Raw genomic sequence first — 64,416 nt, forward strand, 5'->3', positions numbered from 1 at the left:
TGAGTCCCGAAAGATCTCGCAGCTGACCACAATCAGGTTAACTAAATCAAACGGAAAAGACAGTACAAAATGGAAAAGAAACTCTGGATTTATGATTCCCTCCATTTGTCCAACACCGTAGAGCGCCAGGGCTCTCGTCTCTGTCTCGTTTGTCTATGGTAGGACAGGAGACAGAGTGGTGGGATAAGGAGAGGGAACGTAACCCTATTTACAAAGAGGAGAGGGGCTTACATTACAAGATTTAGGGCAAAAGAGCCCCAAACCCCGTAACTACCGTGCACCTAGTTTTTTAATATAAATGCAGAAAGTCGAGAAATAAATGTAAATTTACCGGAGGAGCGAGAGAGCTTATCTAAAAATTGGTGGCGTAACGGCACTGATTAGACGAGAGAACTTCAGATTCCCCAAGATTTCGGCAAAACAAAGGCGCTTCTTGGATGAGGGAGCTTCGAGATTGCAGTGATTTTGGAAGAACAACGTCGTTATTTAGATAATAGGGCCTCGCGTTCTCCGAAATTCAGCAGCACAACGGTGCTATTTGGACAAAGGGGCTTCGGGTTTGCCAAGATTTCGGTAGAACAACGGCGCTATTTAGACAATAGGACATCGCGTTCTTCGAAATTCAGCAGCACAACGGTGCTATTTGGGCGAAGGGGCTTCGGGTTTGTAGAGATTTTGGTAGAACAACAATGATATTTAAACAATAGGGCCTCGCGTTCTCCGAAATCCAGTAGCACAATGACGCTATTTGGGCTAAGGGGCTTTGGGTTTGCCGAGATTTCGGTAGAACAACGGTGTTATTTAGACAGTAGGGCCTCGCATTCTTAGAAATTCAGCAGCACAACGGCACTATTTGGACGAAGGGACTTCGGGTTTGCTGAGATTTTGGCAGAACAACGACGCTATTATGAAAAAAATAGCTCGTAGTTCTGTGAAATTCGACAGAATAACAACGCTATTTGAAGGATGTCGCTCCGAGTCTTCAAAAATTTGGCAGAGTGCCGACGCCCAGTGTGAGCAACCTAAGAATTTCCCTCTTCTAATGCAAACAAACTGGGGTTTTCTGATATTTAGAAAGGTTTTTGAACTGAAAAACCAGAGGGGGAGTAACTAGAATTTTTAAAAACTAAAACCAGAGAATAGTTAAAACTAAAATCTGATTTTTCATCTCTTTTGACTGGTTTTCGGGGAGTTTTAGCGGACCGTAACTCCTCCGTTTGGACTCCAAATCGCATGCGGTCAGATCCGTTGCATTCCTCATTCCGAAGGGATTCCAATGAAACTAATGTCGATGGTTTTCGGAACACGAAGTATTTTTGGGTAAAAACGAATGTTTTTGACTCAAAGATAACTTCTCAGTTGAAAGGCCGTGTGAAAACAAACATTTTGGCCGTGCCGTGAAAGACGGGATACCGTGTAAAGATGGACTTTTGTTTCACCTCCGAGGTAAAGTTCTTTTTTAAAAAAATCTTCCTAGTTTCGTAACCTAGAGAGAGATTGAAAGACAACAGGTGTTCTGGGACTCGTCATGAGACTATTCCTCGCAACAACCTATCATTTGTTCCACCTTGACTAAATTGGGTGTCTACACTTGCCTCCAAATATTTTTGAGAAAATTTCAACTTGCAAAAATGCCAAAGTGATTTGTATTTCTCCTAAAAACCTTTATAATAACAATGCATGTCTCTTTGCATTAGCTGCTATGATGCCTCAAATGCACAAAGTTAGATTTCTTATGATGAATTGTATGATGTGTCGAAAAACCTTTTAATGAAAAATAAGAACCTCAAAAATTCAATTTCTAAACCAAATGAAGTAAAAATTTTGAAAAAAGAGAATGAGTTAATCTAGTCCGGAAACAATGATTTGATTCAAGTTAATGAAAACTTGACAAAGGAAAGTATAAACTTGATTAAAAAATGTAAAGTTTTGGAAAAAGAAAATTAAAAAATCGAAAATTGATTCATCTCATAAAATAAAATGTTTGAAAGAAAAAATTGTCGAGATGAAGACAAGATATGAAAAATTAGTCTTGAAAAACCAAAAGTTACAAGAAAATAATAATCTTTGCAAACTTAATTATTCTTGTAGTGATTATCACACTGGTCCTCCTACATGCTTAGTTAAATGTAATTATTGTCGTAGGTTAGGACATTATAAATTTAGTTGTAAATTTATATTTTTACATAATAACAAGTCCAATTTGCATAGAAAAGGAATTATTATGTAAAACAAAATCTCTTGGACCCAAGACCTTGTGGGATCCATATTCCCCAACTTGATCTTGTTTTTTGTTCTTCAAAATAGTTTTAGGGACTTGTGCCTGAGTGGATATATATCTTTTGGAAATAAGATTGGAATGAATTTTTAAAATCATTTCAATAGTTTTGATTTTAGCCTAAGATTCAACCTTAATGTGATATCCTATGACCTTCACAAAGATATTTTAAAAACCCCCCTAAATTGCATTTTTGAATTAAAAGGGGGAGTTTTAGTTTTGAATAATTCCTTGACTAAGGGAGAGTTTCAATTTGCATATCTTAAACCCCATAAATTTTGAAATTTTCTTTATCCTCTTCTTTTTGTTGATTATGAAGGGGGTGAGAATTTGGTAGTCATGTTTTTAAAACAAGGTTTTTAAATAACATGCTTTGATTGCTTTAGAACATATATTTAAGGGGAGCTTATTGGCAAATCTTCTAATCTTGTTTTGATGATTCCAAAAACAAGTTGATTCACTATACTAATGAATTTTGTGTTCAAGTTGAAGATCAAAATTAATCTAAAGTCAAGGAACATGAACCAAGGCTTGAAGCAATCATGAGGATCAGGGAAGCCAAAGGGAAGAATAGATCCATGAAGAAGAGGATGACTTGAAGATTGAAGATCAAATGGAAGATTCAAAGTCAAGTCATTTACGGTTAGATTGTATAAATAAAATCCCTTAAAAAATCCTATTATGAGGCATTCAAGGTCACGCAGTAGGATCCAAACAAGTTGACATAATAAGGTAAATCAAGTGGACAAAAGCCCAAGTGCCGAAGAGGGCTTAAAATGAAAAAGAACCAAATTGGCCTTTATCTTATAGACAATGGTTCTAATAGATTTTCAAATAATTTTAAAATTGTTTTTAATAGATAGTAGACTCCCTTAGCTTTCGAGAGAGCACAAGATCATCAAAATCGGAAATGAAATGAGAGATATATTTTTGGAGTTCACAGTGCAAACCAGTTTAACCGGGCAGAACTGTCCACGTACGTCCGTGGGAGTTGACCAACATCTGTCAGGAAATCTGTTCCAAAATAAAGAAAAAACCCTAACGGCTAGTAAAACTAGCCGTTAGGGAGCCGTTGGGTTGTCCCAAACGACTAGTTTTGCACTGTTTGCCTATACAAAGGGTATTCTAGAGGGTTTTATTAGCACGGGTTTACATATTATTATGTGATTTATGTTGAATAAAACTTAGTACAATTGGTTCTTTTCAGGTATATTTGCAAATTTACATATTTCCATTTAGTTTTCTATGAAAATATTCGTGTATTTACAAATATAAATATGGTATTTCCCCATACCCTTCATGTGGCGGACTAATGGTTAGCTGTTATAAATTTTCATTGTGTTTTTTATTCCGTTTACCCTTTTTGCTAATGTTTGCTTCTTCTTTCCTCTTACATTGTTATGAGATATGGGCTGATTTAAAATATAGACCTGGGGTTCTTCTCAAAAAATTTTGTGACAGATGAAGGGTTTTTTGTTGCTTTGGAAGCTTTGTTTTTTTAATTCGGTCATCCTATCATGGTATGTTGACTGTCTTTGTATTATTGCATTGAGAACTCCAGTATGTGGACTGTCCATTGTGTGGATCAACAGTGGAATTTCCACTGAATGGGTGTAATTTTCTTTGATTTTGTTAACCATTAATCCTCTCCTTTGATGTTTGCTACTCCTTTGGGGTGATTGGCTTATGATTTTGACTGAGTTGTCTACATTTGATGATACTCTTGGGTAAATTATGCCTTATTTTTCATAGTATCTTTTCATAGTATTGCCCGTGCATCGCACAGGTCCCACTAGTTATCAATATATAGAAGCTTGGTATATACTTGAAATCATGTTTGCCCTGTTTGGTTGCACAAACGCTCTGCACTCATTGGAATTTCAAATACCAATTAATGCCGATTCCATGTTTGGTTGCCAATATTGTATTCAAACTCCACTGACTCCTAGACATAATTGGAACATCATTGCTTTTTTTCTTCTTACGTGGTGCCCTTGTGGTGCTAATGTTCTCTCTTCTCATCTTCCAACCAAAAATTTCATCAAACTGCAAAGTCCAAAGCCTTGAGCTGGGGACATTTGTTTGCCCTTTAACTGAGAATAGTAAATAGTAGAAGGTTGAACAAGAAACTTCAAAGAAAACAAAAAAGGTTAGAAAGATATTGCTCAAGATGATAAGTTACATGTAGCTTTGTAGTGAGTTTCCTCGAGAAATGCTAAAAAGACAGTGGCTGTTAAATTCTTTCCAAATCACCACTTTCAGACCCTACACGTGCCATGAGGAAATGATCAAATTCAGTGATTCAACCGGCGGCCACAACTCTAGCTTACTGCTGTTGACTCCACCATGAGCTGATGATAACTATGAACCATCAAACCTGGTATAGAGTTCTTCCAAGAAAATCTAAACTGTTGATTTTTGCTAGCAATCAAAAAAGAAAAGGCGAAGTCCGATAAATTTGCTGATAAAATGACAAAATTAGAGCAAAATAAACAAAATTCCTCTTTGCATGAGGAAAGAAATAAACAAATTATAAGTATCAAAAGATTTTTGTTACATACCTACAATCATATACTGATCCAATGGGTCAAAGATCTCAACGGGAAAGATATCCATGATCTTGTAAGACGGTGTTTTAGGTACATCACCATGAACTGGCTTTCAGTTCATTACCATTCTCAACAACCTTTGAGACTCAGTTCCCAGCTACCAGTTGAAACAATCAAGTCACCTATTGTCCAGGTCCCATGTTCAATGACCAAAAAATATAGAAGAGGCAAGGAGGAATCTAATAATCGAGCATGACTACAAAGATTGAGAGATAAGGGGGCATCTAATAATCGAGCTTGACTGCAGAGATCGAGACATGGAGCTTGGGGAGAAGATGGGTGTTATGGAGTTCCTATGCAGGTTGTTTTATGGAGGCGGAATTTTTTTGGAGGGGAAGATAGTGAAGCTTTTGAGTCCAAGATACTTTTTTGGAGGAAAGATGGAGCTTTTGAGCTTAAATGCCAAATGAAATTGAGGATCAAGATATAAAAAAGGGATATGGGAAATGGAGGTTAAAAATCAAGGAATTTTGAGTTGCAAGAGGTAGGTCTCTCAAAATGAAATAAGGAATTTTTAAAGTGTCTTTTTTAATGACAAAGAACGGTCTTATTGGAGATGAAGGGTGCCATCAATCAAATAGGTGTTAAACACCATGAACGCTAAAAAAAATATGGAGTGATGAGTTTTGCATATGGAAATGTTTTAAATTGAAAAGATTTAATCACCACAAATGATAAAAAAAATATGGAGTGATGAGTTTTGAATATAGGAATGTTCTAAATTGAAAAGATATAAGAATATAACGGCTTCTGAAATGTTACGAAAGCAAGTCTTTATTTTGAATTCTCAAACGTTTTATGTCAGAAAACAGAATCTGAATTCTGCCAATGAGAAATCTTGCAAGCAAATACCAATGGAAACTAGGAAATGTATAATTTATGCTTTTGATACTATGCTGACGAGATTAGATGATCAAGGCAAGATTGTGAGGATATGAATGAAGGCATTTGGAGCCGAAAGGGGGAGGGTTTGGGGAAATTTATGCCGGGAAAGATTGGATTTTGTGAACGACTATATAATTATGTTTCTTCATAAGGATCTTCCTTTGGGTTTAGAAAAAAAGTTTAAAGTTCAGGTACAGATGATTTCCACAGATTCAAACTATGAAAATTTCAATATCAGATGAAGACTGTTGACTAGAAAAGACAAAAAATGTTCACACCAGAGGTGTGTGGTTCATCAAGCTGAGAAATACGCACGCATGCACTCACACGTATACATACAAATATATTGTGAATTAAGAAAGAGTTACCACACGGTTGAGTTACTAGAATTTTCCATTTGGTTATATGTACATATATCGTGAATTAGGAGACAGTAACCACATGGTTTGAGTCACTTTACATTTGGTAACCAGGAGTTCCATCTCATGGCTTCTGAGAATCCAATGATTGTGTTGTTGAAGAACTCGTACCAATCTGCCCTTTCAACTCCAAAACACTCCATTCTTTTTTAGGAATGGCGAAAGCTGGAGACTCCAAAACACTCTCCGAGCTGCTAGCCTAATATTGCAAATAATTACTGGCCTATCTCCTTAGCCCACATCTTAGTGGATAAACCAGTGACCAAACCCTACTTTGAATTGAGCTCAGGCCTTGACCTGAACAAATTGTTGTTAGTAGAAAGGGACTGTGCATTGAACCCAAGTCTTCTGAGCTCTGAAAACTCATTCGTAGAATGGGCCTATTCCTTCATTTTTAGGAACTCCTTAATGTTGCGAATGATACCCTTATGATATGGGTTTCTAAATCTCATTTCTGGTATAGGTTGCCCTGAAAAAGTAAATTGGAAGGACTCATGAATATCGTTAGAAACTCAATCGACATCTTAGGTTCAATAGTTCTTGTGCTGATATATGTATTTTACCTGGTTGAGGCTGAACAATGAGGTGGAACTCTGGATATTTCTTCCAGTTTATCTGAATAATCACATGGGTTATACTCATATAAATGTTGGGAGCAAGATAAAGAGAACCAAGCACAGATACAAAAATCAGTAAAATAATTGCTTTAAGAACTACCCACTCATCGGTTTTTATGTTGAAACAGACAATAAATATGCCATATCAAGAACGTAACCTAGCAAGCCATTATAAATTATTCTGTTAGATAATCTGATGAAGTATCATGGCTATCACTTGTTTGGCAATGTTTCATTCTCAAATAAACAAACGCAGGGGAAATTAAACAAAGTTAACATTATAAGCAGAAAAAATTAAACAAAGTGAACAGGATTCAAGAAGCATCTAAAAGAAATAACCTTGTTGTATAACTAAATCAACTTCCAACCCACATGATACCCAGAAAAGATTTAGGAGACTGATATCTTCACGACCATGTTTCGATAATGGGGCAAGTCACCTTGTAAAACACATTTTAACCAGCCGTCAAAGGCTATTACCATTCCCAAAATGCTCTCAGCAGGCAATCAGAGAACTGTAAACCAAAGTGAATCATCACAATATCAAATCATGGTTGTGCGGATTAAACTTCACTGCAAATATGTGATTGTTTTTTAATCTGGAATGTAACAAGGAACCCATGCTGACACCTTAAATTTTATGTATACTAAGGAAAGATAAGACGAGAACATGACACCTACCCTCAAAACCCAAAAATGCAAGAAAGGAATCAGTTGGACAGAATATTAGAAATTCCCAATACAACAAAACTTAAAAACCCCTTTGTAGGACTAGGAAGACCTTTCCATTCCTAAAAGACTTGATTATATTTCATATCACAGCCGAAATTAGCAAGAGAATCCACTACTTGATTGTCTTCTCTATATTGGTAGGTAAACCTCAGCTTGATCTTAATCTTCGTAACGAGATCCTTTAAATCCTGCTAATAATAACTTATATACCATGGCGACTCCTTCCTAGAGTTATCATCTCAATCATAGCCTTAGGCCATGTTCACCAACCATAAACCATAGAATATTAGCTTACCCAGTGGTGAGAGAGGATGTGAGACAGAGTCTTGAGAGGGACCGAGTAAGGGGAGGGTGAGAAAAGGATGAAAAACAAGAAAATAAAAACTCTGTTGAAAAATGCAATTTATTTTTTCCATGTTTTTTTACATTTCTCACCCTCCCGTCATCTCTCAACACTTGAGAAACTAATATTCCTGGGAGAAAAAAATTCATGTTTTGGCCTGGAAGTTAGTACCAACTTCATACAAATGAGAAAAAGAAAAGATAAGCCTACTCATATGACTCCTCCAATTTAAAAAGTTTGATAGCGGCGGTCATAATTGCCATACAATATATCCACCGATAAAGGATTTACCGACACTACATAAAGAGGCTGATTTTTTTATTGCCTATAATCTGATGTAGATGAAACTCAAATTAAGAATGTAGTTGAAAAACGTTGATCAAAGCACCATTTTGAGATTGAACACATGGTGTATTTCTAATTTCCACCATACTTACAGACCTACGTTGCCATTAAGAGCATTGAAGCTATCTCTACAAATCAATGGTCCCTATAATGTGGTAGAGAAGATCTGTTGACTACCAAAAAATTGAGAAGATCTGATTAATTTTTAATTGGTTGAAGATATATTTACTATTTTCAACCTTGAAATTGGTACAATAGGTCACCGTTCCATTGGATTTTCCAATTATGTTTGAGACTGGAGTGCTTTGGACCGATCTCTTAGGCTTCCTAGATAAACATACTGTGAAGAGGAATACATTTATATGGAGGGGAACTTCATTCCTCATCCTTTGAGTATTACATTTTTTTCTTCTTGGGTGAGAAGAAATTTAAAAGATATTTACGAAATAGATCTTATGTGCAATAATTTTTCTAGTTTAATCTTAGAATACCGTGAGAATTTTTGTTTTTTGTCATATTTGAATTTGTCTTTCAATTCCTAGAGGCTGAATTACAAAAAGAGAGGTTCTTTTGAAATGCAATTACTCCAACAAAAAAATTGAAATTGTAACTTCAATCATATGCTCTGTGTATGTGGGGGGATCCCCGAGCTATAATTACAATCATGTCCTTTCCATGAGTTTAGTGAAAGATAAAAGTCATTGCTCGCAGAGGAGTAATCTTTGCAGTTAGCACACCTGTATGCTTAATTTTACTTACTACCCTGTATTAGCTAAGTCAAGATGGAAAGCACCTTCTACGTCATTTGCTGAGGTGGATGAGTGTTGGCTATCTTGAAGGTCAAGGATGGATGACATGCAGGAGGCCTAACACAGAGGAAACTAAAGATATAACAATGGGTTCATGAACAGAGGAGCCTCGCAGCTAGAGGAATCAACACCAAGAATGAGCCTTTTTTTAGCCTGAAATATATCTAGGAACCTGGGCAACACCTTATATTTTATTAATAAGAATAAAAGATACAAGAGGAGGAAATAAATCCTTGCCTCTAACCAATCATAATACAAGAAAAGTAATAGTAAAATGAAACAATTATTACATATATAAGGACTACATAGATGATCGCATCTATCAGCTCCTCTGGAATTGTTCGGTAGGCTGTCTCAAGCCCAAAAGACCAGATTTATGCTGGTGTCACAAACATAATTTGCCAAGAATGAGATTGGCATGTTATTAGAAAAAACATTTTCATCAAGTTTCTTAGTAGTTGCTGAGGTAAGATCAACCTTCACCTAGTAGTAAGGCCCTATTTTGTCTCTGTCCGTGGATTCCACACCAAGATATCGCTCTCTGATCACATTCATTTCCTTTGCAACATCTCCCACCTCCATTCGTTTTCTTGGTGATCCTGCAGAACATACAATTCCAATCCTCACTAGTGACACCAAGCACTCTTGCAATCGACGTTTCTTATCTCTGTCATTCCCAATATTATTGGTAACTCTGACTTCTTCATCTTCTAAAAGAAGTAATGGATCTATAATATCCATCACTTGTTCAGGAAAAGCCATCTCAACAAATTTTCGAAGGGTTAGGCCATCCTTAAACATGTCACTCGTGGGGCTCTTTCCAGTGAATATCTCTAATAGAAGAATCCCATAACTATACACATCTCCGGCCATGGAGACATGGCTACCGGTTCCATATTCTGCAATTTTACACATATGCTATGCTTTTTTATGACAAAGGAAGCAATATGCTAATTAGGAAAAAAAAAAAAAACAAGAGATCTAATTATGAGAAACAAAATGGAAAAATTTTTCTCAAAGAAGTGAGAGACAATATAATGAAATCTTCACATTAGAACCCTTACTATCAAAGGACTTTAGTGTTAAAAGAAATACATGCCATAAGGCATCACAAATTATAGGCTAAACGGGAATAATGACTTATCTCAATGTAAGAAAAGGTGATATTTATTTCCAATCAATGAGTAGATGGCCGGCATGAAGAGTACAATTTCATACATGTTAAAATCAATTCAGGAAAAACATTTTAATCATAGCATTATAATAGAAAGAGGACTACTAGCAAAACGGAAATCCGTTTTGAAAAAAAAAGAGCAAGAGATCCTATATCATGAAACGTGTACATGCAAGAAAGCTAATAAGTTTCTTGTAGTGGAGCTCTCGAATCCCCACGAATGCTAAAAAATACTGTGAAAATGAACAAATCGTTGGTCATTTTCACTCTAGTTTTATTTTCCGAGTGGAATTTCACTTATAAATGTTTTCCTATTGAAATTTCAAACATTTAACTTATTATTGTCAAGAATTTCTTCTTGCACATTTTTTAACACATCTGATCCTGGTCTGCATTGAAAGAGTGGTTCAATGGTGGAGAGAGAGAGAGAGAGAGAGAGAGAGAGAGAGAGATGTGTAGTCAATCGTCATGAAAGTAAACAATGAGAAAGTGGATAACACCTCTCATATTTCTTATATTGATGGCCCACAATCCAAAAGGCCTATATCTTAGGGAAAATTATCATAAAGCTTAAAAGGCATTAATTTATGAATAGTTATAAAAATCACCAATCGATTATCTAAAAAATAATTTAAAGATTATTTTACCCATTTTACCTTCTACTTAATTAAGCAGCGTCGAAGACAAATATAGGAAGAAATAAAGATTGAACAACAGAAAGCATATGGCAATGTTCCTATTGTTTTTGTTGCAATGTCAACTCCCTTTTATATGTGAACCTTTGTGGAAAATGTGTCCATCATATCAATATATTGATCTGGCAAAGTTCTGTTTTTTTTTTTTTTTTTTTTTTTGAGAAACTTTGGTTAATGAATGTTCTGATTATTTGAACATTTTGTTTTTTATGTTTAGAATTTCCCAATTATTTTGATAAAACTTGTCTCTTTTTTTGAGTAATTATCTAGTAGGATTTTCCTTAATCCCAGCCATCGTTTTGATGCACAGGTACCACAAGAGTAACTCATTTTTCATGTGACTTGCTGGTGTTAGATGCATGTCTACATTTGACAGGTGGATGGAATACTTATATTTTAGATATTTGAAATTATGTTCACTTTGACGAAAAAAGGACAGCTAGTTATAAACTTACTATTTTGGTTGAGAGTTTCTGATTAAGGGCCTCTTTGGATACCACAAAAATTGCGCGTTATATGCAAATAAGATTGCTTAAAGTTATCTTATTTGTAAATGCGACATTAAGTTCACTTTGGAAGCAATAACAAAGGGAGATATAATACTCTTTATAATCATTTGCATACAAGATTATATGCAAATGGTTTTCAGTGGTATCAAAAGAGGCCCTTAGGCTTTCTCGTGCTACATAAGCAATTTTAAATTGCAAATATTCCATAAAGCTCACCAAATAATAAAAAAAATGAATAAAGGTAATGAAACTTTTACCTGGAGCAATGTACCCAATAGTTCCCTTCAACCGAATCTTGCTGCTTCGATCTTCAGAGTTGCCAATAATTCTTGGAAGGAACCTCACTAACCCAAAATCTCCTAAGTGGGCATTCATGTCTTCATCAAGAAGACTGTTACTTGGCTTTATATCACAATGAGTGATTGGTATATCGCAATGGTGGTGAAGATATTCCAGTGCTGAAGCTATGTCAATTGTAATGTTTAGCCTCTTAGAGAAGTTTAGACTTCTCAATTGATGGTTCCCATCTACTTTTTGGTGCAGCCACTTTTCTAGACTACCATTTGGCATGAACTCAAACAAGAGAGCTTTGAAATCATTACCTACAAAATCAATACTCGAGAAAGAAGTTATGATCTTAATAAGATTTCGATGGCGAATGTTTCTCAGTGATTCGCATTCATCCATGAAACTCTTTGAAGCTCCATGTAATTGAAGGTTGAGTACCTTCACAGCAACAACATTTTCATCTCGCCCAAGAATTCCCTTATACACTGATCCGTAACTTCCCACGCCTATCAAATTGGCCGAAGAGAAACCATATGTTGCTTTAAAGAGATCTAAGTAAGAAACCTATAAATATTGACCCTCCTTTGCAGAAGTGGAAGAGGGCTTTCTCCTTGACTTTCTTGTCCAGCAGAGAGCAGCAATGACACATAGTAAGCAAACCAAACATAAAATCGAACTTATGATTGGGATGATTACTCTTGACAAAAAAGATTTGCCTCGTTTCTCATTAGCCAAGATGGGGCATGCGGGCAACTTCAATTCTGCGATGCCACCACAAAGATTGTGGTTTCCGATGACTGAAATAGCACTTGCATTTTTAAAGATCCCTTGGTTTGGAACTTCACCCTCGAGGCTATTAAAAGACAAGTTCATATATTGAAAAAATTTAAACCCCTCAAGATACTTTGGAATATTTCCAGAGAAAATATTGGATGAAAGATCAAGCACTTCAATCGCAGTTAAAGCATTCAAAAAAGGATGAATGGTTCCTTGAAAGGCGTTACCCTCCAAAAAAAGCTGTATTAAGCTCTTACAATTCGCAAGAGTAGTTGGGATCTCGCCTGACAGTTTGTTCCAAGAAATATCCAATTCCCCTAGATTCTTCAAGCTACCCACTTCCAATGGGAGGGAGCCAGTAAAAAAATTTTGAGACAAGCTAAGGCCTATTGACAGAGAGGAAATGCTGATAACTTGTCTTGGTATGGTACCATGAAGATTATTTTGAGCAATTGACAGTGCTAGTATACTTTGACAGTTTCCGAGAGTTGAAGGTATGATTCCTTGTAGGTGATTTTCTTGTAGAAAAAGTTTGTTTAATCCAGTGAGGTTGCCTATAGAGGATGGGATTTGCCCTGATAAACTATTTGTTGACAATTCCAATACTTGAAGACTTTGAAGCTTCCCAATTGAAGTGGGAATAATACCTGTGACGAAGGTTTCACTGATAGATAAAACCTGTAAGTTGAAGAGATTCCCAATCTGACTTGGGATGCTGCCAAAAATTTGGTTTGGGCCTAATGATATCCAACGCATGCCAGTGGAGAGATTGACTATGGAACTAGGAATGCTGCCCCCAAAATTGTTATTTTGTACGCTCAATTTTTTTAGATGACTGCAGTTGGTCAAAGAAGAGATAAAACCCAGATCATCATATTTGCCAGTTCCAAGATGATTATCTGACAACGAGAGATGGGTCAGATTCTTTAGGCTTCCAAGATTTTCAGTCACCGGTCCGTGGAAGTAGTTCTGTGCTAATTCAAACTCTTCAAGCCTTGAAGTATTAGATAATGACACTGGAAAGCGTCCTGTAAATTGGTTGCCTGCTAAAAGTAGAGCAATGAGATTAGGAAGAGAAAGCCCTATGTCGGGTGGAATGCTCCCGTAGAGTTGGTTATCTGTCATGGCAATTATCTCTATAGACGAGTGATTATGAAGAGAGGAAGGAAGAGTGCCGGATAGTTCATTTATAGAAGCTTGAAAGGATTTTAAGTTCTCAACTCGGGCAATTTCATCCGGGATGCTTCCTTTCAAATGATTTCGATTTAGATAAATACTGATTAGGGATGAAAGGTTTCCTAGTGAAGGTAGAATGCTTCCTGTCAGGTCATTTTTACCTAGATTAAGCAGGAGGAGCTTTGACAGAGTGCTAAGCTCAGCAGGAATTTTCCCAGTCAGTTTGTTGTACTCTAAATCGATGAAACGGAGGTGAGTACAGCTGGTGAGATTGGCTACAATTTCCCTTCAAAGAAATTGTTGCTCAAATTAAGATATCGCAGTCTGAATAGACGGCCAATTTCTTGGGGTATTTGGCCATTGAAGCTGTTTTCTTGGAGGGTGATTTCCTTAAGGAAGGTGAGGTTGGATATGGCTGGAGATATGGAACCACCCAATCTGTTCCCACTAAGGTCCAATACAGTGACCCTTTGATGCCGGCGACCACATGTGACTCCTTCCCACTGGCAGAAATGAAGAGTATGGTTCCATGAGTTCAAGGCTCTGAGAGGATTGCTGCTTATCCCATCCTTGAAGGTGAGTAAAGCTATCAAATCTGTCTCATTCTAAGTAAGGAGGCAGATTCCATTGGTAATACGTTAATGAAAAAGAATAGATACGCAGAGAGGGTAAACAAACAAAACACAGAGAGAGTCGTACCTGGTAGTTCCATTTGGGTTGGAGGTGTTCTTGTCGCAATTTCATTTCATCTCACTCAACCATGTAATGATATATATAAGAAATGTATGCCATCCTTCTCACTATCGAAGAACCATTAGTCTATATTTTTTTCTTGACTTGAGATGACCGACTCAAATTCAAAGTCTAGATTTGTTCCCCTCGTGGGGCCGACTAAGTCAAGTCAAGTCATAAAGAAAGAGATAAGAAAGATAAGAAATACAGGAGTCTCCATTTCATAAAGAAAACATAAAGAAAGTCATATCAATTATATGACTCGGTTGACTTGACTTGACTTGGGTTCGGGTTCAACTCGGGTTGAGTTGGATTGGGTTGACTCGGTTGACTTGGGTTGGGTTCGGGTTCAACTCGGGTTGAGTTGGATTGGGTTGACTCGGTTGACTTGGGTTGGGTTCGAGTTCAACTCGGGTTGAGTTGAATCGGGTTGACTCGGATTGGACTCGGGTCCAATTTGGGTTGACTCGGGTTGGTCATGGGTAGTATTTCAGGCCTAAGTTAGACTCATTTTGGACTTGGGTTGAAATCGGGTTGAACTCAGGTTGCAATTCGGATTGGATTCGGGTTGCAATTCGGGTCAGAGTTGGACTCGAGTTGGGGTTTGAGTCCAGGTTAGGCGAGTCCACTATGCCGAATGGGCCCTATTAGGTTAGAGAGGCTAACTAGATTAGGCGAGTTAGAGTCTGCTAACTGAGTTGGGTAAGTTGGGTTAGATCAGGTGAGTTACTAAAGGAGTTGGACCTTATGGGTGAGCCAAGTGGGCTCGGGCTGGACCGAGTTGGCTTGGGTTGGGTTAGAGTTGATCTCAGGTTAGGTGGTGTTGAGTGAGGTTGGGTTTGGGTCCACCTCAGGTTGGGTGTGGGGTGGATGGGATTGGGCATGGGGTACAGCTTGGGTTGGGGTTGAGATCAGGTTGCGGGTTAGGGGAGTTCGGGTTGGGGTTGACAGCAGGTTGCGGGTTAGGGGAGGTTGGGTTGCGGCTAGGGGTTGGGTTTGAGTGCGGCTCAGGTGAGGTTGGTTTCGAGTTCAACTCCGGTTAAGGTGCAGGTCCGAGTTGGACTCGGGTTGGGGTTTGAAATATGCCATCTTAGGCATCTAATTTGAGCTAAGTACATATCAGGTGCATACCCTATTAGGCACTGGACGCACGTCTCAGGCACTGAGTGCCTATGATTTAGGCACTAGGTCTGCATCTCAGGCACTAGGTGCCTGCAATTTAAGGGCTGAGTGCCTGCGATTTAGGCACTGAGTGCCTGCGATTTAGGCATTGGGGGTGCGCCTCAGGCACTAGATGCGTGGCCTAGGGGTGTGGCTTGGGATGCGGGTTAGGGTCAAGGCCGAGTTGGCTGTGGGTTTGGGGTGCTGGTTGGGCGTGGGGTGGGGGTGTAAATTGGGGTGGGTTTGGGGTGGAGCTTGGATTAGAGTAGGGCAAAGTTGGGGCTTGGGTTGGGGCTAGGGGTTAGTGTAAGGATTGGGCGAGGTTGGGTTAATGTAAGGGTTGGGTGAGGTTCGATTAGGAGTGGTGTCAGGATGTAGGGTTCAAGTAGGGGGCACAAGTTTGGGTTGGGTGTAGGTGGAGTTGAGCCGGGACTGAACCGGTTTGGGTTGGATTGAACCAATTCGGGTTGGGTTGGCTCGGGTTGCGGTTCGGGTTAGAGTTGGACTCAAGTCGCGGTTCGGGTCTGAGTTGAACTCGGGTTATGGTTCGGATACGAGTTGGACCCGAGTCGCGGTTCGGGTCCAAGTTGGACTCAGGTTATGGTTTGGATACGAGTTGGACTAAAGTCGAGGTTCGGGTCCGAGTTGGACTCAGGTTATGGTTCGGATACGAGTTGGACTCGAGTCGCTGTTCGGGTCCGAGTTGGACTCGGGTCGGACCGTGTTTGGTCCTTGGGTCCTTTGGGTCGTGTGGACCCAAGGGTTAGAGGTAGCAAGGCTGAACGAGTTCTAAGGTTAGCTGCATGAAAGTGAGGCTTAGGGGGCGGCCACATGGTTTAGATCATCCAAAGAGGTTGGCCTCCCTTTACGTGATTGAAAACAGAGTTTTTATATGGTGCGGACCGTCAAGTCCCGCGAAGACCGGACCCCTTGATATTTGAACCAACAGCAGCCCATTTTTTAAAGAGGCTGCCGTTGGATCAAATGCCTATCGCTCATATTAAATCTCTTCTTCGAGAAATTATATGGTGGACAGTCCCAAAAAATCTTCTCCACAAGATGTTCCTAACACTTTGATTTGTGGGGTATAAAATGGATAGCACAGTATAAAAAACTTCACAGATCAGATGCTTAGGACCATCCTACGGAAAAGATTTTCTGGGCGCACCCTATCTACATCAGGGCCCAACAAATGAATGGTTTAGATCATAAAATACTGTGGACCCCACTGTTTTTGGGCTTCATGGCCATCCACCACAGAAATTCTCCTCTTCCAAACCAAAGCGGTTCACTTTTTGTCCTATTTATTTAATTCATCCTATGTAGCTGATCTCTCATGCAACAGCCGGCCCACAAAATGCCTTCTGCGATGGTCCTAGAAAATCCCATGTAGTGTATGTGCTCATTAAAAGGCTACTGATATTGGCACTACGATGTTTTGATAATTGCACTAACTAATCTTGTCCTTTATACTTTAAACAGCTGTCCAATGTTATTACAGTTCACAAAAAGCTCTTAGAAGCCATTTTAAAATGAAAAGACAAGCTGATTTTGTGCAATTATTAGTACACGGTAGTGCAACTATCAGCAGCCTTGCTAGGCAATTTCACGAAAAGCCACTTCAACTCACACTTTCGGAAAAGAATAATTGTGACCAGTAAAACCTACAAAATTTTCATAGACCCAATCTATAAGAGTTGGAAAAATGGTTTGGATAAGGAATAGAAGCCAGAAGAGCCCCATTGGTTCGTAAGCCTAATAGCCTAATACTTAAAAATGTTCAATTGGCACTGCTTTTCATTTTTGTAATCATAAACTTACTTACATTATGCAAACTCCACATGCAAGCACCTATGAAGACTAACATAAAAAATAAATTTATGTTAATCAAACCATTATTGTTTCTAAAAAAATATTAATCATGTTATGAAGACCAACATAACAAAAAGGGAAATGATATACTAACCCCTTTTTCCCAGGCCACCACTTGTAGAGTGGGTCGCCTTGGGGAGAAAAGGGGGCGAATATATCACCTCCCCTTTAAAAGCTGATAGGTAAGTACTAAAAAGTGGAGTACCATTATTGGTGTGAAGAGCTTTCCAAAACTCTAACAATATTGTGAAGATGAGAGGAGGGGAACCAGTTACTTGTAGTTCTTGAAACGCCAAGAGGGTTGCCGTGCCGTCTATTTCCCCAAAGAGCCTTCCACATGAAAGAAACGGGGGGAATGTTAAAGGGTGACGAATGGCAGTAATGTTAATGTGAGAAAAGACACATTTGGACCACATTTCGTTGGGGGTTGCTCTCAAAGCATGTGATTTTTCTATTTTTTTTTCCTAGTGTTTTATGTAGTTAAAAACCTAACAAACTAATTTATTCAATAAAAAACCTATAATCATAAAACGAAAAGCCAAATGGCACACTGGAATCTTTGGTCTACAAGGTCCTACTAAATAGTGGGACCCTCTAAAATGATATGCTTGGACAGCAAATTTCAATGCAAATCAGCCTTTACAATCGGGTGCATTCTCCAATTAGCTCCTCTACGGTATAAAATATATCTCTTCTCACTATCCCATAGTGTACGAGACAAATGTATGCATTTCGAATAGGGTCAAGGAAAATAACTATATATGGCATGTAACCTTTGCCATGTGTAAGGCGGTCATGTCTATGAATATTGTTGGCCATCACAAATCCGGCTTTATGTCCTTTGATCCCATCCTCATCGGATGGTTCTAAAACTTTGATCAATCATGATGAAAATGGTGTCCTAAAGATGTATTTCAGCCACTGATTTTTGTACACCTCCAACTTGTGAATGAGATATATGTTTGGCATCAGACCTAGACCTACTGAGTCACCCTATGATGTCTAATCAGATCATCATTTTGGTATATTCAAGCACATATGCCACATGGGCATTGGATCATGGTCTTTTTAGTCATGTACTCATGTGTAAAGCGGTCATGTCTATGAATACTGTTAGCCATCACAAATCCGGCTTATGTTCTTTGATCCCATCCTCAAAGGATGGTTCTATAACTATGATCAATCATGATGAAAATGCTGTCTTAAGGATGTCTTTCAGCGACTGATTTTTGTACACCTCAAACTTGCGAATGAGATATCTGCTGGCATCAGAACTAGACCTACTGAGTCGCCCTGTGATGTCTCATCTGATTAATATTTTAGTATCATCAAGCACATGGGCATTTGATCATGGTCAAGATCGAATAGCAAGTGGATAAAATTCACTTGATGCAACATGAAAGTTTATCTTAATGGAACGTTTCAATGTCATAAGAGAGGAAACTTCTGAGAGATGGATTAGTACTAAATGAAGGTCTAAAGCATGTTAAAAATGAAGGGTAGTAGGTTCCTCACGAGTTAGTTATTTAATTAAATGAATAACAGACCTGCTAATGGGAAAGAACACTGGATTAATACTAAGTGTAGGTTTAAAGCTGCCTCAGAGTTTGTTATATGATGAATGGCCATATTTTCCCTTAGAAAAATATGAAGGGCATAAGTACAACTATCTGACATTCCTTGCTATGGATGGCCCATGCACCAAAATGCTCCCTAATCAGATTATCCTAATCCGTTGATGTGTAGCTGTTCTTCTGATGAATGTAGACCACTGTTTTTGCAATTTTTAACCATCAATTTTAAGGCCCTTCGATTCAGATTGTGACAACCGAAGGTGAGTGCCCCAACCGATTATTGGGCCAATAATCGGAAGGGGCCCTCACGATCGGTTGTCACAGTCTGAAACGAACAGGGCCTAAGCCTATGAATTGGAGGCCTAGCTTCTTCTTCTTCCTCTTCTTCTTTCAATTTCTTCCTTCTTGAATTTCCACCAGCCAATAATTTTCTAGGGGAAAATATGGCCAAGCATCGTATATCAGATGAGATAGTTCTACAGCGAACTGGGTTCATATGAAAGTTTCCAAAAGCTAACCACCAAGGTGAACCCGAACAAAGCAAACCAATGAGCCAAGTAACATAGTTATCTACCAGCAATTCTACCAAAACTGTAGAAAGAAAAACAGGTGAAATTAGGCACAGTCACAGGCCAAAAAACACCAAAGCCTTTCTTAAGACCACTTGCAAGTTTTACAGGGCCAAGTAGTCAAAACACCCACTAAAGATTATGGAGCATTGATATCATCCCAAAAATCTTAGCCAAGCCAATTGATCATTAAATCAAAAACCAACAAACACAGCATGCAATTGGATCAAAGACCAACACGTTTAGGCTGAAGGCTATTGGATCCGATTAAAACACACACACACACACACAGCAATGTTGTTGAATTAAGAATTAATAAAACATGCCATTGGATTATTAAAGTAACGTGAAAAGACCGTTGGATCGGATCAAAACAGCAAGGCTAACGAATTAATGAACGAACACAGCATCTTATTGGATTATTTAAATAACGCAGCAAGGCTTATGGGATTAAAAACAAACCAAAGCTTTTTCTTCTTCTTTTTTAACATAGAGCAAAACAAGATCGTTTGACCGACTAACCTTTGTTGCGATAAAATTCGAGTAGATCTTTGTAGCACCGCGCAGTTGAAGAGTGTAAGCTCCAATGGTGATGCTCTCCCCCTGGGAATGACCGAATGTGGTCTATTTATAGGGTGGGGAGCCAAGTTCCCTTTTTCATTTGGATTCTTAGGTTGGTTTAATGGGATAAGATAGAATGGTGAGGTGGAGAAATAAGGATAAGCTAAAGTAGTTAGGTTGATAAGATCTAATCTCATCCCAACTATCCACCATTCGGATAGATGGAGAGATTTGGTTGTTGCACATGTTGGAGAGAGAGAGAGAGAGAGAGAGAGAGAGAGAGAGAGAGAGAGAGAGAGAGTTGGTTGGTTGGAAATGTTAAGCCCATCCAATGGATGATTCAGATCACTCTATATCACTCTATAGTGGGGGCTGTACATTTTATTTTTGAAAATATGGGTGGGACCCATTTTGCTCAAAGATTTTCATAAATTAATTGGGTCATCAATAGAATGGTTCGGATTATCCTATGGCGTGAGTAGTACACTTCATTTTGAATTCTTTTAAAAAATACTTATACGTCCACTTCGTTCGGATGATATAAACCGTCCAATTACCGGGTCACACTATAAATGGGTTATGCCCTTCCTTCCATTTCCGTAGGGTGATCCATGCCATCCAATTGGTCGCCCTGCAAATCTTGATTGTAGGATGATCTGAACCATCTAATCGATGGGCTTGAATGCAAATTGGTTGCGCTCCCCCTAAATCATTCCCAAAGGATGATCCAAACCATCCAAATAGTGGGCTATATCATAAATATGTTGTGCTCCCATCATCCCTTCCATGAGCTGATCCTAACTGTCCATAAGTTGACCGTGCTCCCAAATTATTTCCATAGAATGATCCAATCATTCCATCAGATAGGCTATAACGTGAATCGGTCGCACTTCTTAGACCGTTTTCATGGGATGATCCGGATTGTCCTTTTGGTTGCCCCAATGCAAATTAATTCCATGGAATGATTCAGACCGTCCAAACGATGGGCCATGGCCTGAATGAGCTATACCCTGCAAGTCCTTTTAGGATATTGACGGTTAGGGCGTAGCAAAATGGAGGTGTCTACACATGGATCGAGGCTTGAAGCAGTCATGAGGATCAAGGAAGCCAAAGAGGGAAGAATAGATCCATGAAGAAGAGGATGACTTGAAGATTGAAGATCAAATGGAAGATTCAAAGTCAAGTCATTTACGGTTAGATTGTGTAAATATAATCCCTTAAAAAATCTCATTATGAGGCATTCAAGGTCACCCCATTGGGTCCAAACAACTTGATATAATAAGGTAAATCAAGTAGACAAAAGCCCAAGTGCCAAAGAGGGCTTAAAATGAAAAAGAACCAAATTGGCCTTTATTTTATAGACAATGGCTCTAATAGATTTTCAAATAATTTTAAAATTGTTTTTAACAGATAGTAGACTCCCTTAGCTTTTCGGAGAGCACGAGATCATCAAAATCGGAAATGAAATGAGAGATGTATTTATGGAGTTCACAGTGCAAACCAGTTAAACCGGGCAGAACTGTCCACGGATGTACATCCGTGAGAGTGACCAACGTCTGTAAGGAAATCTGTTCCAAAATAAACAAAAAACCCTAACGACTAGTAAAACTAGCCATTAGAGAGCTGTTGGATTGTCCCAAATGACTAGTTTTGCACTGTTTGCCTATACGAAGGGTATTTCCCCACACCCTTCATGTGGTTGGCCGTTATAAATTTTCATCGTGTTTTTTATTCCCTCTACCCTGTTTGCTAATGTTTGCTTCTTTTTTCCTCTTACATTGTTATGAATATAGACCTGGGGTTCTTCTCAGAATTTTTTGTGATAGATGAAGGGTTTTTTGTTGCTTTGGAAGCTTTGTTTTTTTAATTCGGTCATCCTATCATCCTATCTGTTGGTATGTTGAGTGTCTTTGTATTATTGCATCGAGAACTCCAGTATTTGGACTGTCCATTGTGTGGATCAACTGTGGAATTTCCACTGAATGGGTCTAATTTTCTATGATTTTGTTAACCATTAATCCTCTCCTTTGATGTTTGCTACTCCTTTGGGGTGATTGGCTTATGATCTTGACTGAGTTGTTTACATTTGATGATACTCTTGGGTAAATTATGCCTTATTTTTCATAGTATCTTTTCATAGTATCGCCCCGTGCATCGCACAGGTCCCACTAGTTATCAATATATAGAAGCGTGGTATATACTTGAAGTCATGTTTGCCCTGTTTGGGTGCACAAACGCTCTGTACTCATTGGAATTTCAAATGCCAATTAATGCCGGTTCCATGTTTGGTTGCCAATATTGTATTCAAACTCGACTGACTCCCAGACATAACTGGAACATCATTGCTTTTTTTTTTCTTACATGGTGCCCTTGTGGTGCTAATGTTCTCTCTTCTCATCTTCCAACCAAATTTTTCATCAAACTGCAAAGTCCAAAGCCTTGAGCTGGGGACATTTGTTTGCCCTTTAATAGAGAATAGTATATATATATATATATATATATATATATATATATATATATATATATATACTAGTTAAAAACCCGTGCGAGGCACGGGCCAACAAAGAACTGTACATACCATATCATGGGTTGATCCAAACCGTCTATGTGATGAAACACAACATCAATAGGTTGTGGCATCAATAGGTTGTGGCCGTAAAATCATTTCTATAGGCTGATCCTAGCCCTCCAATCTATAGAGGTTTCCATAATATGTTGTTCCTCTTAAGGTTCACGGAATTCATAAATATTTTTAAAGTTGTCCAGCATTCGTAATATCCTGAAAAAAATATTCAGGAAAAGTACATTTTTCATAATTGTCATATCGCTAAACCTCTTCTTTGTAGTTTGTCCCGTAATTGTCATATACATGTACCCTTTGTCCGTAATTTGTCTAAGAAAAAACGTCACTATGTAGACTTTGTCCACTTGTTTGTTAATTACAAACTCATAAAGGAGTAGGGTAGGATTGAAATTGTGTGGCTTTAATGGGTGCCATTTTTACAAACCACAAATGAGGGGGTAGGATTGAAAATATGTGAGTTGAATGGGTGCCTTTGTTAAAAAAAGTAAAAAAGTGATGGGTCATTCTCAAGTGGCCATTAAATGCTAAAAGAGAGAGCATCATTATGGGTGGAAAAACTTTTCCCAAATTGCTTTCCTGGAAAGGACGAATGACAAAAATGGAAAGTTACGTGCTTAGTGTATAGATAGATAGATAGATAGATACATATGTGAGAAAACGGTTCCTACACACTTGTGTAGATAAGTTATTTACATACTAGCTTAAAATATAGTGGGAGCCCACATTATTTGGGTGATCCAAACCATTCATTTTTAAGGCACACATAGATAGGGTGTCCACAAAAAATCAGATCCATTGGATCATCCTAACCATTCGAACTGTGGAGGCAAAAAATGGACTAATTTGTGAAGGTTTAAAGACGTCCATTTAACCTCCACAAATCGTAGGGTTGGGATGATCCTATGGATCTGATTTTTTGTGGACACCCCATATATGTGAGGGCCTTTAAAATGAATGGCTTGGATCATCCAAATAATGTGGGCCCCCACTGTATTTTAGGCTAGTGTGTAGATAACTTATCTACACAAGTGTGTAGGAACCGTTTGCTCTCTCTCTCTCTCTCTCTCTCTCTCTCTCTCTCTCTCTCTCTCTCTCTCTCTCACACACACACACACACACACACACACACACACAATATATATATATATATATATATATATATATATATATATATATATATATATATATATATATATATATATATACTGTTGGTGAGCTTAAGCGCACCAAACTTATGGTGTGCTTAAGCTCCCCAAACTTATGGTGTGCTTAAGCTCCCCAATCACATGGGTCCCACATTTTCTGTGGTGATCCAAACCATTCATTTGCAAGGCCTTACGATAGATAGGGGGTGTACCAAAAATCAGCTCCATAGGATCATCCTAACCCCTCCATTTGTGGAGGACAAAAAATGGGCAGATTTGTGTCTGTCCATTTTTGTCCTTCACAAATGGAGGGGTTAGGGTGATCCTATGGAGCTGATTTTTGGTACACCCCTCATCTATGTAAGGGACTTTCCAATGAATGCTTTGGATCATCCTAACAAAGTGGGCCCCCATGTGATTGGGCGGTTAAGCTCACCATAAGTTTGGTGAGCTTAAGCGCACCAACAGTTTCCTCATATATATATATATATATATATATATATATATATATATATATATATATATATATATATATATATATATATATAGAGAGAGAGAGAGAGAGAGAGAGAACGGTTCCTACACAAGTGTGTAGATAAGTTATCTACAGACTAGTTTAAAATACAGTGGTGGCCCACATTGTTTGGGTGATCCAAACCATTCATTTGACGGGCCCGCACATAGATAGGATGTGCCCAAAAAATCAGCGTCATAGGATCATCCTAACCCTTCGAACCGTGGAGGCAAAAAATGGACAGATTACATACACGTCCATTTAACTCCACAAATTGTAGGGTTGGGATGATCCTATGGAGTTGATTTTTTGTAAACACCCTATCTATGTGAGGGCGAATCAAATGAATGGTTTGGATCACCCAAACAATACGCCCTTCATGTATTTTAAGCTAGTGTGTAGATAACTTATCTACACTTGTGTGTGTATATATATATATATATATATATGAGAAAACGGTTCCTACACATATGTGTAGAGTGTTCTCTACACACTAGCTTCAAATACAGTGGGGGCCCACACTGTTTGGGTGATCCAAGCCATCCATTTTAAAGGCCCTCACATAGATAGGTTGCCTACAAAAAATCAAATCCATAGGATCATCCCAACCCAACGATTTGTGGAGGTAAAATGGATGTCTTTAAACCTTCACAAATTAGTCCATTTTTTGCCTCCACAGTTCGAATGGTTAGGATGATCCTATGGATCATATTTTTTGTGAACACCCTATCTATGTGAGAGCCTTAAAAATGAATGGTTTGGATCACCCAAATAATGTGGCCCCCACTGTATTTTAAGCTAGTGTGTAGATAACTTATCTACAAATGTGTAGGAACCATTTTCTCTCTCTCTCTCTCTCTCTCTCTCTCTCTATATATATATATATATATATATATATATATATATTATTCTTATGTAGAGTAGCTAAAAACTATTGAAGAGTTCTCTTTAATTAATTTGACCTTTGATGGTAGTTATGGTTTCGTGAATGAATGATAATATCATTTTAAAAGCACAATGGTTCTACTACTTAAACCTTCAATGAAGTACTTTCAAGAGATTCATGGCTGAATCGGAAGTCCTGAGAACCATATTACACTCGAATCTTGTTAACATCTTAACTTCAGGTGTGCTAGGGTGGATGATGTAGTTTATTATAATTTTGTATAGTTTCCATATGATGGTTGAAGCTTATTTTTATATTGCCAATCACGAATGAAACAATATTCTACGAATCCATTAATACATAATTTAAACAGAGAAAAAATTCAGCTCCTCTAGAATCCTTTGTCCTTTGTTACGCTATCGCAATTTCAAAAGACTGAATTTATGCTAGTGTTGCAAACATAATTTGCCAAGAATGATCTTGGCATGTTATTAGGAAACGAAGATTTTGATATTAGGGAACATTATTTCTATCAAGTGTCTTAGTAGTTACCGAGGTAAGATGAACCTTCACCCAGTATTAAGGCCCTATTTTGTCTCTCTTTATGGATCCCAACACCAAGATATCGCTCTCTGGTCTCATTCATTTCTTTTGCAACATCTACCACCTCCAGTCTTTCTCGTGGAGATTCTGTAGAACACACAATTCCAATCCTCACTAGCGACACCAAGCACTCCTGCAATCGACGTTTCTTATCTCGGTCATTGTTGGTAGCACTGACTTCTTCATCTTCTAAAAGAAGTAATGGATCTATAATACCCATCACTTGTTCAGGAAAAGCCAACTCAACAAATTTTCGAAGGCTTAAGTCATCCTTAAACGTGTCACCCGTGGGGCTCTTTCCAGTGAATATCTCCAATAGAAGAATGCCATAACTATACACATCTCCGGCCATGGAGACATTGTCACCAGTCCCATATTCTGCAATTTTACACATATCTTATGCTTTTTTATGACAAAGGAAGCAAGAAGCTAATCAGAAACTAAAAGAAAATAGTAGACCTGATTATGAGAAAAAAAGATAATTTTTTTTTCCAAAGCAATGAGATACAATAGAATGGCCTCTCCACATTAGAACCCTTAGTATCAAAGGAGTTAAAAGTAATACATGGCTTAACCAATCACAAAGTATAGGCTAAAGGGGACTATTGACTTACCTCAATGAAAGAAATAGTAATATTTATTTCCATTCAATGAGTAGATGGCCAAAGTTAAATGTCGTTCGAGTACAATTTACTACATGGAAAACTCAATTCAAGAAAAATATTCTAATCATAGCATTATTATAGAAAGAGGATTGCTATCAAAACAAAAATCCATTTTGAAAAATGCAATAGATCCTATGTCGTGACACTTGTACACACAAGACAACAAATAAGCTAGCTTCTTGTAGTGAAGAGTGCTTGAATCCCCACGAATGCAAAAAATACTGTGAAAATGAACAAATCGTAGGTCATTATCAGTCACGTCTTTATTTTGTGAAAGGAATTCCATTATAGAAGTGTTTTCCTTATAGAAATTTCAAGCATTTAACTTGTTATTGCCAAGAATTTCTTCCAGTGAGCATTTTGTACGAAATCTATCCTAGCATGCATTGAGAAAGTGTTTTTAATGTAAAACGAGCAAGAAAGATATGTGTAGTCAACCATCATGTCAGTAAAAACAATGAGAAAGTGGATAAGCCCTCTCATATTTCTTAGGGGAAATTACAGATAGACCCCCTGTGGTTTGGCCATTTTCCGCTTTAAACCCTGTGGTTTGGAAGTTACCAAAGACACCCCGTCAACTTCCTAATATTTTTAAGTAGACCCCCTCCATTGACGGTTAGTTAGTTTAACCTGACGGAATGACTAAAACTAACCATGGTTAATATTTTGAGGACAAAGATACCCTTTATCACTGGTTTTAAGCCATTTGCAATGGGATTAGGGTTACGCAATTTTCCATCGCCTCACCGCCGCCACGTCTGGCCACCGCCGCCGTCGCCATCTCCGGCCACCTCCGTCACCTCCACCACAGCCAATGAAACCCCACCCCATTGCTACATCAAACCCACATTTCAAGAAAAAAAAACATCGATAAAAACAAAAAGAATCCCTAAAATATTAGGGTTTATGTGCAAATCATGATAATGATGTGAATGAAGACAAATAAAACTCCTAAATCGGGGGTTTATGTTGATAAATAAACAAGGGTTTGAATCAAACCCTAATTTTCAGTTTAAAGTATGAAAACCCTAATTTTAGTTGGGGAAGACGAGGGCATAACAGTCATTCCTCCCTTCCATCCACTATGTCACGTTAAAAAAACCCACGGAAAGTTGACGGGGTGTCATTGGTAACTTCCAAACCACAGGGTTTAAAGTGGAAATGGCCAAACCACATGGGGTGTATATGTAATTTTCCCTATTTCTTATATGGATGGCCCAAAACCCAAGAGCCCTATACTCATAGGAAAAATTATCATAAAAAAAAGAACAGTAATTTATGAATATCTATAAAAATCACCAATCGATTGTCTAAACATAATTTAAAGAATTATTTTACCCATTTTACCTTCTATGTACCTAAGTAACATCAAAAACCCAAAATATAGAAACAAATAAAGATTGAACAATAGATAAGCATTTGGAAATGTTACCATTGTTTTGGTAATGTTGTCAACTCCCATTTACATTTGAACCTTTGTGGTGAATGGGTCCATTATACATTTGAACATTTAATTCCATTGTAATCCATGCATATTATTTTCTCATAGTGGAAGATCATGTTATGGAAGATCATGTTCTCGCCTGTGGATGTAGGCATCTTGGCCGAACCATGTAACATCTCGAGGTTCATCTTGTGCCTTGCTTTCGTATTTTACTTTTTCGTTTATTTGTGCACGATTGGATTGGATTTGCCTGGCGGATTTTCAGATTTTCTCAATAGTAAAAGCATATATTCTTTTCATGAATCATTTTTGCGCATAGCATGTCTCACTCTCTTGTATATAGATACATAAATACATGATTAGAAAATAGTATTTACAAAAAATAAATGGGCCTGGAATTCCACTGGAACCTTGGCATATCCATTGAATCCACATGGAATTATTTAATTTTCATGTGCATTTGGATCAAAAAACATCTGGTGGTAGCAGACACAATATTAGGGCCTACTATTCTAGACCAGATCCTAGTGGAAGACAACTCCCTTGATGCTAATTGTCAGCTCAAGGGTACTAGTACGCAACCTTGGCGGTTTCGCATTGGAAGGATGAGATTAAGGACCGTATTACTGGATCATCGATTTCATTTCACCATTTTAGAAGATCACAACACTAACTAAATTGATATTTATGGAGGAAATAATGTGCCTGGTGAACTGAGATTCACGCACAATCCACTATATTAGCAGAAAATCAGCATTAGATCCCAAGACTAACTAGATTGATATTTATGGAGGAATAACGTGTCTGATGAACTTAGACTAGCTGACAATTAGGTCCGCCATAAAATCCCAATTTCACAAAACGAGCTTGATGTTTATGGAGGAAAATAAATGCTTGCAAATAAAAAAAATTAATAGATATCCGTACCTTGTCGAATCACAGAAATATAAACTCACCAAATAAACAAGACATTGAAGAAAACGAAAGCTAACGCCGATGCTGAAATTTCGAGAAGTCGCCGGAAACATCTTCCAAAACCCGCCGCAACAACAAAAAGTAGAGCTGCAAAAACCAGCATGGAAATATCAAAATCAGAATAGAACATGCGTTCTTTGAAGGTGGAGCTTTGAGAGAGAGAGAGAGAGAGAGAGAGAGAGAGAGAGAGAGAAAGAGAGAGAGAGAGAGAGAGAGAGAGAGAGAGAGAGGAACTTGAAATTGCAAGCATAGAAAGAAGAGAAGAGGAAGGGAAGAAGAAGGGAACCATGGCAAGGGAGAATTGGGAGAGGCAGACAAAAATAAAAGAGATGAGAGAGGTGATACATGATTACGTGCCTAGATGGGCCTCACGTAGGCTGGAATAAATTAATTAGATATTTTAGTGAATAATATCAGATATATTTGGTAGTTATTTTAGATCAGGATTCCTACTTAGATTAGGATATCTTTATTTGGCTATTTCTATTATTATCATAAGATCTTTCTAGATCTTTCTATGTTTATCATTTTCTATTTTTATTGGTAAGTGCTTTATATAAGCACATGCTACTGTTAATGAAAGGAAGAATAAATCTTATTAGAAATTGTGTCTTTTTGCACAAAGGAGGATTGATCCTTCCCTCGAAGTGGATCAAGAGGCCGATCTTCCCTCTAAGAAGATCAATAACGTTACGAACCAAATTGGGTTCGTAACAATTGGTATCAGAGCGGTCGATCCTTCGTCATGGCCTCGTCTTTGGAGCTTTGGAAATCCATAAGTGAAGATCTGCAGGAGATTAAAGCACTGGTTTCGAAGATGATGGAAGGACAACAACAATTAGTAGAAGGCTTTAAAAAAGAAGAAAGGAGAAAGAAAGCAAATAGAAAAAAAGAAAAATGCAAAAAAGAAGCGTGTCAATCTCAACAAAGTAGTTGGCCAAAAATTCATCATTCGTCTCAGCCAGCATGCCATCAGGAAGATCCTCATCCGCGACCATTCGTGCGTCAAAATCCCAATTGTTCCAAACAAGCACGACGATGGAGCTTTAATGAAAAACACGATCAGATCGATCTGAAAATGGAGTTGTCTCAACCATTGATGATGACATACCGCAAGATGAAGAAAAGAAGGAAAGGGGGGAGTCAGAAGAAGGCTTTAGGGAAATGCTCAAGATCGGATTTTTCACTAGTTGGGCCGCAATCTCCATCCATGAGGACAAGGTTGATTCCAAGAGGGTGGAATGATACGTGATTACGTGCCTAGATGGGTCCCACGTAGGCTGGAATAAATTAATTAGATATTTTAGTGAATAATATCATATATATTTAGTAGTTATTTTAGATTAGGATTCCTACTTAGATTAGGATATCTTTATTTGGCTATTTCTATTATTATCACGATGTTTATCATTTTCTATGTTTATTTGTAAGTGCTTTATATAAGCACATACTACTGTTAATGAAAGGAAGAGGAAATCTTATTAAAAATTGTGTCTTTTTGCACAAAGGAGGATTGATCCTTCCCTCGAAGTGGATCAAGAGGCCGATCTTCCCTCTAAGAAGATCAATCACGTTACGAACCAAATTGGGTTCGTAACAAGAGGGAAAGAGGAATAGAGGAGGAGATTTTAAATGCCTCATAAACCCTAACCCTAGCATTTCGAACATCCAAACTCAGATATATGGAAAAAAGTGGGAAGTAGGGCGAAGGCCTTCCTCGGGTTGAACCGTTGGAAGCGAGATACAAGAATTGGAGCCTAAAAAAAGCGAAGGGCGATGATATTTTCGCCCCACTGCAGTACGCATTCGCCCACTATTAAGGCATGTCAATAAATTGAGGAATGATTGATGCAAGGGCCCTCTTTATGCAACGGCTAAAGAAGGGCCCTTGGATAGATCCACATCATTAAGTGTAACTGAATTCAGTTTCTCAACCGACTTTAAAAACAATGTGGATCTATTCAAGGGCACTTCTTCGACCCTTGCATAAAGAGGGCTCTTGCATCTATCATTCTAGAAATTCTCTCTCAAATCTATATTCATCTTTGTACTACCAGAGTGAATTGAATAGCCTGAGCTATGAGCTTCTCCCAAAATTTCACCTTTTAGATTTGCATTGTCGGGTACACACAATCAACTCCCAAACCTTAGAAATCTATCCTCATGAATTCTAATGTCTGGTTGCTTCCACTGTCGACACCTACTCTAATTTTCTATAACTGTTGATTTGCACTCTGGGCTGCCTTCATACTCTCTATCAAGGTAGGTTGAACCCTTAGGTTCGCTATCTGAGCTACTAATACATGTTTTACCACCAAGACGTCCAGTTTTCTTAAATCTTCCATATTAGGCTTTTTGTTTGTGACTAGTAAAAAGGCACATGCACCGCACATGCGACGTCTTGATGAACTATATGCATAAAAGAATAGCAATTTAGGAAGTCAAAAGGTCCTAAAATCCTAATTTCTTTATAACAAAGAGGGCCTAAATCAGACCAAGACCCTATATTAAAATTTTAAAATACCTAAAAATCCTATCTTTCTCTCAAAAAAGGTGAGCAGAGTAAAAGCCCAAAAAGATAAAAGATGAAACGTTTGGAATACCAAAAAGGACGTTGGAATGGGGAACGTCCAATATAAGAAGGAAATCAATCGGCGAAAATCAAGGAAAAACTTATATTCGATGCCAATCAGAGAGAGGGAGAGAGAGTAGATAATGAATATTTAGTAATAAATGAGAGATTTACATTTTTCTTAGAATAGCAATAAATATTTGGTAATTTGTTGGTCCTCATCATTCATTTTTTCATTATTTTACTATTTTCTTCAGCGGGAACCCCCCCCCCCCCCGGTATTTAATGCATCTCAGACCCATTTGCGTTTGGCGCACTGCACGAGGTTTCGTTGGGCTCATCTGAATGTGTATTTGAACCGACAAAAGTTTGGGTTCATTTGGATCCTGGCCGTCGGAAATAACTGCAGACGAAAGGATGCTTGACACATCATAAATAAACTTTTCCGAACGGTGGCGCCTTTGTTGACAGTTGGTTTGGTTTGGATTCGAAATTTCCTTTGAACCCAGAGTCTCTTAAGTTCGTTCAAATCTTGGCCGTCGCCAATATGCACAGACGGTCGGATTCATGACACATGGACATCTACATGGAACGGTGGTGTCCTTTTCTAATACCGCCATATCTTTACTTCATTTCTACTGTCTGTTAAACCCTGCCTTCAATTTCCGGTGTCATTATGTCCCTAAATACAGAGACAATGTCTCAACTCTTACATAGTGATGAACAAACCATTTTGGTGAGGTCTCCAGAGCCTTTACGCCAGCCTACATACTATTCATGCTGGCATACCTAATATTAACGTTCGTGTACCCATTATTTACGCCGGCGTATCTAAATTAATGTCGGCGCAATACAAGAAACGCCAGCATACCATATATATTACGGTGGCATACCCAATCTTAACGCTGGCTTACCATTTAGTTCGGCGGTGTAAGTGAAATTTACCCAGTTAATCACTTTCTTCTTATTTCTATCTACCTTTATCCAGGTATTGAATCTGGTTTAGTTTTTTTACCTAAGAAATTATCCAGAGAATCAATTTGGAACGTAGTGGAGTTTACCCAGAAAAACTTGTTGTGAGAGAGATACTTGATCTGTGATGTAACCAGAACTTAATATCAAATGGGTTGGGCCTTGACCACATGAAAAGAACAAAGAAGAATGGTATTGATTAATCAATTTTCTATACACGGGTTTGAACAATCAGTCAAGCAAAAGTGGGGCCACATGTGCCATGTGTAGGCCAACCCAAAGAAAGAGGGGCCACACGTACAGGGAGGTTTGAACTCAGGACCGCTGGTTCTGTTACCATGTGAAACTATCAGTAACTTCAAAAGTTTAAGCTGTTGGAGACGGTGTTATTTAATCTTTTTTATACTTTAGCAATGTCCTACCTTCAATAAAAGCCTCGAATTCAATGAAATTCCAATCTTACCGGGTCACCATTCTTTATGGAGCTCAGGAAGGCAGGCTTTCAGTGTGTATATTATGTGGACTTGCTTTCCTTAAGCTACATCGTTTGTTTTTATGAATCATGATTCACGGTTTTAGATTCTTATGTATGTATCCGTGCATCACATTCCTATTGTTATCAAATCCACCATGGGGGTGAAGTGACGGGACTAACTAAAATAGGAATGTACTCATGAATTTTCTAACATAAATTATATTTTGGTTGTAATTTTCATGGAATGATTGAACATCGATTGAGTGCCCATGCACAACAAGTACACGTTAAGGAAGCTTGCTAATGGACTTGAATTCTTCTTGTCAATCGAAACTTTTGACTCAAAGTTTAGATCTGTCTTAAGTTGTGAATGTATGATTATTGCCTGCTTCTTCTCCTTTCCAAATGCTATATTTGTTCTTTTTCACGCATGAAAATAACATAGGAGGAACATGAAACTTGCTACAAGATTCTTCTAGTTTCCAAATTCCTATTGATAATCAAATCTTTTTTGCAAATCAATGGCTGCACATCATAGAATGCGTTAGGCTTGTGAGTGTGATATGGTTGGTTTAGACTTAGTTATGTAGTTCAAAATAATTTTATTGTAGTCTTACAATAAAGTTACACCATTGAAGGGGGTAGCTTGTATTATAACTATGGCGAATGACATAGGTTACAGGTTGTTCCCACTGTCTGATTTTAAAAAAAAAAAATTGATACCATGTGAAACAACCAATTACTCCAAAATCATAAGCAGTTTAGAGATGGTGTTATTTAATCATTTATACTTCAAAATTCTGGCCCCTCTTTTTTGGGTTTGGCCTACACATGGATTTTTAATATCAAGGAGTTGTTGGATTTTGAGCCTGGGACCTACTGTGAGGCAATAGCTCTAATACCATGTGAAAAACCAATTACTCCAAAAGCTTACGCTGTTAGAGATGGTATTATTTAATCGTTTATGCTTTAACAATTTTAAGTAAAAAGTGGTTTATAGAAGTCAAAATTGTCGTTATATGTTTATTTTAAAAAATATTTTTACTTTTACTGATGGTCATAACCCTCGGTAGAGATAAATAATTAAATAAGTAGTTATGACCTCCACTAATAATAATTTTAGCGGCGGTCATAATCACCAGTAAAAGGCAAATTTTTATTGCTAATAATAATTTTAGCGGTGGTCATTACCGCCATACAATATATCCACCGATAAAGGATTTACCTACAATACATAAAGAGGGTGATTTTTTATTGTCTATAATCTGATGTAGATGAAACTCAAATTAAGAATGTAGTTGAAAAACATTGATCAAAGCACCATTTTGAGATTGAAAACATGGTGTATTTCTAATTTCCACCATACTTACAGACCTATGTTGACGGGGCATTGAAGCTATCTCCACAAATCAATGGTCCCTATAATGTGATAGAGAAGATCATTTAACTACCAAAAAAATGAGAAGATCTGATTAAGTTTAATTGGTTGAAGATATATTTACTATTTTCAACGTTGAAATTGGTACAATATGTCACTGTTCCATTGGATTTTCCAATTATGTTTGAGACTGGAGCGTTTTGGACCAATCTCTTAGCCTTCCTAGATAAACATACTGTGACGAGAAATACATTTATATGGAGGGGAACTTCATTCGTCATCCTTCGAATATTACATTTTTTTCTTCTTAGGTGAGAAGAAATTTAAAAGGTATTAAAGAAATAGAGCTTTTGTTAAATAATTTTTTTAGTTTAATCTTAGAATACCTTGAGAATTTTTGTTTTTTGTCATATTTGAATTTGTCTTTCAATTCCTAGGGGGTGAATTACAAAAAGAGGGGTTCTTTTGAAATGCAATTTCTCCAACAAAAATATTGCAATTGTAACTTCAATCATTGGGAACAATATGCTCTGTGTGCATGTGGGGGATCCCCGAACTATAATTACAACAATTCCTTTCCAGGAGCTTAGTGAAAGATAAAATTCGTTGCTCGCAGAGGAGGAATCTTGGAAATTGGGACACTTTTATGCTTAATTTTACTTACCACCCTGTATTAGTTAAGTTAAGATGGAAAGCACATTCTATGTCATTTGTTGAGGTGGATGAGTATTGGCTATCTTGGAGGTCCAAGGACGGATGACATGCGGGAGGCCTAACACACAGAGGAAGCTAGAGATATAACAATGGGTTCATGAACAGAGGAGCCTCGCATCTAGAGGAGTCGACACCAAGAATGAGCCTTTTTTTTTAGCCTGAAATTTATCTAGGAACATGGGCAACACCTTAAATTTTATTAACAAGAATAAAAGATACAAGAGGAGGTCATAAATCCTTGCCTCTAACCAATCATAATACAAGAAAAGTAATGGTAAAACTACGTATATAAGGAATACATAGATGGTCGCATCTATTAGCTCCTCTGGAATTGTTTGGTAGGTTGTCTGAAGCCCAAAAGACCGAATTTATGCTGGTGTCACAAACATAATTTGCCAAGAATGAGCTTGGCATGTTATTAGGAAACACAGATATAGATATTAGAAAAAAACATTTTCATCAAGTTTCTTAGTAGTTACTGAGGTGAGATGAACTTTCACCCAATCGTAAGGCCCTATTTTGTCTCTCTCTGTGGATCCCAACACCAAGATATCATTGTCTGATCACATTCATTTCCTTTGCAACATCTCCCACCTCCATTCGTTCTCTTGGCAATTCTGCAGAACATACAATTCCAATCCTCACTAGTGACACCAAGCACTCCTGCAATCGACGTTTCTTATCTCTGTCATTCCCATTATCATTGCTAGCTTTGACTTCTTCATCTTCTAAAAGAAGTAATGGATCTATAATATCCCTCACTTGTTCAAGAAAAACCAACTCAACAAATTGTCGAAGGGTTAGGCCATCCTTAAACATGTCACTCGTGGGGCTCTTTCCAGTGAATATCTCTAATAGAAGAATCCCATAACTATACACATCTCCGGCTATGGAGACATGGCCACCGGTTCCATATTCTGCAATTGTAAACATATGTTGTACTTTTTTATGACAAAGTATGCAAATTAGAAAATTAAAAAACATATGTTGTACTTTTTTATGACAAAGTATGCTAATTAGAAAATTAAAAAATAAGAGATCTGATTTTGTGAACAAAATGAAAAAAAATTTCAAAGCAGTGAGAGACAATAGAATGGCCTCTTCACATTAGAACCCTTAGCATCAAAGGACTTTAGTATTAAAAGAAATCCATTCCATAAGGCATCACAAACTATGGACGAAACGGAAATAAGGACTTACCTCAATGAAAGAAAAGGTGATATCTATTTCCAATTAATGAGTAGATGGCCAGCATGAAGAGTACAATTTCATACATGTTAAAAATCAATACAAGAAAAAACATTTTAATCATAGCATTATAATAGATAGGGGACTACTAGCAAAACGGAAATCCGTTTTGAAAAAAAAAAGCAAGAGATCCTATACCATGAAACATGTACATGCAAGAAAACAAATAAGTTTCTTGTAGTGGAGCGCTCGAATCCCCACGAATGCTAAGAAATACTGTCAAAATGAACAAATCGTCGGTCATTTTCACTCCCGTTTTATTTTCATAATGGAATTCCATTTTATAAGTGTTTTCCTATAGAAATTTCAAACATTTAACTTATTATTGTAAAGAATTTCTTCTAGTCAACATTTTTTAACACATCTAATCTTGGTCTGCATTGAAAAGTGATTCTAATGGGGGGAGAGAGAGAGAGAGAGAGAGAGAGAGAGAGAGATGTGTAGTCAATCGTCGTGGAAGTAAACAATGAGAAAGTGGATAACACCTCTCATATTTCTTATATTGATGGTCACAATCCAAAAGCCTTATATTCTTAGGGAAAATTATCATAAATCTTAAAAGGCACTAATTTATGAACAGTTTTAAAAATACCAATCGATTATCTAAAAATAATTTAAAGATATTTTACCCATTATATCTTCTACTTAATGAAGCAGCGTCAAAGACAAATATAGGAACATATAAAGATTGAACAATAGAAAGCATACGGCAATGTTACTATTGTTTTCGTAGCATTGTGAAGTCCCTTTTACATGTGAACCTTTGTGGAAAATGGATCCATCATATCAATATATTGATCTGGAAATTTTTTTTATTTTATTTTATTTTTTTTGAGAAAGTTTAGTTAGTAAATGTTTTGGTTATTTGAACATTTTGTTTTTTTATGTTTAGAATTTCCCAATTCTTTTGATAAAACTTGATTTATTTTATTTTATTTTGAGTAATTATCCGGTAGGATTTTCCTCAATCCCAGCAATCGTTTTGATGCTCAGGTACCACAAGAGTAACTCATTTTCCACGTGACTTGCTGGTTTTAGATGCATGTCTACATTTCACAGGTGGATGGAATACTTATATTTTAGATATTTGGAATTATGTTCACTTTGACGAAAAAAGGACAGCTGGTTATAAACTTACTATTTTGGTGAGAGTTTCTGATTAAGGGCCTCTTTGGAAACCACCAAAATTGCGTGTTATATGCAAATAAGATTGCTTAAAGCTATCTTATTTGTAAATATGACATTAAGTTCACTTTGGAAGCCATAACTAAGGGAGATATAATACTCTTTATAATCATTTGCATACATGATTATATGCAAATGATTTTTTAGTGGTATCGAAAGCGGCCCTTAGGCATTCTCGTGCTACATAAGCGATTTTAAATTGCAAATATTCCGTAAAGCTCACCAAATAAGAAAAAAAAATGAAGAAAGGTAATGAAATTTTTACCTGGAGCAATGTACCCAATAGTTCCCTTCAACCGAATCTTGCTGCTTCGATCTTAAGAGTTGCCAATAATTCTTGGAAGGAACCTGGCTAACCCAAAATCTCCCAAGTGAGCATTCATGTCTTCATCAAGAAGAATGTTACTTGGCTTTATATCACAATGAGAGATTGGTATATCGCAATGGTGGTGAAGATATTCCAGTGCTGAAGCTATGTCAATTGTAATGTTTAGCCTCTTAGAGAAGTATAGACTTCTCAATTGATGGTTCCCATCTACTTTTGGGTGCAGCCACTTTCCTAGACTACCATTTGGCATGAACTCAAACACGAGAGCTTTGAAATCATTACCTTCAAAATCAATACTATAGCAAGAAGTTAAGATCTTAATAAGATTTCGATGGCGAATGTTTCTCAGTGCTTCGCATCCATCCATGAAACTCTTTGAAGCTCCACGTAATTGAAGGTTGAGTACCTCACAGCAACAACATTTTTATCTCACCCAAGAATTCCCTTATACACTGATCCGTAACTTCCCACGCCTACCAAATTGGCCGAAGAGAACCCATATGTTGCTTTAAAGAGATCTAAGTAAGAAACCTGTAAATATTGACCCTCCATTGAAGAAGTGGAAGAGGGTTTCCTCCTTGACTTTCTTGTCCAGCAGAGAATAGCAATGACACATAGTAAGCAAACCAAACATAAAACCGAACTTATGATTAGGATGATTACTCTGGAAACAAAAGATTTGCCTCGTTTCTCATTAGCCAGGCAACTTCAATTCTGGGATGCCACCACAAAGATTGTGGTTTCCGATGACTGAAATTGCAGTTGCATTTCTAAAGATCCCTTGGTTTGGTACTTCACCCTCGAGGGTATTAAAAGACAAGTTTATATATTGCAAAAATTGAAACCCATCAAGATACTTTGGAATATTTCCAGAGAAATTATTGGAAGAAAGATCAAGCACGTCAATCGCAGTTAAAGCATTCAAAAAGGGATGAATGTTTCCTTGAAAGGAGTTACCCACTTACCCTCCATAAAAAGATTAATTAAGCTCTTACAATTTGCAAGAGTATTTGGGATCTCATCCAACAGTTTGTTCCAAGAAATATCCAACAGCCCTAGATTCTTCAAGCTACCGACTTCCAATGGGAGGGAGCCAGTCAAAAAATTTTGAGACAAGTTAACTTCTATTGATAGAGTGGAAATGTTGATAAGTTGTTTTGGTATGGTACCATGACGATTATTTTGACCCATTGACAGTATTTGTAGACTTTGACAGTTTCCAATAGTTGAGGGTATGATACCTTGTAGGTTGTTTCTTCCAGAAAGAGTTTGTTTAACCCAGTAATGTTGCCTATGGAGGGTGGAATTTGCCCTGATAAACTATTTGCTGACAAATCCAATCCTTGAAGGCTTCGAAGCTTCCCAATTGAAGTGGGAATAATACCAGTGAGGAAGGTTTCACGGATAGATAAAACCTGTAAGTTGAAGAGATTCCCAATCTGACTATGGATGCTGCCAGAAATTTGGTTTGTGCCTAATGTTATCCCAAGCATGTCAGTCGAGAGATTGACTATGGAACTAGGAAAGGTACTCCTAAAATTGTTTTCGTGTAGCAACAACATGTTTAGATGACTACAGTTGGTCGAAGAAGAGATAAAACTCAAGTCATCATATTTGCCAGTTCCAAGATGATTACCCCACAACAAGAGATAGGTTAGATTCTTTAGGCTTCCAAGATTTTCAGACACTTTACGTGGAAGTAGTTATGTGATAATTCAAGCACTTCAAGAAACTAATAGGAGTTTTGTGAAAAGTTGTCATCAAATTAGCTGACATAACTCATGTAAAATGCTCAATAAGAAAGAAATAGGCTTTCAGAATCTTCAAATGTCTTATATCAGTGGTATCATATGGGACGTTAGGGGTATCTGGTACAAAACAACCACAGAAGAAGGCTTTAGTCCTTGACCCATATTCACAACACAAGCTAGCTGTCCTCATCGAACCTTTCTTAAACTAATCAGAAATCCAAGATCTAGCTTTGCTACTAAAAAGCTGTAAAATAGTATGACCAACCATAAAGGCAACTCTTGAATTTGGTTGCAACGGAATGATGATCTACAGATGTCTCTTCTTTTCATTTGCAATATGCCAAACAAGTTTTCTGCACCTTGTCATACACAAGGCGCTCTGGGGTGGGGGCCAGTTGCTTAGGTGGTAGATTTACTCAATGCAATAACTAAGTCAATGGTGCTTGCATTTGGGCCAGATTGGATAGTGTTTTAAGGACTAATGAGTTGCCTTGGAGTGTTGTCAATAGATAGTAATTTCACAGGTCAATCCATTCTAGTACATCACCACATATGGCCAAAAGCTTGAGGATGAACCATTCAAAGGTCAAAGGAGCTGGAACATTCTTGGATCATCATGCTTTGGTAGTACAATCAAGGTGGAGCTCAAATTCAAACATCCCAAGCAAAGTGGACGTGCAAAGGAAGATCATTGAAGGCCAAGACCAAGAGAAGTGTCATTTTTAACTTAGAATGTACATCCTTCTCTTTTGGTTCTTTCAAGTCAAGGCACACTTATAATAGACCAAAACCAAGTGGATCCAAAGCCCAAGTGCCAAAGTGAGCTAAAAAATGAAATAGCATCAATTTGGCATTTGCATTGACCATTGAACATAAATCCTATCATAATTGCTCCAAAATATATTTAAATATTTTTGAAAATATTTTTAACAAATAGCTCGCATTCTTCTCATATCCGTAGAGTACAAGAATGTCAAATACAGATAAGAAATGAGAAAGTTATGAATTTTACAAGCTAAACCAAAAATCAAAGTGTGCAGGAAAGTGTACATTCGGGCATCCGAACTTAGGAGCCCGAAGACTTAGTTCGGGCATCTGAAGATGACGCTCAAAAATGAGCCCGAGAAAAAAAAATCTCAGAGACGCCCGAAGCCGATAATTCAAAATGTTTTATTATATAACGGTCACTTGGTCGGGCACCCGAACTGCTTCCGAAGACTTCTGAGATGACCGTTGTATAGTGAAAAAGTGATAGTTTCTTGGGTAGGCTTAGAAATACTTGGTCCTTAACCCTTGTGGCTTTCTTAATGACTCACTTACCATCCTACATCCTTCTCTCTATCGAACAATCACTAGTCCTACATTTTTTTCTTGACTTGAGATGACCGACCTCATAGAGTGTTGTATACGATCATGTAATATAAGGAATGTACATGCATTGCATCCTTCTCTCTATCGAATAAGAACACCTGTCCTAGTTTTTTTTGGGTAAATCACTGTAACATGCTAAAGAGTTTGAAAATTTACCTGAAAATGCTAGTTGTCTTAAAAACTAGTTTAAATGTCATTTTTAGAGGAAAAACAGAATTCAAGGACGAAAATGCCCTTGCCTTCGACTAATTTTTGCTTCAAGTAATTATTTTGGCTTCGAGTATCTCATTTTCGGCTTCGAATAACCTGTTTTGCCTTCTAGTACCTATTTTGGCTTCAAGTAACTTCTTTTTTGGCTTCGATTAACCTATTTTTGGATTTGGCTAACATTTTTGGCTTCGACTAACTTTTTTTGGCTTCAACTAACTCAGTTTTGGCTTCAAGTAACATTTTTAACTTTGACTAACCTATTTTTGGCTTCAAGTAAGGATTTTTTACTTTCACTAACATATTTTTCGCTTCGACTAAGTATTTTTGGCTTGAAGTAACCTATTTTGGCCCTGACTAAGCATTTTTTGGCTTCGACTAACCTTTTTAGCTTTGAGTAATCTATTTTGGATTTGAGTAAACTATTTTGGCTTTGACTAAGCATTTTTTACTTCGACTAACATATTTTTTATTCGACTAACTTTTTTTGGCTTCGAGTAACTCAATTTTGGCTTCGAGTAACTCATTTTTGGCTTCGACTACCTATTTCGGCTTCAACTAAGCTTTTTTGGCTTCGACTAGGCATATTTTGGCATTAACTAAGTATTTTTGGCTTTGACTAACCTATTTTTGCTTCGACTAAGTGTAACAACCCTTAAAAAAAAAAAAAAAAAAAAAAATCGGAAGTATTCTCGGAACTCCGAGAGGATTTCTCGGAACTCCGAAGAAATCTCGGAATTCCGAGAAAATGGACAGTAGTTTTGGATTCCAATTCTCGGAACTCCGAGAGGATTCTCGGAACTCCGAAGAAGTCTCGGAACTCCGAGAAATGTCTCGGAACTCCGAGAATGTTACCTGTGGACGAATCCGAGAAATCGAAAACACCCTTTGTGGGCCCGATTTTCGTCCTTTTTGGGTGTGTTTAAGGCCAAACAAACCCTAATTAGATTCATGACTATAAATACACTATCATAACCTACTTTTCTTCACAAATCAAAAACCCTAAAACCTAAGGAGATTAAGAAGAGGAGAATTCAAAGGAAAGGAGAAGAGGGAAGGGCTTTCAACTCCAAGATCCATCAACTCACTCGATCAATCAAACCAATCAACTCAAAGGCAAAGGCAAGATTTCGGATTATGTTTTGTAATCTACACTATAACTAGAGTTCTTGAAAATTTAGATAAAACTTCTTATGTGTTTGTTTCTTAATTCTTGAATCCCATTCATGATTTTCATTGAAAAACCCACAACCCTATGATGGAGATGATTTAAAGGCCATAGTTTCATATACCCTTGATACCATTTCCCTCGTACCCAAAATGGGGCGAGAAGGCCAAAATAACTACATGAACTCCTCGTACAAAAACAGTGCGAAAGGTATCCTCGTACAAAAACAGTGCGAAGGTTATAATTCTACATGGGTATCATTGTGTATAGGAATTAATGGGGAAGGAAAGGAAAGAGCATAGTCTCTAAACGATTTTAGAACCTTAGATTCTAATGATTCTAGAGCAATAGTCTCTAATGAACAATCATATTGAACAAAGAGCCCTATTTTGCAAATTCAAAGGTGTTATCAGAAAAACCCATATTCTGAAGATCCATGCAAATTGTTGAACCCCTCTATATTATTGATTATTATTGCACCAAATATCATGTCTTTTCCTTGTATTGTAAATTTCTTGACATGCCTCTAATATAAGACGATTATATCTTTACATCTTCAATTGCCTAAGTTAAGTTTTATTACTTTGCATAACCGTTATTCTTGTATCCTGACCTTTAAAACTTTTCTACAGACTTTAATGGTGATAATCCAGAAAACCAGCAAATCGATCAAAATGAAGGAGCATTTGCTGATGAGATGACCTAGGCAATGGGATGGGGAGAGATGGCATAGTTTAGGCAGTTATTTATTTCTTTTAGTTTTCTTTCCAAAGTCCTTTGGGGGCATGGATATTTATTTTGGCAAATTTGTGGAGTTATTATTGAAAGTATTGGAATAAAATTCTCTTCCCTTATTTTTGTCTCTATTTCATTAATAAATGGGTTACTTTTAAACCAAGGACTGCCGCTGTGTATTTTAGTTATTTCCAAATAATCATGATTTTCAAAGACTTCCGCTGTATGAGAGAATGAGTGTGTTTTGTGCCTTTTTTTTTTTGAGAGGCGTAGCAATCCGGCTTTTCCGGGGCTTGTTTGCTCTGTTTTATAAAGAGCTAGGCTCATAATTGCCTCAAAAATTTAGCCTGGGAATCCGGGTCGTTACAGAGGTGGTATCAGAGCTCCAGGCTAGGTTAGTTAGTGAGAAACCTGGTGCGAGTCTGGGTATATGTCTAAGGATGGGTAGTTGGACCTAATTAACTAAAGTAACACATCTAACCTAATCATACAACTTTCATGATCATAATTAAGATAAATAGAATTTTATGAACTAACAATCGTATATTCTTTTGTCAGATGGATCAAAGAGAGTTGCGAGGTAATGCTAGGAGAGGTCGTGGTGGTGCCCATGATGGTGAAGGAGCAGATCCTTTACTCATGATTGCTGATCTCCTTAGAAGTCAAGCTCAGGCACAGGCTGCTACTCAGACAGTTGTAGCCCAAAACCAAGCAGCCAATCAGGCCGCTTTGCAGAACATCGCAGCCACTCTAGCAGCTCGCCAAGCGCCTGCAGCAGATCCGACTAAGCTGCACAGGCAATTCAGGGACTATAGGCCATCGGAGTTTACAGGAGTGGGAGACCCTTTGGCTGCAGACCACTGGATTTTGGAAGTGGAAGGTATATTTGAACTGATGGAGTGTAGCGATATTCAGAAGATTCGTTTGGCTACCTTTCTACTAAAGGACCAAGCAGGAGTGTGGTGGAGATCCTTATTGCAGAACTATCCTAATGCTAAGAATGAGACGTGGACCGAATTCAAAGTGCGGTTCAACAACCAATTCTTTCCTAACCATGTTAAGAGGGAATTGGCATCACAGTTTGCGTCTCTGAAGCAAGGATCTATGACCGTGGCTCAGTATGGAGCCAAGTTCAGGCAACTGTCGAGGTATGCACCTGGTTATGCCTCTACAGAGGAGGATAAGGTTTCGAAGTTTATTGACAACCTTCGCCCATCTCTTATGGCGAAAGTTGTTCTTCATGAACCTCAGACTTTGGTGGAAGCATGCGCGAAAGCTGAAATGGCTGAGCGTAGTGAGAAAGTGATTATGGCCGCCAGAATGCCGCCATCTGGGAGCAGGAATCAAGTGCCGCCTCCAAAGAGACAGAGGATGGGAGATGAAGTTCCTGTAAGGGTTCCTTGTGCTATTTGTGGAAAATTCCATGCTGGAAGGTGTTGGAAGACTATGAATGTCTGCCACAACTGTGGAGACCCGAGCCACAAAATTTTGGAGTGTCCCAAGCCTGTATTCAGGGACACGAGGCCTCAAAGACAGCAGCAGAATTTTCAGCCGGCAATGAATCAGGCGAACCGGAATATTAATAATCAGCAGCAGCAGAATCAGTGGAAAGGGAATCAGAATCGCCAGCAGAATCTGGGAAAGAGTGCATCTCAAGCACCTGTTAACCGAGTCTATGCGCTAAATCAACAAGACGCTGATGCCTCCGACGCAGTTATTGAAGGTCGGCTTTTTGTTAATGATATATCTGTGCATATTCTAGTAGATTCTGGCTCTACTCTATCATTCATATCACCTATTTTTGTGAAAGAACTGAATTTGACCCCTATTACTCTAAATTCCCCTTTGAGAATTATTACTCCGGTAGGAGATAATGTAATTGCAAATCTTATATGTAAGGGATGTATTATAAAGATAGGTGGTAGAGAGTTTTTGGCTGATTTAGTGTTATTGGAGATGAACGATTTTAGAGTTATCCTTGGTATGGATTGGCTAGCAGCTTACCATGCTAATGTGGATTGCTTTCATAAAATCGCGAAGTTTTCAATTCCTGGAGAAGAAGAAATTGTTTTTGAGGGAGTGAAGCGCCCTATGAAGATTAAAATAATTGCAGCTGTGAAAGCCCAGAAGTTGATGAATAGAGGTTGTGAGTGCTTTCTAGCTTATGTGGAGAAGGAAGAGGTCGGTGATGAGTTGTCTGTTTCAGACATTCCTGTGGTGAGCGAGTTTCTGGATGTCTTTCCAGAAGACTTTGTGGAATTACCTCCCCACAGAGAGATCGACTTTACTATCGATCTTGTGCCAGGGACCGAGCCTATTTCTAAAGCACCTTACAGAATGGCCCCGGCAGAATTGAAAGAGTTGAAGGAGCAGTTATCTGACTTGCTGGAGAAGGGATTTATTAGACCCAGTTCATCCCCATGGGGAGCTCCTGTGCTATTTGTGAAAAAGAAGGATGGTAGTTTTCGCTTATGCATTGATTACAGGCAGCTGAATAAGGTGACTATCACGAATCGTTATCCTCTTCCTCGGATAGACGATCTCTTTGACCAATTGCAAGGAGCTGCTCATTTCTCGAAGATTGATTTGAGATCTGGATATCATCAGTTGCGTATCAGAGACGAGGACATTTCCAAGTCAGCTTTTCGTACTCGATACGGTCACTATGAATTTGTTGTAATGCCATTTGGGTTGACAAATGCACCAGCCGTATTTATGGACTTGATGAATAGAGTGTTCAAGCAATTTCTGGATCAGTTTGTGGTGGTGTTCATAGATGACATCCTTATTTACTCAAAATCTGAAGAGGAGCATGCTAAGCATTTGAGACTTGCATTGGAGACCCTGAGGAAGAATCGATTGTATGCAAAATTCTCTAAATGCGAGTTTTGGCTCGGGGGTGTTTCATTTTTGGGTCATGTAATTTCTAAAGATGGAATTGAAGTGGATTATGCTAGATTCAAGCAATTACTTCCTGGAAGCAACCAACTAATGTTACTGAGGTTAGAAGTTTCTTGGATTTGGCCGGGTATTATAGAAAGTTTGTTGAAGGCTTTTCAGTTTTAGCTGGACCTTTGACTAAATTGACCAGGAAGAATGTTAAATATATTTGGAATGAAGAATGTGAAAGCAGTTTTCAAGAATTGAAGAGAAGGTTGACATCAGCTCCAGTTTTGATACTTCCTACCGCGGAACGAGATTTTGTGGTCTATAGTGATGCATCATTTCGAGGTTTGGGTTGTGTGCTCATGCAATCGGGTAAGGTCATTGCCTATGATTCAAGACAGTTGAAGAAGCACGAAGTGAATTACCCGACTCATGATCTGGAGTTAGCAGCAGTAGTTTTCGCATTGAGGATATGGCGACACTACTTGTATGGTGTCAAGTTTGAGGTTTTTACGGATCATAAGAGCCTCAAGTATCTTTTTGATCAGAAAGAGCTGAATATGAGACAAAGAAGATGGGTGGAATTTCTGAAGGATTATGACTTCACCTTGAGTTATCATCCAGGCAAGGCTAATGTAGTGGCTGACGCTCTTAGCCGTCAAGAACACCCTATGTTGGCCTGTTTGATGATGTAAGAATGGGAATTGCTTGAGCGGTTCAGAGATTTGAATTTGGAATCCTGCGAGATTAGCGATAAGTCCTTTATTGCTAATATTCAAGTTCAGTCGAATATCATTGAAGCCGTTAAAGCAGCTCAGTTAGATGATGAGGGAATTTTGAAGTTAAAAGCTGAAATTGATTCTAAACCGGAGTTTTCAGCGGGAGAAGATGGATGTTTATTCTTTAAAGGCAGAATTTGTGTGCCAGCTAAGGAAGGAATCAGAAGGGACATTTTGGATGAGGCACATAAGTCTCGTTACACCATTCATCCGGGTAACACCAAGATGTACCAGGACTTGAAGAGGAATTTTTGGTGGAGTGGAATGAAAAGGGATATTGCAGAGTATGTTTCTAAGTGCCTAACTTGTCAGAAAGTGAAGGCAGAGCATCAAAAACCTGGAGGTACATTGGATCCATTGGAGATTCCAATGTGGAAATGGGACAGTTTGTCCATGGATTTTATCATGGGTTTACCCAGATCGAAGAGCAGTTGTGATGGTATTTGGGTGATTGTGGACCGTCTCTCTAAATCGGCTCATTTCATTCCGATTAGGAAAGATTGGAAGTTGGAGAAGCTTGCTGAAACATATGTAGCTCAGATCGTTAGATATCATGGTGTGCCTTCGACCATAATCTCTGATCGAGACTCTCGTTTCACTTCGGGATTTTGGAAGAGCTTACATTCTGCTTTGGGTTCGAAGTTGAGTTTCAGTACAGCTTATCATCCTCAGACTGATGGTCAGACTGAAAGAGTAAATCAGATCCTTGAAGATTTATTGAGAGCTTGTGTTCTTGATTTTGGTGGAGATTGGGAGAAGCATTTGCCTCTATGTGAATTTGCTTACAACAATAGCTACCAGCAGAGTATTCAGATAGCTCCATTTGAAGCTCTATATGGCCGTGTTTGCAGATCACCTTTATGCTGGGCTGAAGTTGGTGAGAAGCAATTGCTTGGACCAAAGTTGGTTCGAGAGTCGACTGAAAAAGTTGCTTTGATTAGGGATCGCTTGAAGATCGCGCAGAGTCGACAGAAGAGTTATGCTGATCAGCGTAGGAGAGATTTGGAGTTCGCTGAAGGCGATATGGTTTTTGTGAAGATTTCGCCGTTCAGAGCAGTAATGCGTTTTGGAAAGAAAGGAAAGTTGACTCCTCGTTTTATTGGACCCTATCGAATTGTGAAAATGATTGGGGCAAGAGCTTATAAATTGGAGTTGCCTCCTAAATTGGAGCGGATGCATGATGTTTTTCATGTGTCAATGCTTCGATTGTATCATCCCGACCCTTCACATGTTTTGGCCGAGGATGATGTCGAGCTTCAAGAAGATTGGTCTTTTTCTGAAGGACCCGTGAAGATTTTGGATCGAGAGGAGCGAGCATTGCGAAATAAGACGATTTCGTTGGTCAAGGTTCTTTGGCGACATCATGGTGTTGAAGAAGCAACTTGGGAGCGTGAATCGGAAATCTTGAAGAAATATCCGCATTTACTCGGAGGTACGTTCCTTATTTTTCGTTTTAATCTGTTATGAAATTGTCGGGTGTTTCGGTTTACCCTATGAGAGAGATCGAATTTCGAGGACGAAATTCCTCTAAGGGGGGTAGAGTGTAACAACCCTTAAAAAAAAAATAAAAAAAAATAAAAAAAAATCGGAAGTATTCTCGGAACTCCGAGAGGATTTCTCGGAACTCCGAAGAAATCTCGGAACTCCGAGAAAAACCTCGGAATTCCGAGAAAATGGACAGTAGTTTTGGATTCCAATTCTCGGAACTCCGAGAGGATTCTCGGAACTCCGAAGAAGTCTCGGAACTCCGAGAATGTTACCTGTGGACGAATCCGAGAAATCGAAAACACCCTTTGTGGGCCCGATTTTCGTCCTTTTTGGGTGTGTTTAAGGCCAAACAAACCCTAATTAGATTCATGACTATAAATACACTATCATAACCTACTTTTCTTCACAAATCAAAAACCCTAAAACCTAAGGAGATTAAGAAGAGGAGAATTCAAAGGAAAGGAGAAGAGGGAAGGGCTTTCAACTCCAAGATCCATCAACTCACTCGATCAATCAAACCAATCAACTCAAAGGCAAAGGCAAGATTTCGGATTATGTTTTGTAATCTACACTATAACTAGAGTTCTTGAAAATTTAGATAAAACTTCTTTTGTGTTTGTTTCTTAATTCTTGAATCCCATTCATGATTTTCATTGAAAAACCCACAACCCTTTGATGGAGATGATTTAAAGGCCATAGTTTCATATATCCTTGATACCATTTCCCTCGTACCCAAAATGGGGCGAGAAGGCCAAAATAACTACATGAACTCCTCGTACAAAAACAGTGCGAAAGGTATCCTCGTACAAAAACAGTGCGAAGGTTATAATTCTACATGGGTATCATTGTGTATAGGAATTAATGGGGAAGGAAAGGAAAGAGCATAGTCTCTAAACGATTTTAGAACCTTAGATTCTAATGATTCTAGAGCAATAGTCTCTAATGAACAATCATATTGAACAAAGAGCCCTATTTTGCAAATTCAAAGGTGTTATCAGAAAAACCCATATTCTGAAGATCCATGCAAATTGTTGAACCCCTCTATATTATTGATTATTGTTGCACCAAATATCATGTCTTTTCCTTGTATTGTAAATTTCTTGACATGCCTCTAATATAAGACGATTATATCTTTACATCTTCAATTGCCTAAGTTAAGTTTTATTACTTTGCATAACCGTTATTCTTGCATCCTGACCTTTAAAACTTTTCTACAGACTTTAATGGTGATAATCCAGAAAACCAGCAAATCGATCAAAATGAAGGAGCATTTGCTGATGAGATGACCTAGGCAATGGGATGGGAAGAGATGGCATAGTTTAGGCAGTTATTTATTTCTTTTAGTTTTCTTTCCAAAGTCCTTTGGGGGCATGGATATTTATTTTGGCAAATTTGTGGAGTTATTATTGAAAGTATTGGAATAAAATTCTCTTCCCTTATTTTTGTCTCTATTTCATTAATAAATGGGTTACTTTTAAACCAAGGACTGCCGCTGTGTATTTTAGTTATTTCCAAATAATCATGATTTTCAAAGACTTCCGCTGTATGAGAGAATGAGTGTGTTTTGTGCCTTTTTTTTTTTGAGAGGCGTAGCAATCCGGCTTTTCCGGGGCTTGTTTGCTCTGTTTTATAAAGAGCTAGGCTCATAATTGCCTCAAAAATTTAGCCTGGGAATCCGGGTCGTTACACTAAGCATTTTTGGCTTCGACTAAGTTTTTGTTTGCGTTGACTTAGCTATTTTTGGCTTCGACTAATCTATTTTGCTGTTGATTAAGCAATTTTGGCTTCGACTAATCAATTTTGCCTTTGGCTAAAGCTGCTAGCCGGAGCAAAAAATGCTTAGCCGAAGCCAAAAACTGCTTATTCAAAGCCTAAACTAGCTTAGTCGAAGCCAAAATTACTTAGTTGAAGCCAAAAGAGTTTAGTCAAAGCCAAAATTGCATAGTCGAAACCAAAAATGCTTATTCGAAGCTTAAACTAGCTTAGTCAAAGCCAAAATTGCTTAGTCATAATCAAAATAGGCTAGTCGAAACCAAAATTACTTAGTCGAAGCCAAAAATAAGTTAGTCGGAGCAAAAAATGCTTAGTTGAAGCAAGAAATATGAGTCGAAGTAAAAAATGCTTAGTTGAAGCCAAAAACAGTTTACTTGAATCCAAATAGGTTACTCGAAGCCAAAATAGAAAGTTATTCGAAGCCGAAATAGGTAGCCATAGCCAAAAAAGAGTTACTTGAAGCTAAAACTAAGTTGTTCGAAGACATAAAAAAGTTAGTCAAAGCCAAAAGAATAATGCTAGGGAAACCGAGAGTACCACCAAGGAGGGGACCGAACAAATGGGTTCTCGCCACAATATCACAAGTGACGTGTGCCACTTAGATTTAGGAAAAACAACAAAAACAGATTTTTTTTGTGCACACATGGCATATTCTCATTCAAGGTTTTAAATTTCGGTTTTGGTACCGTTTCAGACCCCGGAAAAATCAAAATTTTGAAATTTCAGCCGAAATCCGGCGAAACCAAGAAAACAATATCTTATTCAATATAAAATTTCGGCCAAAATTACCGAAATTTCAGTAAAATATTAAATTAATTAAAAAAAATAGGTTTTTTGGGTGAAATTTCAAAAAAAAATCAAAATTTCGACCGATATTCCTAAATTTCGACCGAAATTCTGAAATTTGGGACGAAATAAAATACCGTTTCGAGTTTATGTCATTTTGGTGTCGGTCTCCACCGAAATCCGAAATTTCGGATTTCGGATTTCGGTCAAAATTTAAAACCATGTTCTCATGGCAGGTCCTTTGCTAGGTGGTACTCGCGGTCTCAATATCATTTTCCAAGCCAAAAAATATGTTAGTCGAAGTAAAAAATGCTTAATCGAAGCAAAAAACAGTTTACTCGAATCCAAAATAGGTTACTAGAAGCTAAAAAAAGTTAGTCGAAGCCAAAATAGGTATTTGAAGCGAAAAATGAGTCATTCAAAGCCAAAATAGGTACTCGAAACAAAAAAAAAAAAAAAAAAAAGAGTTACACACAGCCAAAATGAGTCGAAGCAGGGTCATTTTCGTCCTTGAATTCTTCTCTTTTGCAAAAATAACATTTATACGAGTTTTTAAAACAACTAGGTTTTTCAGGTAATTTTGACACGTAACAGTGATTTACCCTTTTTTTTTTTTTTTTTCTTGTCCTGACTTGACTGACCCAAGTCATAAAGAAGTGAATAAAGAAGGAAATGAGGAAAACTTTGAGTCTTTCTTCCCCTTGTGGAACCGCAGAAGATTATGGCTGACTCAAAAGTCATAAAGAAGGAAACGAGAAAAACAAAAGTCTAGATTACTTCCCCTTGTGGGACCGCAAAAGAGTACAGTAAGAACCCTTGTTTTTTTTGCTCGGTACAGTAAGAACCCTGTTGAGAGTGGTGTAGTGCTTTCTATTATAATATTAAAGAGAACAGTTTTCTCTCTCTTGTTTTTGAGTTAGTTGGTTTTTGCTTCCTCGTGCCTTGATCTCTTCTTCAACAAACACTTCTACCATACTTTGAAATTCGGACTGCCACCCACATATCAATTTGTTCTTGAGTTAGAAAAGTATTTTGAAAAAGAAAAACTCAAATGCGTATACAACAAATTAAGTTGAGCGGTTGTGTGTAACTTATTGGGAGGACATATAAAACCCCTACGCCAAAACAAAAAGTAAGGAATTATTGACAAAGTCCTGAACTTATCTTAGTTCTTATATCCTAAGCAAACCGAGCTTAATCTTGTCAAAAACTCTACCCTAATAAATGTTAATACAATGTTGAAACTAATAGGAGTTTTGTGAAAAATTGTGTGGGTCATCTAATTAGCTGAGATAACTCATGTAAAGAAATACGATGTCACAATACTTCAGATGTCTTATATCAGTGGTATCATATGGAACGTTAGGAGTGTCTGATACCAAACAGCCACAGATGAAGGCTCAAGTCCTTGACCCATATTCTCAACACAAGTTAGCTGTCCTCATCGAACCTTTCTTAAACTAATCAGAAATCTAAGATATAGCTTTGCTACCAAAAAGCTATGAAAAGTATGACCAACCCTAATGGCAACTCTTGAATTTGGTTGCAATGGAATGATGACCTACAGATGTCTCTTCTTTTCATTTGCAATATGCCAAACAAGTGAGTATTCATGTCTTAATCAAGAAGAATGTTACTTGGCTTTATATCACAATGAGTGACTGGTCTATCACAATGATGGTGAAGATATTCCAGTAACGTTTAGCCTTCTAGAAAAGTTTAGACTTCTTAATTGATGGTTCCCATCTACTTTTGAGTGTAACCACTTTTCTAGACTACCATTTGGCATGAGCTCAAACACGAGAGCTTTGAAATCATTACCTTAAAATCAATACTCGAGCAAGAAGTTAAGATCTTAATAAGATTTAGATGGCGAATGTTTCTCAGTGCTTCGCATTCATCCATGAAACTCTTTGAAGGTCCACATAATTGATGTTTGAGTACCTTCACAGCAACAACATTTTCATCTCGCTCAAGAACTCCCCTATACACTGATCCGTAACTTCCCATGCCTATCAAATTGGCCAAAGAGAACCCTTCTGTTGCTTTAAAGAGATCTAAGTAAAAAACCTGTAAATATTGACCCTCCTTTGCAGAAGTGGTAGAGGGTTTCTTCTCTGACTTTCTTGTCCAGTACAGAGTAGCAATGACACATAGTAAGCAAACCAAACATAAAACCGAACTTATGATTGGGATGATTACTCAGGAAACAAAAGATTTGCCTCGTTTCTCATTAGCCATGAAGGGGCATGCCGGCAGCTTCAATTCTGGAATGCCACCACAAAGATTGTGGTTTCCGATGACTGAAATAGCACTTGCATTTCTAAAGATCCCTTGTTTTGGTACTTCACCCTCGAGGCTATTAAAAGACAAGTTCATATATTGAAAAAATTGAAACCCCTCAAGATACTTCAGAATATTTCCAGAGAAATTATTGGATGAAAGATCAAGCACTTCAATGGCTGTTAAAGTATTCAAAAACGGGTGAATGGTTCCTTGAAAGAAGTTACCCTCCATATATTAAGCCCTTACAATTTGAAAGAGTACTAGGGGTCTCTCCCGAGAGTTTGTTCCAAGAAATATCCAATTTAGCTAGATTCTTCAAGCTACCCACTTCCAGTGGGAGGGAGCCAGTCAAAAAATTTCGAGACGAGTTAACTGATATTGATAGAGACGAAATGTTGATAAATTGTTTTGGTATGGTACCATGAAGGTTATTTTGACCAATTGACAGTGATTCAAGACTTTGACAGTTTCCAATTGTTGAAGGTATGATTCCTTGCAGGTAGTTTTCTTGTAGATAGAGTTTGTTTAATCCAGTAACGTTGCCTATGGAGGATGGGATTTGCCCTGATAAACTATTTGCTGACAATTCCAATGCTTGAAGGCTTCGAAGCTTCCCAATTGAAGTGGGAATAATACTAGTGAGAAAGGTTTCACGGATAGATAAAAACTGTAAGTTGAAGAGATTACCAATCTGACTAGGGATGCTGCCAAAAATTTGCTTTGTGCCTAATGATATCCAAAGCATGTCAATCGAGAGATTGACCATGGAACTAGGAATGCTGCCCCCAAAATTGTTATTGTGTACCCTCAAAGAATTTAGATGACTACAGTTGGTCAAAGAAGAGATAAAACCCAAGTCATCATATCTGCTAGTTCCAAGATGATTACCCCACAACAAGAGCATGAGCAGATTCTTTAGGCTTCCAAGATTTTCAGGCACCGGTCCGTGGAAGTAGTTCTTTGCTAATTCAAGCCGTTCAAGTTGTGAAGCATTAGATAATGACATTGGAAAGCGTCCTCTAAATTGGTTGCCTCCTAAAAGTAGAACTTTGAGATTAGGAAGAGAGAGCCCTATGTCAGGTGGAATGCTCCCGTATAGTTGGTTTGCCGCCACAACAATTATCTCTATGGACAAGAGATTAGAAAGAGAGGGAGGAACAGTGCCAGATAGTTCATTTAAAGAAGCTTGAAAGGATTTTAAGCTCTCAATTCGGGCAATTTTATCCGTCATGCTTCCTTTCAAATGATTTTGAACTAGAGAAATACCGATTAGGGATGAAAGATTTCCCAGTGAAGGTGGAATGCTTCCTGTCAGATCGTTTACACCTAGATTCAGCTGGTGGAGCTTCGATAGAGTGCTAAGCTCAACAGGAAGTTAACTACCAATCAATGGTCCCTATAATGTGATAGAGAAGATCATTTAACTACCAAAAAAAATGAGAAGATCTGATTAAGACGGGGCATTGAAGCTATCTCCACAAATCAATGGTCCCTATAATGTGATAGAGAAGATCATTTAACTACCAAAAAAAATGAGAAGATCTGATTTAGTTTAATTGGTTGAAGATATATTTACTATTTTCAACGTTGAAATTGGTACAATATGTCACTGTTCCATTGGATTTTCCAATTGTGTTTGAGATTGGAGCATTTTGGACCAATCTCCTAGCCTTCCTAGATAAACATACCGTGAAGAGGAATACATTTATATGGAGGGGAACTTCATTCGTCATCCTTCGAATATTACATTTTTTTTCTTCTTAGGTGAGAAGAAATTTAAAAGGTATTAAAGAAATAGAGCTTTTGTTAAATAATTTTTTTAGTTTAATCTTAGAATACCGTGAGAATTTTTGTTTTTTGTCATATTTGAATTTGTCTTTCAATTCCTAGGGGGTGAATTACAAAAAGAGGGGTTCTTTTGAAATGCTATTTCTCCAACAAAAAACTTGCAATTGTAACTTCTATCATTGGGAACAATATGCTCTGTGTGCATGTGGGGGATCCCCGAACTATAATTACAATCAATTCCTTTCCATGAGCTTAGTGAAAGATAAAATTCGTTGCTCGTAGGGGAGTAATCTTGGAAATTGGGACACTTTTATGCTTAATTTTACTTACCACCCTGTATTAGTTAAGTTAAGATGGAAAGCACATTCTATGTCATTTGTTGAGGTGGATGAGTGTTGGCTATCTTGGAGGTCCAAGGACGGATGACATGCAGGAGGCCTAACACAAAGAGGAAGCTAGAGATATAACAATGGGTTCATGAACAGAGGAGCCTCGCATCTAGAGGAGTCGACACCAAGAATGAGCCTTTTTTTTTAGCCTGAAATTTATCTAGGAACATGGGCAACACCTTAAATTTTATTAACAAGAATAAAAGATACAAGAGGAGGTCATAAATCCTTGCCTCTAACCAATCATAATACAAGAAAAGTAATGGTAAAACTACATATATAAGGAATACATAGATGGTCTCATCTATCAGCTCCTCTGGAATTGTTTGGTAGGTTGTCTCAAGCCCAAAGACCGAATTTATGCTGGTGTCACAAACATAATTTGCCAAGAATGAGCTTGGCATGTTATTAGGAAACAAAGATATAGATATTAGAAAAAAACATTTTCATCAAGTTTCTTAGTAGTTACTGAGGTGAGATGAACCTGCACCCAATCGTAAGGCCCTATTTTGTCTCTCTCTGTGGATCCCGACACCAAGATATCGTTGTCTGATCACATTCATTTCCTTTGCAACATCTCCCACCTCCATTCGTTCTCTTGGTGATTCTGTAGAACATACAATTCCAATCCTCACTAGTGACACCAAGCACTCCTGCAATCGACGTTTCTTATCTTTGTCATTCCCAATATTATTAGTAGCTTTGACTTCTTCATCTTCTAAAAGAAGTAATGGATCTATAATATCCATCACTTGTTCAGGAAAAACCAACTCGACAAATTTTCGAAGGGTTAGGCCATCCTTAAACATGTCACTCGTGGGGCTCTTTCCGGTGAATATCTCTAATAGAAGAATCCCATAACTATACACATCTCCGGCTATGGAGACATGGCCACCGGTTCCATATTCTACAATTTTAAACATATGTTGTGCTTTTTTATGACAAAGGAAGCAATATGCTAATTAGAAAATTAAAAAATAAGAGATCTGATTATGTGAAACAAAATGGAAAAAATTTTCTCAAAGCAGTGAGAGACAATAGAATGACCTCTTCACATTAGAACCCTTACTATCAAAGGACTTTAGTGTTAAAAGAAATACATTCCATAAGGCATCACAAACTATGGGCTAAACGGGAATCAGGACTTACCTCAATGAAAGAAAAGGTAATATTTATTTCCAATTAATGAGTAGATGGCCAGCATGAAGAGTACAATTTCATACATGTTAAAAATCAATACAAGAAAATACATTTTATTCATAGCATTATAATAGAAAGAGGCCTACTAGCAAAACGGAAATCCGTTTTGAAAAAAAAAAAGCAAGAGATCCTATACCATGAAACATGTACATGCAAGAAAACAAATAAGTTTCTTGTAGTGGAGCGCTCGAATCCCCACGAATGCTAAAAAATACTGTCAAAATGAACAAATGGTCGGTCATTTTCACTCCCGTTTTATTTTCGTAATGGAATTCCATTTTATAAGTGTCTTCCTATAGAAATTTCAAACATTTAACTTATTATTGTAAAGAATTTCTTCTAGTGCACTTTTTTTAACACATCTAATCTTGGGCTGCATTGAAAAGTGATTCTAATGGAGAGAGAGAGAGAGAGAGAGAGGGCGAGAGAGAGAGAGAGAGAGAGAGAGAGAGAGAGAGAGAGAGAGAGAGAGAGATGTGTAGTCAATCGTCATGGAAGTAAACAATGAGAAAGTGGATAACACCTCTCATATTTCTTATATTGATGCCTCACAATCCAAAAGCCTTATATTCTTAGGGAAAATTATCATAAATCTTAAAAGGCACTAATTTATGAACAGTTATAAAAATACCAATCAATTATCTAAAAATAATTTAAAGTTATTTTACCCATTATACCTTCTACTTAATGAAGCAGCGTCAAAGACAAATATAAGAATAAATAAAGATTGAACAATAGAAAGCATACGGCAATGTTACTATTGTTTTTGTAGCAATGTGATCTGGCAATTTTATTTTTTTTTGAGAAACTTTAGTTAATGAATTTTTGGTTATTTGAACATTTTGTTTTTTTATGTTTAGAATTTCCCAATTCTTTTGATAAAACTTGATTTATTTTATTTTATTTTGAGTAATTATCTGGTAGGATTTTCCTCAATCCCAGCCATCGTTTTGATGCTCAGGTACCACAAGAGTAACTCATTTTTCACTTGACTTGCTGGTCTTAGATGCATGTCTACATTTCACAGGTGGATGGAATACTTATATTTTAGATATTTGGAATTATGTTCACTTTGACGAAAAAAGGACAGCTAGTTATAAACTTACTATTTTGGTGAGAGTTTCTGATTAAGGGCCTCTATGGAAACCACCAAAATTGCGCGTTATATGCAAATAAGATTGCTTAAAGCTATCTTATTTGTAAATACGACATTAAGTTCATTTGCATACATGATTATATAATACTTTGGAAGCCATAACTAAGGGAGATATAATACTCTTTATAATCATTTGCATACATGATTATATGCAAATAGTTTTTAGTGGTAACGAAAGAGGCCCTTACTCATTCTCGTGCTACATAAGCGATTTTAAATTGCAAATATTCCGTAAAGCTCACCAAATAAGAAAAAAAAATGAAGAAAGGTAATGAAATCTTTACCTGGAGCAATGTACCCAATAGTTCCCTTCAACCGGACCTTGCTGCTTCGATCTTCAGAGTTGCCAATAATTCTTGGAAGGAACCTGGCTAACCCAAAATCTCCCAAGTGAGCATTCATGTCTTCCTCAAGAAGAATGTTACTTGGCTTTATATCACAAAGAGTGATTGGTATATCGCAATGGTGGTGAAGATATTCCAGTGCTGAAGCTATGTCAATTGTAATGTTTAGCCTCTTAGAGAAATTTAGACTTCTCAATTGATGGTTCCCATCTACTTTTGGGGGCAGCCACTTTTCTAGACTACCATTTGGCATGAACTCAAACACGAGAGCTGTGAAATCATTACCTTCAAAATCAATACACGAGTAAGAAGTTAAGATCTTAATAAGATTTCGATGGCGAATATTTCTCAGTGCTTCGCATTCATCCATGAAACTCTTTGAAGCTCCACGTAATTGAAGGTTGAGTACCTTCACAGCAACAACATTTTCATCTCGCCCAAGAATTCCCTTATACACTGATCCGTAACTTCCCACGCCTATCAAATTGGCCGAAGAGAACCCATCTGTTGCTGTAAAGAGATCTAAGTAAGAAACCTGTAAATATTGACCCTCCTTTGAAGAAGTGGAAGAGGGTTTCCTCCTTGACTTTCTTGTTCAGCAGAGAGCAGCCATGACACATAGTAAGCAGACCAAACATAAAACCGAACTTATGATTGGTATGATTACTCTGGAAACAAAAGTTTTGCGTCGTTTCTCATTAGCCAGGGTGGGGCATGCAGGCAACTTCATTTCTGGCATGCCCCCACAAAGATTGTGGTTTCCGATGACTGAAATAGCACTTGCATTTCTAAAGATCCCTTGTTTTGGTACTTCACCCTCGAGGCTGTTAAAAGACAGGTTTATATATTGCAAAAATTGAAACCCCTCAAGATACTTTGGAATATTTCCAGAGAAATTATTGGATGAAAGATCAAGCACTTCAATCGCAGTTAAAGCATTCAAAAAAGGATGAATGGTTCCTTGAAAGGAGTTACCCTCTATATAAAGTTCTACTAAGCTCCTACAATTTGCAAGAGTACTTGGGATCTCACAGTTTGTTCCAAGAAATATCCAATAGCCCTAGATTCTTCAAGCTACCCACTTCCAATGGGAGGGAGCCAGTCAAAAAATTTTGAGACAAGTTAACTTCTATTGATACAGAGGAAATGTTGATAACTTGTTTTGGTATGGTACCATGAAGATTATTTTGACCAATTGACAGTATTTGTAGACTTTGACAGTTACCAAGAGTTGAAGGTATGATTCCTTGCAGGTGGTTTTCTTGTAGAAAGAGTTGGTTTAATGCAGTAAGGTTGCCTATGGACGATGGAATTTGCCCCGACAAACTATTTACTGACAAGTCCAATGCTTGAAGGCTTTGAAGCTTCCCGATTGAAGTTGGAATAATACCAGTGAGGAAGGTTCCGTAGACAAAAATTGTTATTGTGACTAGGGATGCTGCCAAAAATCTGGTTAGGGCCTAATGTTATCCAACGCATGTCAGTCGAGAGATTGACTATGGAACTAGGAATGATGCCCCCAAAATTGTTATTGTGTACGATCAAAGTATTTAGATGACTACAGTTGGTCAAAGAAGAGATAAAACTCAAGTCATCAAATTTGCCAGTTCCCAGATGATTACCCCACAACGAGAGATAGTTCAGATTCTTTAGGCTTCCAAGATTTTCAGACACCGGTCCGTGGAAGTAGTTCTGTGCTAATTCAAGCTCTTCAAGCCTTGAAGCATTAGGTATTGACATTGGAAAACGTCCGGTAAATTGGTTACCTCCTAAAAGTAGAGTTTTGAGATTAGGAAGAGAAAGCCCTAGGTCGGGTGGAATGCCCCCGTTGAGTTGGTTTGACGTCACGGCAATGATCTCTATAGACGAGAGATTATAAATAGAGGAAGGAACAGTGCCAGATAGTTGATTTGAAGAAACTCCCAAGTCTTTTAGGCTCTCAATTCGGGAAATTTCATCCGGGATGCTTCCTTTCAAATGATTTTGAACTAGATAAATACTGATTAGGGATGAAAGGTTTCCTAGTGAAGGTGGAATGGTTCCTGTCAAATCATTAGCACCTAGATTCAGCCGGAGGAGCTTTGATAGAGTGCTAAGCTCAACAGGAATTTTCCCCGTCAGTTTGTCGTACTCTAAATCCATGAGTTGGAGGTGAGTACAGCTGGTGAGATTGGCTACAATTTCCCCTTCAAAGAAATTGTGGCTCATATTAAGATATCGCAGTCCGAATAGACGGGCGATTTCTTGGGGGATTTGGCCATTGAAGCTGTTTTCTTGGAGATAGATTCGCTTAAGGAAGGTGAGGTTGGATATGGATGGAGATATGGAACCAGCCAAACTGTTCCCACGAAGGTCCAATACAGTGACCCTTTGATGCCGGCGACCACATGTGACTCCTTCCCAGCGGCAGAAATGAAGAGTATGGTTCCATGAGCTCAAGGCTCTGAGAGGATCGCTGCTTATCCCATCCTTGAAGGTGAGTAAAGCTATCTGATCTGTCTCGTTTATAAGTAAGGAGGCAGATTCCAATGGTAATACGGTAAACAAACAAAACACAGAGAGACTCGTACCTGGTAGTTCCATTTGGGTCGGAGGTGTTCTTGTCGCAATTTCATTTCATCTCACTCAACCTTCTAATGATATATTTAAGAAATGTATGCCATCCTTCTCACTATCGAAGAACCATTAGTCTATATTTTTTTCTTCACTTGAGATGACCGACTCAAAGAAAGAAATGAGAAAAACATGAGTCTAGATTTGTTCCCCTTGTGGGGCCTACTAAGTCAAGTCAAGTCATAAAGAAAGAGATAAGAAAAACCGGAGTCTCCATTTCATAAAGAAAACATAAAGAAAGAAATGAGAAAAACATGTATCTAGATTTTGGGACCGAATAACTCAAGTCAGGTCGTAAAGAAAGAGATGCCGAATGGGCGAGTCCACTAGGTTTGAGTCCGAGTTAGGCGAGTCCGCTATGCCGAATGGGCCCTATTAGGTTAGAGAGGCTAACTAGATTAAGCGAGTTAGAGTCTGCTAACGGAGTTGGGTTAGTTGGGTTCGATCAGGTGAGTTACTAAAGGAGTTGGACCTTATGGGTGAGCCAAGTGGGCTCGGGCTGGACCGAGTTGGCTTGGGTTGGGTTAGAGTTGATCTCAGGTTAGGGTGGTGTTGAGTGAGGTTGGGTTTGGGTCCACCTCAGGTTGGGTGTGGGGTGGATGGGATTGGACATGGGGTACAGCTTGGCTTGGGGTTGAGATCAGGTTGCGGGTTAGGGGAGGTCGGGTTGGGGTTGACATCAGGTTGCGGGTTAGGGAAGGTTGGGTTGCGGCTAGGGGTTGGGTTTGAGTGCGGCTCAGGTGAGGTTGGCTTCGAGTTCGACTCGGGTTAAGATGCAGCTGGTCCGAGTTGGACTCAGGTTGGGGTTTGAAATATGCCATCTTAGGCATCTAATTTGAGCTAAGTACATATCAGGTGCATGCCCTATTAGGCACGGGGTGCACGTCTTAGGCACTGGGTGCCTGAGATTTAGGCACTGGACGCATGTCTCAGGCACTGAGTGCCTATGATTTAGGCACTGGGTCTGCATCTCAGGCACTAGGCGCCTGCGATTTAGGCGCTGAGTGCCTGCAATTTAGGCATTGGGTGTGCACCTCAGGCACTGGATGCGCGGCCTAGGGGTGCGGGTTAGGGTCAAGGCCGAGTTGGCTGTGGGTTTGGGGTGCGGGTTGGGCGTGGGTGTAAATTGGGGTGGGTTTTGGGCAGGGCTTGGATTTGTGTGGGGCAGAGTTGGGGCTTTGGTTGGGGCTAGGGGTTAGTGTAAGGATTGGGTGAGGTTGGGTTAATGTAAGGGTTGGGTGAGGTTCGATTAGGAGTGGTGTCAGGATGTGGGGTTCAAGTAGGGGGCACGAGTTTGGGTTGGGTGTAGGTGGAGTTGAGCCCGAACTGAACCGGTTTTGGTTGGATTAAACCAATTCGGGTTGGGTTGGCTCAGGTTGGGGTTCGGGTCCAAGTTGGACTCAAGTCGTGGTTTGGGTCCAAGTTGGACTCAGGTTATGGTTCGGATATGAGTTGGACTTGAGTCACGGTTCGGGTCCGAGTTGGACTTAGGTTATGGTTTGGATATGAGTTGGACTCGAGTCACGGTTCGGGTCCGAGTTGGACTCGAGTCATGGTTCATATTTCGAACAAAAATCTTATGATAGCATTTTACCTAGAGCATTGATATCATCCCAAAAATCTTAGCCAAGCCAATTGATCATTAAATCAAAAACCAACATACACAGCATGCAATTGGATCAAAGACCAACACGTTTAGGCTCAAGGCTATTGGATCCGATTAAAACACACACACAGCAATGTTGTTGAATTAAGAATTAATATAGCATGCCATTGGATTATTTAAGTAACGTGAAAAGACCGTTGGATCCGATCAAAACAGCAAGGCTAACGAATTAATGAACGAACACAGCATCTTATTGGATTATTTAAATAACGCAGCAAGGCTTATGGGATTAAAAACAAACCAAAGCTTTTTCTCCTGTTTTTTTTTAACATAGAGGAAAACAAGATCATTTGACCGACTAACCTTTGGTGCGATAAAATTTGAGTAGCACCGCCTAGTTGAAGAGTGTAAGCTCCAATGGTGATGCTCGGAATGACCGAATGTGGTCTATTTATAGGGTGGGGAGCCAAGTTCCCTTTGTCATTTGGATTCTTAGGTTGGTTTAATGGGATAAGATAGAAGGGTGAGGTGGGGAAATAAGGACAAGTTAACGTAGTTAGGCTGATAAGATCTAGAGGAAAAGGAGTGTGCGGTCGACCGCACCAAGCCCTCCACTTTTGGATGGGTTAGGATGATCCAATGGACCTGATTTTTTGTACACACCCTATCTATGATAGGGCCTTGCAAATAAATGGTTTTGATCAGCACAAAAAATGTGAGACCTATGTGTTTGCTCCCACGACCGCAACTAAGCTTAGGTGCAGTCGACCGCACAATCTTATCCCTCCAAGATCTAATCTCATCCCAACTATCCACCATTCGGATAGGTAGAGAGATTTGGTTGTTGCATATGTTGGAGAGAGAGAGAGAGACTCGGTTGGAAATGTTAAGCCCATCCAACGGATGATTCAGATCACTATAGAGTACTCTATAGTGGGGGCTGTACATTTTATTTTTGAAAATATGGGTGGGACCCATTTTGCTCAAAGATTTTCATAAATTAATTGGGACATCAATGGAATGGTTCGGATTATCCTATGGTGTGGGTGGTACACTTCATTTTGAATTCTTTTAAAAAATACATATACGTCCACTTCGTTGGATGAAATCAACCGTCCAATTACCGAGTCACATTATAAATGGGTTGTGCCCTTCCTTCCATTTCCGTAGGGTGATCCATGTCATCCAATTGGTCACCCCGCAAATCATGATTGTAGGATGATCCGATCCATCTAATCGATGGGCTTGAATGCAAATTGGTTGCGCTCCCCCTAAATCATTCCCAAAGGATGATCCAAACCGTCCAAATAGTGGGCTATATCATAAATATGTTGCGCTCCCATTATCCCTTCCATGAGCTATAACGTGAATCGGTTGCACTTCTTAGACCGTTTCCATGGATGATCCGGATTGTCCATTTGGTTTCCCCAATGCAAATTAATTCCATGGAATGATTCAGACCGTCCAAACGATGGGCCATGGCCTGAATGAGCTATACCTGCAAGTCCTTTTAGGATATTGACGGTTAGGGCGTAGCAAAATGGAGGTGTCTACACATGGATCGAGGCTTGAAGCAGTCATGAGGATCAAGGAAGCCAAAGGGAAGAATAGATCCATGAAGAAGAGGATGACTTGAAGATTGAAGATCAATTGGAAGATTCAAAGTCAAGTCATTTATGGTTAGATTGTATAAATATAATCCCTTAAAAAATCCCATTATGAAGCATTCAAGGTCACCCCATAGGGTCCAAACAAGTTGATATAATAAGGTAAATCAAGTGGACAAAAGCCCAAGTGCCAAAGAGGGCTTAAAATGAAAAAGAACCAAATTGATTTTCAAATAATTTTAAAATTGTTTTTAACACATAGTAGACTCCCTTAGCTTTCCGGAGAGCACAAGATCATCAAAATCGGAAATGAAATGAGAGATATGTTAGCATGGGTTTACATATTAATATGTCATTTATGTTGAATAAAAATTAGTACAATTGGTTCTTTTCAGGTGTATTTGCAAATTTACATATTTCCATTTAGTTTTTTATGAAAATATTCTTGTATTTACAAATATACATATGGTATTTCCCCACACCCTTCATGTGGCGGACTAATGGTTAGCATTTATAAATTTTCATCGTGTTTTTTATTCCCTCTACCCTGTTTGCTAATGTTTGCTTCTTTTTCCCTCTTACATTGTTATGAATATGGACCTGGGGTTCTTCTCAGAATTTTTTGTGAAAGATGAAGGGTTTTTTGTTGCTATGGAGGCTTTGTTTTTTG

At 38.2% G+C, this 64,416-nt stretch overlaps 2 protein-coding genes and 1 pseudogene across 6 annotated transcripts; all 3 read right to left on the reverse strand.

Annotated features, from left to right (window-relative positions):
* Nucleotides 1-6,073: 6,073 nt before the first annotated feature.
* On the reverse strand, nucleotides 6,074-12,127 carry LOC143880182 (receptor kinase-like protein Xa21). Of its 2 annotated transcripts, XM_077382972.1 has the most exons (3): nucleotides 11,673-12,127; nucleotides 6,755-6,806; nucleotides 6,074-6,660 (listed from the first exon to the last, which is right to left on the reverse strand). In XM_077382972.1, exons 1-3 carry the CDS (start codon nucleotides 12,100-12,102, stop codon nucleotides 6,633-6,635), a joined length of 510 nt encoding a protein of 169 aa, XP_077239087.1. In that variant the 5' UTR covers nucleotides 12,103-12,127; the 3' UTR covers nucleotides 6,074-6,632. The 2 variants fall into 2 exon arrangements, with proteins under 2 accessions (XP_077239087.1, XP_077239086.1); XM_077382971.1 differs by lacking the exons at nucleotides 6,074-6,660; nucleotides 6,755-6,806 and adding an exon at nucleotides 9,199-9,936.
* A 23,089-nt stretch (nucleotides 12,128-35,216) lies between these two features.
* Nucleotides 35,217-60,628, reverse strand: LOC143880183 (receptor kinase-like protein Xa21). 4 transcript variants are annotated; one of them, XM_077382975.1, is made up of 3 exons: nucleotides 60,491-60,628; nucleotides 57,861-58,424; nucleotides 35,217-35,969 (listed from the first exon to the last, which is right to left on the reverse strand). In XM_077382975.1, exons 1-3 carry the CDS (start codon nucleotides 60,501-60,503, stop codon nucleotides 35,605-35,607), a joined length of 942 nt encoding a protein of 313 aa, XP_077239090.1. In that variant the 5' UTR covers nucleotides 60,504-60,628; the 3' UTR covers nucleotides 35,217-35,604. The 4 variants fall into 4 exon arrangements, 2 of the variants coding, with proteins under 2 accessions (XP_077239090.1, XP_077239089.1); XM_077382974.1 differs by having other exon boundaries at nucleotides 57,861-58,430; XR_013251537.1 differs by lacking the exon at nucleotides 35,217-35,969 and having other exon boundaries at nucleotides 58,076-58,205; nucleotides 58,330-60,410.
* On the reverse strand, nucleotides 37,246-41,905 carry LOC143878089 (putative LRR receptor-like serine/threonine-protein kinase At3g47570 pseudogene; annotated as a pseudogene).
* Nucleotides 60,629-64,416: the final 3,788 nt, after the last annotated feature.

The sequence above is a fragment of the Tasmannia lanceolata genome, unplaced genomic scaffold (genome assembly GCF_043159265.1).
Source record: "Tasmannia lanceolata isolate RefF3 unplaced genomic scaffold, GAP_Taslan_0.1 ptg000006l, whole genome shotgun sequence".
In the NCBI taxonomy this organism is placed as follows: Eukaryota; Viridiplantae; Streptophyta; class Magnoliopsida; order Canellales; family Winteraceae; genus Tasmannia; species Tasmannia lanceolata.

What these genes read in the sequence shown, in the direction of transcription:
- LOC143880182 (XM_077382971.1), bottom strand. Translation starts at nt 12,102, where the DNA reads ATGGATGAATGCGAATCACTGAGAAACATTCGCCATCGAAATCTTATT. An exon ending in TATTGGGTACATTGCTCCAG is followed by an intron (nt 9,937 to 11,672) that starts GTAAAAGTTTCA and finishes GTAAAATTGCAG; the next exon opens with AATATGGAACCGGTAGCCAT.
- LOC143880183 (XM_077382974.1), bottom strand. An exon ending in TATTGGGTACATTGCTCCAG is followed by an intron (nt 35,970 to 57,860) that starts GTAAAGATTTCA and finishes TTACAATTGCAG; the next exon opens with AATATGGAACCGGTGGCCAT.